Source organism: Rhamphochromis sp. 'chilingali' (assembly GCF_963969265.1).
Source record: "Rhamphochromis sp. 'chilingali' genome assembly, chromosome: 4".
Classification (NCBI taxonomy): domain Eukaryota; kingdom Metazoa; phylum Chordata; class Actinopteri; order Cichliformes; family Cichlidae; genus Rhamphochromis; species Rhamphochromis sp. 'chilingali'.
This window is the reverse complement of record NC_137948.1, coordinates 8,918,020-8,972,444: the sequence shown is the minus strand read 5'-3', so window position 1 is coordinate 8,972,444 and position 54,425 is coordinate 8,918,020. Positions and strand designations below refer to the sequence as shown.

General features: G+C 39.7%; 1 long non-coding RNA gene across 2 annotated transcripts; it reads left to right on the top strand.

The window, feature by feature from the left end:
* Positions 1 to 14,758: 14,758 nt before the first annotated feature.
* On the top strand, positions 14,759 to 44,080 carry LOC308396136. 2 transcript variants are annotated; one of them, XR_013971515.1, is made up of 4 exons: positions 14,759 to 14,814; positions 14,890 to 14,956; positions 20,231 to 20,289; positions 37,334 to 44,080. It is a non-coding gene; the product is annotated as an uncharacterized lncRNA (long non-coding RNA). The 2 variants fall into 2 exon arrangements; XR_013971516.1 differs by having other exon boundaries at positions 14,777 to 14,956.
* The last annotated feature ends 10,345 nt before the right edge of the window (positions 44,081 to 54,425 follow it).

Here is a 54,425-nt window from a genome sequence, read left to right as displayed (position 1 = left end):
AACTCGGGTTCACACTAATGAGCTCAGATTAAATGCAAAATGCGTGTTAAATCACTTAATCGTGTGGTTAAAAGGCATGGGTTTTGAAATCCCCAAGGTCAAGATCATAAACATCATGTGTCACAGGTCAGACAAGGGGAAAACTGTCACTCCCGCGTCCTACTGCTTCCCACCTGACTACTCTGCAGTTTGAGGATACATGAAACTCATCCTCCACATTTAAAAATAGCACAAACTATTCGTGTAACTTAATTTAAGCTCTCCTCTTCTATCAAGTGATCAGAGTTGACACATCAGTTTCTCTCGGCTCAAATTTTGCTGTATATGCTTTTGATCGTTACATTATCCTCCTATGAACGCTGTCACGGATGTAACATTTGACAGCTTAACTACAGTTATGTTGTCACTTTTAATCAAACTAGCACATTTATCAGTTTAGAGCTTAGGATACAAAAATCCATCACTATCTATTATTGAATACTCTAAATAATTTTCTTATGTAAATGAATACTTAGTGGAGCACAATGAATCTGTCATTGAGTCAAACCTTCATTTTAAGTATATTAATATTCAGACTGCTGCTAATGCAAAAGCTAATTTTCTATTATCCGCACCAACTGCTGACATATATGTAACTTAGCATGGACTTTTTTTTTTTCCCACTACTTTCACAATCACTGTGTTATATTAGAAAACAGTGGATCATAGCTTCCTATAAACCTTTGTAGCCCTTCTCAGTTCCATATAAATGAGGTTTGGAGCGTGAGGATGTTTGTAATGGGTTAATTACTCCATGGCTTTTGGTCAGCTAGCTTCCTGCACTGGAAGTCAGATTTCACTGCCACATATTTTACAAATCTCCATCCATAATGTCAGAACCGCTGTTCCAGGAATGTGGGATTTTGCTTGAAGGTTTTCTTGGCATTTTCTCAAAAGGTCAGCTTAGCTGTTCACTGTTCAATTATACTGTACAACTTTCAGAGCATGCTTTTTCACAGATATGTTTGGTGATACTGGCACAATATCAGCAGACAAGCCCATAACTATTATAGTTATTGATTGCAGAATATATGCTAGGTGGTGTGTGCTGAGCCAAAATTCCAAAGCCAAAGAAACAGAAGTGAAGAAAGAGAAGAAAAACTAGTCTCACAGTAATGTGCAGTATTGTTATATCTATCTTTCTTCCTACATGTCAAACATGGTTTTGGAAGATATACAACACCATGGAAACAGTTACAGGTCAGTTTCTCACCCTGTGGCAGTTCAACTAGTCTCCAGCTGACCCCACATAGCCCCCTACCTCACCCCCTGCAACCCTCAATTAAATAAGCGGAAGAGGACTGGACGTTTAGTCGAGACGTCGAGCATGATGTTCCCGCCATCAGATTCCGAGACAAGCATTTGAATGTTTTAATGCTTGAATGCACAAGGTTGTAAGAAAAATGAATTATACATTAACAGAGGAGACAGATGTGCAGTTCCTATTTCAAACTTACAGTCAATGTTGTTTTATGCATGACCATAAATACGTTTAGTATTGCATCCACAACCCAAACCACAATGTTTTTTTCCCACATCAGCTAAGTGCTTATTGGAATCCAAGCCATGATTCTTCCCTAAACCCAGCCAGGTGGTTTTTGTGCCTAATTCTAACCATTGTTTGTACACCAAAAAATTGATTCTCAGACAGTAATTTGTGATAGTTTTGGAAGGTATTGATGGATGAGAGAATACACACTGTGCCTTGGTATATAAAGGTGTGGAGATAGATGTTTTTTTGACTGTTCCTCTAGTTAGTCGGAGAAGTTGAGAAGAGGGATAGAGCTAGTAAGATGTGCCTATTCATGAGATGTTGCTGAAACAAAGGTACAGTAAGAAAAGGTTTTCAAAATCATTATTTTGCCACGTGAGCATAAAAACCAAAAAGGCGCAGTAGGTTTGCAAGGATTTGTTTTCCACAATAGCTCAGTCATGGAGCTGTCTGAACTACACCTTAACAGAAAGTCAGCAAGGTGTTATTTCAATAGTAAGATCTTTAGATAGAGGCGCTCTCTCAATTTCACAGCTTTTTTAAATAATAGGAACTTTACCCTCGCTAAGACTTTTTGTAATTGACGCACAAAGAGCTCAAAGAGCACAAAGGGCTTCAAAATGACTGCCTATATACCAGTGTGCTTTATTTTTCTCTCTTCAAACTGCATTGTGAACATGTATGACTGGTAACACAAATGTGAACGTGTGTGCGAATGAATAGATGCTCTCAGGAGTAATTGGTTTGGTCTGCAGAATTACCAGTGGAACAGCAGAGGACAGGAGGAAAGGAGAGAGAAGGAAAAGAGAGGATGCTTTGCTTCAGCTCATTAACCAACGCCTGTTAGCTTGGAAATAAATTGGGTGAGATTCCACCACTGGAGAGGCTGATTAGTTCATTTTTCTCCTCCTCCCGACTGATCCGTCGGAGGTGTAGTGAGGCACGGCCACTTCTCTCACTCTTTCTCTCTCACTCTGTCTCACTCACATGAGTCCAAGCACACACATACTAAAAATCAGCAGCCCATGGGTCCTGAAGCAGATGTGAATGAGACAGGTGTCAGATGACTTGCTGCCTGCCACAGCTCAAAGGTCACCTAGACTTACAGTACCGCTGTCTGACTGGGCTCACAGCCGGTGGACAAGGCTCCATCCAGGGGGACTGATGGCTGACAGAGTACTTCAAGAAGCGGGTAGAGTGATGGGAATTGCCTTCAGCCTTAGATGGAAATAAATAAATAAAAAACGTTCCTCTGTGATACAAGTGTGTGTGCAAAAACACGAGGTGCGGTAGTGACGATTTTGGACTACTAATCACTCCTAACATATGATTCGGAGAAATCATCTCCCTTGTCATTACAGAAGTGGGGGAAAATGCCTCTTCTGCAATGTCATAGACTCATTGTAAAACAGAGCATAAACGCGGAAATTTGGAATATAGCTTGTCATTTGCAAAAACCGCGGCATTTGGTTGCTATTATTAGCAAGCTGTTCAAAATGTAGGCTGAACACTTAACCAGGCTGAAAGGGCCATTGTCGTTCTTAATGAAAGCACTTCCATTTGGCCAAAAGTGCAATCCAGAGTGGAGACGATATTCACAAATAAGTATTTGATGCAATAATCTGCTAGAATGTGCGTTTTTATCCGAGAAATTACCCCACACTGGTACAACAGCACGAAAACACTTCACTGCCAGAATACATTACGCTGTTTTTGATGAGTTTGTTAATACATACTGTACATCCATGCATGTTTACTTTAATATCCACAAAGCTCATTAAAGTCAGTGATGGAGACCTACAAACAGCATGAATAAACACGAAAGAATGATGAGGGCCACATTAAAATGTACATTTTTATGCTGACACACATGGCAGAATGGGCATGTTTTAAACTTAATGCACAAATGCACAAGCACACGCTTTCATGCTCAGTGTTTTTGAGCAGTCTCAAAATGGCTTGTCATGTCCTAGCCCCCATTGCTCCTCCCTCCCTAATAACATCATTAATCAGAGAGTGTCAGTGCTGAGATATGGGTCGATAAACAATTTGGTGGAACATGCCTAATGGAAACCGGAGTCATTTTATATATTCACCTGCTTATCAATCCTACAGATTAAACCGTGTTTTCTGGACACTCCCACTAAAGCTATTATGTAATTCTCCTATACACAAACAGAGGTGTTAAAGACCAGTCATGCATTAGGTAGTCTATACAACTCTGTATACTTAACCTAAACCTCATTACAGAGCTGAAAATTATAAAAGAACGACGTCCGTCTGTTTCAAGTAGGGCTGAACGATATATCGCATTTGCGATAATATCGCGACATGATCAAGTGCAATTTTCTAACCGCAAAGGCTGCGATTATACTCTGGACATGTCCAAATTCATGGGCTGCATCCTCCTGAGGCCGCATTTGTAGACCGATTACGTCACAGCGACGCGCCGAAGGCTGTCCAAATTACTACCATATCCCAGAATTCATAGCGCGGCCCAGCCAAACTCTAGTTTCCAGCAATGGCGGCCGCTACTAAGTTTTAAAATTACTCATACTAATCTTTCTGGGTCACAAAATAAACTTTTAACATATTTTCAGGCGAGAAAGTAGTTGTGTAAACATCAAATATCTGCTCGGTTTATCAAGATATCCCATATTTGCAAAAGTGCTTCGACGTTTTCAGAGGCGTCTGCTACCCACCAGCTCGACAGCTAGCCGGGAGCTCGAGTGTTACTGATGCGGCCGAGAACGGCACAACTCCCGGCACATCATTTTCAGATCACCGCGGAGTTTCGCTGCTCGGGTTAAACGTAATATATAAGTCACTTAGACAACCTAAAAATGTTATTGTTGGGCTTTTTTCAGTGTTTTGTTTGTTCGTGAGTAAATCGGTTTGGCTGAGATTAAAGTTATTAGATTAGATAAAATAAAACTTTATTAATCCCCCGGGTGGGTTCCTCCTTGGTTTTCACACAGCTGACTAAACGTCAAACAGAAAACTTATTAAACAGAAATATGAGACAGTCGAGAATTTACACCAGTGTCTGGTTATATTTTAGATAGCAAGAAGCAGACGGCCGAGTTTAATAAACTCCACCGAGACAGCGGTGACGCTAATCAGAACCGTCCAATTTCACGCCTTTAAATTTTAAAGGCGTGTTTGTGTGTGTGTTTATACAATTGCTATTATGTTTGCACTTTATGTGTAATGTTACTGACTGCAGAGATCAGTAAGATGTGTGTATTTTTTATTTATTAGTTTTATTTATTTAATATTATTTTTTAATTGAATGACTGTCTAGTAGTTCACAGATGTCGAAAAACTGAGTGTGGTAAAGCCACTGATTTTGTTTATGTATATTTCTGCAATCTGCACATTGTACTGACTTTCATTTTAATGTTTACACCAGGGTTCCTTGTCAGCACTTTATGCTCAGATGTTTGTAAGCTAAAAATAAACTATTGTGTATGTTCAAATATACTGTTGTGATTGAAGAAGTTAAATAAAAATGTCAGTCATCAATTCATGCATCACCTCATGTCATCATAACAGAGGTCTGTCTTCCAGGAAAGAACAGTTTAAAATTAATGTAATATAGTATTGGCCATACTATATGATGTATTGCTTGTCTTTGTTTAATAATACAGAAGACAAAGACCTTAAAAAATAATCGCATATCGCATCGCAATCGCAATATTGGGGCAAAAAAATCGCAATTAGATTATTTTCCATAATCATTCAGCCCTAGTTTCAAGTATGAAACTCCTTGAGTAAAAACCAAAAATAGTAGATTTAATAATGACTTCAGGTTTGCTCAAACACCCACAGGTACCATAAGATCCCACCAGCTCATGAGATTAGACAGCCATACAGTGTAAATGATTTACATTGGCAAGTAGAAGTCAAAAAGTTTGGTATATTTCTAGAACATGATTCAGTCTCAATATTTTAAGAATTAAATCAATTCAAAATCCAGTAAACCTTGTACCTAAAGACCTGAGTAGCTTTCCAAAACTTTGCAAAGACTTGAATTTTATGCACTGTTCTTAGGAATCAATTCGTTCGGCTGCCACACACAAATCTATAAAACTAAGTCAGCTTTCTATCCTTGAATAATAGATGTACTGATGAAGTATTGCTGAGTTGTAATGTGCATGGTCAGTCAAAGTAATTAATCAGGAACTATTGCTGCCTGCTTTTAGCAGGACTAGTCAACTCAATCTGTCCACTGATCAAGTTTGTTAGCATCTGAAATAAAATGTGTTGGTATGCCACACTGCAGCACTAATCAAAACAGTATCGAAGTGTCATCTGTGGAAGAGGGGTTTGCATGCCGTAACCCTAACCCTAACTCAGTTTTATTTATACATTGTCAAATCAGAAAAGCAGTCATGTCAGGGTGCTTAATCACCATCAAGAAACTGTGTATGTTAGTTGGCTAAAACAGGCGCACAAGGGAGTCCCATTAGCGTGCTAGCACCTTGAACTTGCAAATCAAGACTCACGATTATGACTACTAATGTGAGGAGAAACACCAGAAACCAAGAAGACAAAGATCTGTTCTCCCATTCAAGACCCCATTCAGGGAGTTTCAACAAGCAACCATATAGGGATCTAAGAGCAGATCACAGCAAACTCTTCAGACAAGAAACGGTCAAATAAGTTCAAAATGAGAAAGTTGCATTTTGAATGGACACCAAAAACAGACATAAATCACTCTTACTGTCTGAAGCAACTAACAACACTCCATAATTACCTGGTAGCATAATTAGTGAACTGCTAACAGCAGGCACTCACACAGACATATGAGTACACCACCTTTGACCTACAAGCCCATAAACTGCCTCTTTACATCAATGAAGCACACATCAAGCATCGTAACTGCTAGTAAGCACAATCAGCATAATCAACCAAGACTCTACGACTAAGCAACTAGTACTAGAGGTTAAATGGTCCCTGATAACTTCCATCAATAATTTAATGTGGCTGGCTCCCAGGCCATTGCATATGCACAGAGCATAGATATGGGTTCAGATTTAGCAATGAAATGACCATCAGCCGCCTCCTGTGTTTGGATAACATTTAGCTTTGCAAGAGGTGTAAACAACATTGACTAACTCATCTACCTTACCAGGGTAGAGGGAGAGGATACAAGAATATAATTTGCCATATAAGGGAAGGTGACTGAGACTGGAAAAGCAAGACTGGGCATAAAAACATACAACCTGTGTATCCTATAGTCCAGAAAGAACTACAAGGATGCAAGAAAGTCAGCCAACATTTCCATGGGATGGGGGCAGAGAAGTCAGCTCAGTGGTTGGATGATTATCCAAGCGATCACAGGGAGGAGATGGATACTACCAAACACTCTTCAAATTGCATGGAGGGTCCCAACCAAAACCCAGTGCCCTGAGACTCTTATAGCCATATAATGATGGGTTAAAGGAGTGGGCAGGATTGGCAGGTGTCAGAGCTACTATTCAGGAGGGAGCAGGGACCCTTCATACATACATCAAAAACTTGCTGAAAGTGGTTAAGCAAAGTTGTACTTGTGATACACTGATAAATGTGACAAAACTTTGGCAATGATATGAGAAGATCTAGAGGTATCTAGAGGTTTGGCTTTAAAAAGTAAAGTCCAAAGTCAAGCCAGTCAAAAAACGGTCATCAAGGGGCAGTCATCACTAAATACCCCCATCCTCTAGTCCACAACCACCCCTCTTTAGTGAAGAATAACACTCTTATTTGCTATAAAGACTAGAAACAGATTTCAGAAGTTATCAGCTATTTCAGCAGCATTTGTGGTTGATGATTAATCATTAATTTGATGCACAGGCAGAATCCCATATGGGAGTACCACACATCATACATACGAGCCCACGCCACAACACTGATAAATCAAAAATTATAAATGCTGTCTCCTTTGTAGATAACTAGGATCCCACATGCAAAAATACAACAGCCAACTTTACTGATTACAACATTACAGACTGTTGTCATAATACTGTGGGAGAGGAGACTTCTGGATTAATTAATGTGTTGGCTTAATCCCACATACATTTTATGATAAAAGCTGTAAAATATTTACCTCATCAAATGCTTGCTATATTATGTTGTTACCTTGTCTTTAGCTATGACTCCCCATCTCTCTATTTCTTGTCACTTTTTACAGTATTTGTGCATTTTGCAGAATCTGCTATAAAGAGGATGAATACAGTCATGAGCATATAGCACACCTTACACCAGAAAGCAGGGCTGTATTCCTGACTGAGCAGATCTTGAACTGGCTGCTTGTCTACTCTTTCTGTGTCAGCTCCCCTGAGTGGCATGCAGCCTGAGTAGACATGGCACTGTCATCTGACTGTGACCAAATGAGCCATGAGTAACAACAGAGGACACTCAGCCCATTGGCTAATTGTCCTGAATAATGAACCTCATTCTCCTTTCTGATTGGTCCGGGAGGTGAGAGGTTGGCAGTTGGCAGATCCATCCATCGTGTACAACACAGTGTTACTAGAATGAATTTGTCAGATGACTGCTGGGGTGGCTGGAGTCAACCTTGTATTTTCTTCCACCTACATCCAGTTTATGTGAGGAATAGATGCTTGTCTGCTTAGTTACTCTGCACTGCTTTCCCCCCAACTTTAGCTTTTTTTTGTTGCTGAAATCTTAACTGTTTCATACAATATTGTGTATATTATTATTTATTTGATATACAGCTACTCTTGACTGTTGTGAGTAGTGGGTAGTTTGCATTGCCTACATAAGGAATTTCATGCACATGTACTTGAAGCATTTGTAGCTAAATTTGTAACTTTTCGTTTTAATATGTGCAAGCTAACACTATACCAGAGCCCAAAAACACGTGAGTGATTTCACTAGTACAGAAATCATGCTATTTGCTCTTTGTTACTCTGACCATGATTGCAGGTGTATTGCTAACTGGACTGTAATCTCATTTTGAGTGTGACTAGGTCCTACTGGTTTCCCGCTGGTGCTCTTGATTGGGTTGTCAGAATGCAGCCAGCTGCTAGGTGACATGCAGAACACAAACCTGATTGCACTGGAAACCAGCGCTGACAAAAGCCGATGGAACGGGTTGGGTGTTAGAGAGATGTGACAAATGTTAAAGCTTCATGACGTCAGAGTTCTGACCCTGGTTTGATTTGAGTTTCACATGTTTTTATGAAATAAAAATCAGAGACTTCTGAGAAGGGATATATTGAGAAACAATGTAACAAACAGACCAGTGAAACAGAATGTTGAAGTTTCAACACTTTTTGAGCGTGTTGTTTTAAAGTGCTCAACTTTGCAAGTCCTCGACAGCACTACGATCATAACCATACATGATGATACGCAGACCACTAAATAAAAAAAAAATCAAAATTGCATAAAGGACTGCAGATATATTCATCCAGTTGCATACTCACTCACTGCTACTCACCCTGGATCGATAACTATGTGAGCCATCAGTGCAGCCAAATTACCAGCCAAGACAGCAAGAATATTACAAAATATTACACTTTAAAACATACCACTCCAGCATTGTTCACTTGATTTGTAAATACAAAAATCAAAAAGTTTGCTGAAACACTGACCCCAACTTTACTGTGATAACACATTAGGTTTTGTTAACTTTTTTTTTATTGTCCCAGGTGGTTAAAAACAAACAAACAAACAAAAACAAAAAAAAAAAGAATAACCTTTGCACATGAATGCACTCAATGGTAAACTTTAGGCCAATTGAATTTTGTTTGTAAAAACAAGCATCCAAATGACATTGAACATGCATAACTCTGTAAAACAATAGCTGTGTTTAATCACTATTTCATTTTGACATTCAGTTCCAATATTTATTGACTCGTATTTATCAACTGTTATGGTCCTGTGACATTGGTTTGGCACATAAACCAGGGTGAGGAAAAATAGCTAAAACAAGAGCAAATGTTTATTGAAAATCTTTGGCACAAACCCTGGTATCCTGCATCCAAGTCATGTTGCAACTCCATCTACCACCCTGAACTTCACTCCCTTGGATATTTCACAGTCGTAAATAAATGGCACACAACTTCACTTGAAAAAATAAAAACACTACTCTGGGCTATAAACTGATAGTCCAAGAAGAAATTATAATTTTCAATAGATCTCTGATGTTACACTATTTAAACTGACTGGTGTCAAGCTCAAGCTGAGTTCCCAACAGCAGACTTTTGACAGATTCTTGTAAATAGAGTCAGAAATAGAAACAACTATCTGTCTTATGCATTCCTCCCCATTAAGAAATTACCAAGTCATTTCATATGACAAATATTTTAGTGCGACACTCTGATACTAAAGCACCCCAACCTTTCCTGGCACTTCACACAGCCCACTCACAGTCTGCTCATCAAGTCCACTACATACAGATATAAACAGTCACACACATCCTGCATCTATGCACCTTGACTTTCTGGCACCTTGCTGCACAGCAGGACGCCATCGCCTGTCTGTCAGTGCCTCCCCCATTAACATACCCAGTGCAGCAGTAGTATGACTCTATCAGCAGCTGGGCTGAGTCTGGCGAGCTTTGATCTCTCCCCCACTGAGTCGATCCACTGGAGCGTGACTACACCAGGTGGGAGACAGCCATGAAGTGCCAGCTCTGAATGGAAGTGGTCTGACTCATTTGTAAGTCTACATTTATGGATTATTGTTCTAAAATATCCAAAGACTGTTACAAGTTGAACTGATTTTCATTTTGTCTTTCACTTGACAAGATAGTTTCTTCCTTTCCTTTAAGTATGAATCGGGCTTATTAAATATGAGTGGGTACTGTAATTGTACTGCACTGTAACATTGTGATTATCCAGAGTTACCTCTTATTTTGCATTTCGACAGGTGTAAATATCATTCTAGGTGTTTGTAGGTTTCTTCCAGAAATACCAACCACAGATACTTAACCACTGGGTTAATGTATAAATGTATGAGTCATGTATACTTTAAATATTTCCACCAGTATATTACAGTGTCTATAACACCCCACCTTTCCAGCCTCATTCATTGCACCTCTCATAGCTAATCATTTTTCAATTTGTGCTCTTTGGCTTTTAAAGTATTTTCACAGGTCATGGGAATCTTAAGAGCTTTTAAGAGCTCTTAAGCCAACAGGCTTCTTTAGGTTTGTGGAGACATTTCACCTCTGATCCAAGAAGCTTCTTCAATAGAAAACAAATGGTGGAGAGTCTGAGATATCTGATGCACTATTGATAAAGTGAGCCTTTATTATTGGAGGTGAGCTTCCCTCCCTCCAAGACATCTACAGGAAGCGGTGCCTGAGGAAAGCGGGGAGGATCATCAAGGACTCCAGTCACCCCAGCCATAAACTGTTCAGACTGCTTCCATCAGGAAGGAGGTTCTGCAGCATCCGGTCCCGTACCAGCAGACTGAGAGACAGCTTCTTCCACCAGGCCATCAGACTGCTGAACACGTCATAGACACCTCAGCTTCACTACTGGAGCTTCAACATTATGTACTCCATACTGTACAGTAATGCCACTGTTTTGCACATGTCTCAACTCAGTATATTTTTATATATTTTATTTATTGTTTACTCTATTTAATTTGTAAAATATGTGTACACACACACACACACACACACACACACACGTAGAAAAATATTTAGTATACACATCCAGAAATGCATATACTATTATATATTGTACATATATTTATTAGTTTCAGATGTAGCCATTCTTGTATTTTGCTTGTTTACATTATTGCATTTTTGCACACCTCTGTTGCTTGTGAAGCTCGCACACAAGAATTTCACTCACATGTGCTGTACCAATGTACCTGCACATGTGATGTGACAATAAAAGTGATTTGATTTGATTTGATTTGATTTGGATGAGAGGTGAAATGTCTCCACAAACCTAAAGAAGTTAATTTGCTTTTTTTTTTCAAGCTGTCAAGATTTCAGTTCTTTATTATAATAATAATTATTACTATTATTGAATGAGTAAAAGATTTTGGCTGTGGCATCTAGAGTCTAGAAACTAAAACATGCAGTGGTTGTATAGCATTTTATATTTTGCACTTTAAAAAAACCTCACATATCACAGTGGCCTTTCGGCAGTGAGATCCTGCAATGAGGAGAAACCTGTCCAGGCTCTTTTCCATCCAGTGTAAGCCAAATGCTTACCCTAAGTGACCCTAATTAGCAACAAGTGGGTAAAGCCAATTGATTACTTAATTCTCGGTCATGAAGTGAGATTAGGGTGTCCACCTCTCATGCGGAGGACCCGCGACGTTTTGCCACCAGCTTGCATATGCATATCTGGGTTTCCCCATCTGTCCGTCTGGGTCACCTCCATGCCCAGCTCTTCGTGTCTGGATAATTAGCTGCCCAGCCCTCGCTGCCAGACTGTGCGTCCCATGGATTTATGATGGTGATGGCTGGCCAGGTCTCACAGGGGATTGTGTGTGTTTGTGTGTGGGTATGTGCCAACGAGGCCAAAGGGAGACATGGCTGTCCTACTAATGAGAGGACACAAGGTTATTTACGGCAGGCTGAACCAGTGTCATGGATATGGAGATAAGGCAACACCTGGGTAATAAATCATTAAGAATACATGTGAGTTTGGAGGTTGTTTAGTATTTAGTCCAAAAGCTGAAGTCATCACAGATGAGTGTGCTTTTCAGTATCACCCTCCTTCCTATACTTCAGTTACAAGGGTGAGAGAGGCTTCATCTTTATGATTCACTCATGCCTCTCTGGTTATTAAACAGAAAACATCATCTGTCATAAACAAACATCACAGCCATTTCTCCACATTATGTTCTACACTTTGTGCTTGCTTTTCTTTGAACAAGACTAAAACGCTGCCTCCACTCCTTCGCTGAAGTGACTCATCTTTTCTCTATTTTAAGTGCAGTATAGTGCAATTCGAAGATTAAAAAACCTGTCCATTGGCTGCAGATGGGTGTGGTAATAAATACATCTTGCTTTTTCAAACAGTTGTTTCAGTAACATTTATGTAAACACTTTTACTGCTTACATCAGAGGATCTACTGGTGCCCTTCTTGGTTATTTTTGCTGCTTTTTTGCTACAAATGGGAAATGGATAAATTCCAAGGACATTAGTGCTGTCTGCATGCAAGGGAAGCGTGAATGGTTAAAAGTGTAAACCAGTAGAAAAGACCACTTTACTCTTATCTGTGGGTTATGAAATGTACTCTGAAGGTTTTAAACCGTGCCCCCATAGACAACAATTTAATCGACCATCTACAAAAAGCCTGCTGTCTTCCAAAGAGCACTTAACCCTCTCCAGGCAGGCGTTGCAGATTTGCAACAGTTAAACACTAACAACCTGATTACCCCACATACATATTTTATGAGTTTTTTTTACTCAGAAGTACCACTGCAGGACTTGGTTGTGCATTAGCAACAAAAAGTTTAATTTGAGCCTGAGAGGGTTAAACTGTAGAAATGAAAAGATCTCTGTTAGAGATCACTCCTCCTCGAGTGTCTCCGTCCAGACAAGTCTGACCCGTCTGACCCTTTCAAGACTTGTTAAAAAATTTCCATCTTATGTGACATTGGAAAATGTCTGCGTCTTGTGCTGTTGTGTGTGGTTTCTTTTTTTTTTTTTTCATAATATAAAAAATCATTTTAAATGAAGCTCTGACAAATTTTGTTGCCAGTGATTTGACCTTTGGATGGGCGCCTTCTATTAAAGTGGAGCACATGTCTGGCTGTGGATTGGCTGCACTTTTGACTCTGCCTTCTGATGACCTTAGTAACCGAAGCGCAGACCTTCATCTCAACTTCAGCTGTTTTCCTGCTAAGCCATAATTGTCCTCCAGTTCAAAAACAGACCTTTGACTCTTTGTGCTCTTGTCTTTTTTTAAATCCAGATGTTATGCAGTGGCTTTTTGTTTCATCGTTTTGTTCTCAAAGTATATGAGTCTTGTACCAGCAATAAAAATCACCTTGTCAGAGCTAAATAAATAACCAATGTACCTTATTGGCCATCTCTTCCTTTGGCTTAATAGTCATAGTTAATAGTTAATAGCTATAAGAGAATTAACTAACACTGCTGAGAGGACTAGTCACTGGGTATGGCTAAAAAGGGTTGACATCACTTGGGCAGCTAAAGCAGTCAGCTAACCGTGAGGAAAAAATAAATACCCTGCTCATCTCCCCTTTTCTGGGAGGCAGTGGGGAGGCAGAGTGTACAGCCTGATCCGGCGGGGAGGTGTGGGAAGCCATATCCCCACTTCCGGCTCTCCACTCTGCTCTCTCCCATCTTGTCCCCTTTTGTCTTACTTCTCTCCATCACCTTTTCTATCCCTTTGAAGAAGTGAGGCTCCATAAATGCTAAAGAGGTAAGTATTATTTCTCAGTTGCAGTGAATAGATAGAAAATAAACTGTAGAAAACTAAATAGGAGAAAGAAGAAGAGAATTTTACATAAACCAGTGACACACTCCAGGGCCTGATCAACCCTGGCAGGGCCTCCTTGGATGAGGGTGTCTAGTGATAATGGCCGAAACACCCGATGAATCCAGGGTCCACTACTGACGACTTTAAAATGATAATCTAGATCAGATCTCTAATCCCTAAACCTAACCAAGGAAGAAAAAATGGCAGATTAGCCTGGGTAAAAGACCGAAAGTTGAGGCACACAACGATGTGTGCTGCTGGTAAAGCTTCTGGGCTGCCTTTCCTCATATCAGCCATCCCTCAAGAGTCTCTCCATCTAAAGCAGGGGTGCCCAATCCCGGTCCTCGAGAGCTACTATCCTGCAGCTTTTAGATGCATCCCTACTCCAACACAGCTGAATCAAATGGTTTGATCTCTTCAGCATGTCATCATGTTTGGCAAATGCCTGATAACAAGCCATTCATTTGATTCAGGTGTGTGGGAACAAGGATGCATCTAAAAGCTGCAGGACGGTAGCTCTCGAGGACCGGGATTGGGCACCCCTGATCTAAAGCAATGCATTATCAGGGACTCTAACATCTAGTCCTTTTTACTGAATCATACTGTCATACTGTCATTAAGTCTACTTTACAGCATTCTTGGAACTATATCACCCTAATGCTTATCAAATCCTAATTCTCCATTTTTTGTTTTGTAACCCCTATAGACATGGTTACTAGTATTTTCTTGTTTTTTACCTTGTATTATTATTTCCGACACCCCTTGAACACACTTTGATTTTCCGTAGTTCAGTGAATGCAACAAAAGCACGTTGCTGCATTAAGCTAGGCAAAAGAGAGCAATTAACAAGCTACACAGTGAGTCTTTCGGTATAAAATAAGTGTTATAAAGTATTTTCAACAGTCTCTAACTTAAAGTTATGTACTTTTCAGAGGCCTTTATGTGTTTTACTCTCGACCAAAACCAGGCAGAGCGTGTATTTGTTTCTTGGGAATTCCGGTGAGTTACTAGAGATGATAAGTTAGCAGGAAAACTTATGCTAATTTTACATGTGGTAAACACTGCAACAGTGCGAATTCTGTATTGTCTAAAAAAAAAGCTAAAACCAGTCGGAGTACTTGAATTGTGTGTGAAATGGAATGTCGTATTTAATTTTATTGTCTATTTGATTGGGCATCTTCACAAATGCGCAAAACTAATGCAGGATGCACTTTTCTTTTAGCCATAAATGTTGTCCAGTGCCTTTTCTGCACTTTGTCATTTCAGTTATAGGTTAATTCGTGTAAATAAGTTATTTAAAACTACTTACGTTACAAACATTTCATGATGTGATTACATATGCCTTAAAAAGGGGTATATAAATACAATTGATTGTAATGCTGTAAAGCAATACAAATGGAATTCATAGAGACAGAACAATGTTAAAACAACAGTGTACTTGATTTTGAAAACTTTATGAGATCTCATTTTATTTAGAAAAACTGTTAAGAACTATTTTGTTTATTGCTCTGTACTGTATGTGCAGACTGGTTTTTTGTGATCATGGATCTGAAGTGGTTCTGGATATGGATGGCAAGCCAGACCCTGTGAAAACTCTTGGCGAATCCAAAAGCAGTGTGGCCAGCTGTTCTGGATGCAGGAGTAGAGCTACAGTCTGAATTACTTCAAATCGCAGGATTTCAGATAAGCAAGAGCAAAAACTGCTTACTTCATATGGATTGTTTCTCTGGGAAACCATTGAACTCCCAATATCCTGCTCATCAGGAGTCAGGTCTAAAGAGACTACTTATTTTATTTTATTTTGTTGTTATTTTCAAAAGAGCGCTCTTCTCTGTTGATCTTCTGTTAATTTTCTATGCTGTTTACATTGGGTTATTGCACCACTGTAACATTGTAATAAATCTGCCGGCTGTTCAACACTCAATTCTCTCAAATTTATTTTACTCCTCTCGAATCTAGTCTATAAGTTTAACCCTACTATACTAAGCAGGTGTTACAGTTTATTTCTTTGTTTTTATTTGTTTAGATTGCAGAAGAAGTGCTGTATGTGTTTGCATTAACAAGCAACAATGGAGTGGACTGGATTGATTTTGAGCTGTTGTACCAATCCTGAAGGTCATCCAGACTCTTTCAATGAATTCTAGCTACGCCCATGAATTCAAATGAATACATTAGATAGATTTAAATTAGCTGCTATATCAGCCTTCCAAAGCATTGTGGGCAATTAAAAAAGGGGGCATGACTTTTTTCACTACAATAGCCTCTGTTTCACCTCTGCAAGTCAAACACTGCTTGTAATTGACTTGTTGCTCAGATGTTTTAACACATTTTCTGAAAAGCACAATGCCGACTTGCTTTATGCTTTTGATTTGCCTGTGGGCATGGACGTATAGTGTTTTTTATGTGAAAAAATGACATTGACCTTGATGACATTCAGCTTATTTAGAAAGTAGGATCCAGTAATTTTGTTCTTGGCCTATATTACGAATCAAAACTCCAACTATCTGAGATTCTGCTGCTTTTCAAACTATCTATCTTTGTACACACAGTGCTAAACTGGCAAAATGCCTGTATAAATGAAATGCTGTGTGTGGAAACACATGATCTTGCAGAACTTCGTTCAAGCATCAATCATTTTGTTATTTAGCCTTGTCTGTGTGTGGAGACATAAGCTTGGCATATCATTCCAATTTAGAACTATCTGGCCTTTCAATTCACCCTCGTGTTTCTCATGCGAATATAAAAACTCTATCAGAATGTTGATTACTGTCCTAAGAGTAAACAAGTAGGAACTGTGCAAGGTTGACAGTAAAATACATTTTGAATGAATAAATGAACAATAAACCAGACTGTTTAAATTCGGAATAATTATAATTATGGGGGCGACTGTGGCTCAAGAGTTGGCAGTTCGTCTTGTAATCAGAAGGTTGCTGGTTTGAGCCCCGGCTCCAACAGTCTCGGTCGTTGTGTCCTTGGGCAAGACACGTTGCCTACTGGTGGTGGCACCAGTGTCCGGCAGCCTCGCCTCTGTCAGTGCGCCCCAGGCCAGCTGTGGCTACAATGTAACTTGCCATCACCAGTTTGTGAATGTGTGTGTGAATGGGTGGATGACTGAATGTGTAAAGCGCTTTGGGGTCCTTAGGGACTGGTAAAGCACTATACAAATACAAGCCATTTGCCATTTATGACCCTCTCAGTGCTGTATGTCAACCCAGCCACAGTGGGTTACACAAGGTTAGGGACCTAAACAGGTTTCCCTGTTTAGTTCTTGTCTATTATGTTCGCCTTGTGTCCTTGTCCTCTGCGTCCCTCTCGGTTTTCATGTGTGTGTCCTTGTGTCTTGTTTCCCTCTCTGTTCCCATGTTCCTCTCCTTGTGTTTCATTCTGTTCACACCGTCTATCATGTTTATCCATGTTCCCCAGCTAGGGCTGTGCGATATGACCAAAATCTCATATCCCGATATAAGAATTCTATCGTCCGATAACGATATAAATCACAAAAATGTAACATTTTCTGTAAATTCTGTGAATCTCGGGCAGCTCGTCTTGCGGGAAGTGTTTCCAGCTGCGCGTCATGTGGCTGGAGTCGAGTGTTTTAACCGATGCATGAAACGATACATTTTTAGACATTAGTTGTAAAGGCCGCCGTTTTCTTTGTGAGTATTTATTACACGGCGTGCTGCGGGGAAAAGCCTGTTCTTTTCTTTTTTGGCCTGTCCCGTTTGGTTCTTTTGCCATCAGAATTATTGTCTAAAGGCGAGGAAAGATGCCCAACGGATTTACTTTACCAAACTGACCATCCCAGCCTTGCCGTAATGGTCTATTTGATTCACCTTTTATTGTTTATTTTATTTATTTATTTTTTTATTTTCACTTGCTAGATACGGGACTGGAAAAATCTGTTCTAATGTTTGAGTCTAAGGTTTATTTTTTAACACCTGGCGGCTCTTTTTTACTTCTCATCTGTAAATAATCTGCTCTTTCACGTGATTCAGTTTATTTTGAAAAGTCTCAACAGGATCTTGAGCTTTATTGTGAAAGGTTTATGTGGAACATAAACAAGCGGACACACGATGCTGTTACCGTCGTTGTTGCTAACCACAACGCATAAAAACAGGCGCTTGTCCATCCCTAGTGTGGTTATATAAAAGAAAGAGAGAACTTTAAGAAATTAGCCACTACAGTGACCATCAAAACAATGGAAAAATATTGCCGTAAACAGTTTATTTTGCGACACCACGAAACAAACGATAGCGTAAAATGAAACGATAGACATTTTTATATCTCATCCGATATATATCGTTATATCGAACAGCCCTACCCCCAGCCCATCATGTCTCTCTTGTCCTCCCTCTCTCCCTCTCTCGTCTGCCTTTCCTCCACTCCTGTGTGAAGCTCGTGTGTCTGTCTTGTGTTCCATCGTTTCCTGTTTTATTGTGACAGTCTCACCTTCCATGTTCAGTGTGTTCAGTTTTGCTTCTTCTCTCTCATTGTGCCTAATTGGTCTCAGCTGTGTTCTCCATGTGTTTCCTGTTCCCTCGTCATTCTTGGTGTATTTAAGCCCTCTGTTTCCCTCTGTCCAGTGTTGTGATCTCCCTCATGGCTGTGTGTTTCTCTGTGTGTCTCTCTGTGTGTTTAGTTTCCTGTAATTCCCCAGTTTAGTTTTGTAGTACTTTCCGTTCAGCCTATGAGTTACAGTGGGGCTTCTATCCTGCTTGCTTTACACAGCTGTTTCATGACAGGGGGTGGATTACACCAGAGATCAACTAGAAGCACCTTCTTACTTGAAATAGTGAAGAACCGGTTAATAGATGATGTCAGGCATTAGTATGAATATGGTGTTCACAGATGAGTTTGTGATCTGTAGTGAGAGTGGGGTGGAGGTATGTTCTAGAGAGAAGAAGAATGATATTCAGTAAATGCAAGAAGTAACACGTGTGTGAATTAAAGAAGTAGAGGCTATGAAAGATGACGGGTTTAAATATCTGGGTTCAACCATCCAAAGCACAGGCAATGGACAAGAGTGGCTGGTTTGGCTTGTAAAGCGAAGGAATAGTGAATATATTGGATGGAGCTGCCAGAGAAGAGGAAAAGAAGACTACAAAGAAGATGGATATAGTGAAGGAGGACATGCAGAAGGTTGGTGGGCCAGAATAGTGACAGAATGGTGGGAAGCAAATGATCCATTGATGTGGCCTATAATGACACAATGGACGCTTTTAAAAGTCCTATTGATGTTACAATTAAAAGCACTAAGTAAACATCAATGTCAGCATGTTCAGTTAAAATTGTGACTTATCCCACTGAACTCCAAGTTCCTCTAACGTGGGTTTTGTAGTTCCTTAAAAGATAACTGTTATTTCTTGGTGTCCAGTAGTACTACAGTGTGGCGGGGAACCAACGCCACAGCATGTTTGGCATATTTCTCTGTTCTGACAGAACAAAAGTTGTTGTTTTTTTTTGTTCTGGGATAAAAATAGCAGTTCATGACATTAATCAAATAGTTTCATACAAAGAAAAACATCTAAAGCTTCTAATCAAAGCCACAAGTATTTGTGCTGTAGTATCACGTCTTTCAAAAGTGCCCTTTCAAGCACAAAATCATGTCAAACACTACATGAAGAAAAAGCTGCATACCATCACTGAAATAACATAAGAGCCTAACATGTAACCCCTTTAGGTTGCACGAGGTTATTCCCTCAACATGCTCTGTCACATTTTTTTCAAAGCTCTTCAAGTTAAAGTAGGTGAGAGCAAAAAATGGATGTGATGCAGTGTTGGCAGGAATCAAGACACACTGCCTGAGGTCTCAGTTGAAACAGCCGTAGCCCTGTTTTCTATTCTCTTTGATACAATGGAGACCTGTGTTTAAAGAGAAAAGGGGAGAAAAAGTTAAGCTGGAATACAAACATCAGTATGAATATGACAAAGAGCCTCATTTCTGTAGCGCTTAATAGTCCTGTCTGCCATTTGTTAGCTCAGTTTTATATAGATAGCTTTTGAATGGCTCAGTAGGAAAATGCACTGTCAATGAATTACATCACATTATCTTAGCCACCTAGCTTTGTCATTCAGTTGATGGGGCTGTCGCCTGTGTTTGCCTGAGTAGCCCTGGCTGGTTGCCATGATGTCTTGTTGATGTGGCCAACTTCATCCCTTTTGCCAGTGAGCTGTGACTAATATGAAAACACATCTGACATCTGGCTTACTCAATCTGCTGGTTTTAAATAGATGCTGGCGTCAGTAAAGGATTCATTCGCTCTTTTCTTTCAGTGTGACGACATCTTCTCTGATCGGTGTCTGGGAGCTACGGAGTGAACGCTTTGCAGAGGGTGAGATGCCTACTTAAAGTAAACACATATGATGCTGTTCTGAGTGTTACTATGCCAATAACATGTACAGATATCATTTTTGTGACATTTCCATATTACTTTTAAGCCCAGAGGTTTTCCAGTTGTGGCATATAAAAGCAGAGACAAATTAATATAGTCTATAGTTATTTAAAATTTTACACTGTGGTGAGAATTTTTATTCTTCTTATTTTCTAAAAATAAAGCACAGCAGCATCCTGTAAGGTCAAGCTCAGCTTCAATCCAGGCAGATCAGCTGATTTCCACTGCCAGCCCACATCAGGCTGTGGCTGAGCTGTTACCCTTTCACACATCCTACTTGCAAATCTCATATAGGTGGGCGTAGTATTTAAGTATCTTTAGCCTTCTGATACTTCCCATCTTCAAGCTGCTTTACAACCCAGCTTCTCCTTAGTTGCTGCCTTATTCTGCAATCTTGCTGCTGCTTGTCCTAACCTATGCTTCCCACATACACAGTAGAGTAGGAAAGATCCACATGATGCCAAATATGTCCTTCTGTTCAGCTGGGTCATGGCAATAGCTTTGATACAAGCTATGTCCACTATGTGCTGTAAACTATTCCTTGCTCTTAGTGTCTAATTACGGCTCCAGTTGTACATCTTCTCTCTGCCTCTTTCCTGCTCTGGTTTCTCTCCATGACCCCAGGAGAAACAATGAATCGACTGTTCTGTATCCTTTTGTTCCACTTGCCTTTTCCCTTTTTTTCTTCTTTTTTTGCATAATTCGTTAGAGCAAATTCATCAGATGCTTCACATTTAACCTCGTCCTCAGGCTTTGTGACATTAGGGAAACCTTTTGTTTTCATTCCCCTAGTTATTTACACCAAGTCTACACTCTGTCTAGAAGTGCTATTGCTCAAAATAATGTTTAAGGGACAAGCTGAGGGGGAAAATGTGTACTTCCTGCTGTGACTGGGAAAAGAACTGGATATTATTTCATATTAATAGTCTATGTCTGGGCACATTATGGTGTTAACATTAACATTTACAGACCCACCCTGCTTATACAATCGCTTGAGGTTAAACTCAGGCACCACTCATGCAAGTCTGGTGTCATGTCCCTATAATCCACACAGATGAATATTTAATTGACCATTACCTGAAGCAACTGATAATTAGAGCACAGTCGCTGTATATTCCTGGCCTCAGGTTACTGCTCTGAGGTCGTCCTGCAGCGCCAGCTAAGGACAAAGCACCGGTTGGTGAGTGGGACAAATTGTTCTGTGGCTTCATTTAACAAATTCATGCTTCAGTCTGGAGAGCCAGCTGTGGTGCATTTAAGGACCCTTTTTCTCTAGACTGTGTAAAAGCAAAATGTGATGTGAGTACATTTGGCTTTATAACTTATGCATTCCAAAAATTGCCTCATATTTTACTTCGTGCTAAAAGAATATACACTATAGAAACTTTAGGGAGGGAACTCATAATCAAGGCCTTTCAACTACAGAGAACCGGTTTGCTTTTCATTTATACAGTCATGTTCTTTCAATATATTCTTACAAAAAAGTTTTTCATTGGATAACTGTGTTCATTATAGCAAAAGAGAATGAATACACTAACAGGTACCATGCACTTCTGTTGATGCAGCAGGCCCAATTAAATTGCCACATTTGGTAACCAAGGTGGAAATGTTCTCTCACATAATATGAGATGGCAAGCACTGGGGCATTGCTCAGGTTCATCAAAGCACTCTGTTTTAAATAGCTTTAAAAGTACAGAGAGACCTCAGTCACAACACAAGAAGAGCTCTAATTTAAGTTTAGATTGTGTAATAAATATGTAATACCCAGAACATTTACGTATTTATTATTTACTTTGAAGAAACTGATGTTATATTAATTCCTTTTCATATTCAGATGCTGTTTTTCTTCTTCAGTTTCACTTTACTGTGCTTGCTTCTGCATGGCAGAATGCTTTTATTTTTCATCTATGCTTAAACTCACTGATCATTACTAGGACACAATGTTCTTCCTTTTACTATGCTTATGTTTAAGCGGAAGTGGCACATTCCTCTATTCAAGGCACAGACTGTATGGGCAGAACATACAGTATATTTTTCAGTCTCTGGTGTCATAGTACAATAACATCTTCAAATGTCTCCACAGCCCCTCCAATCTGTCTTCTTGCCTGGAGTTACTGCTTGTCATTGTCTCCAAAATCAGCAAAAAACTTTTTGGTATTTGTTTGTTGCAAAAAAAAAGTGCCATCTACTTCTACAGAAATAACTCAAACTTAGATCATAACTTCTTCCACTCTGGAGGATCTACCTTTTATAGAAACTCAGCCGGCATCATTTTTCAAAGCATCGCTCAGTGAATGAAAAGGCTGAGTAGTACTCTGATTAAAATGAATGTGGAATGCTGCTGCACCATAGTATATAGAGTTACAGTTCAGATGTTTTGTTTTTTTTTTAGAACAACTTCACTAATATCAGTATTTTCTGATATATTGTTACATCTGTTGCTGACTCCTCGGGTTAAATTGTAGTTGAGCAGGATGACATGCTTCTGATTCCTCTTTCTAAACAAAGAGGAAAGATCAATCCAAAGTCCCCAAACCCAAGAAACAAATGAAATAATGGCTTTATTTTACCTGTACAACTGGTGATGTACATCGGCTATTATAAACTGCAAGGTCAGCCCTAAAGAGCAAAAGGGAAAAAGGGTTCAAGACACATACATCTGAGAAATGGGAGGTTTTGCATGTAAAGCCATGTGCACATCGCTCACGAGCTGTCCCCCATATTATATTGGATGTGATAACAGACAGGTAGTTATGTCCTGAATGAAACCAGAGCTCTAATATAAGAAAACCTACATGGGTATGCTAATTTATTCTTGGTGTTGTCACAATTAGTTATTGCCAGCAGATTAGACATGTGACCCTCCCATCCCTGGAAAGCTGACAAGAGCTGGATGGAACAACAACATAATGCTATAAGCTAACATTATGACAGCAAATGTTAGACTCGAATGTCCTAAAACTGCTAATACTCTGCTGCTAACTGCTAATAGTCAGATAATAGTTTGATTAGATTTTAATATCATATGAGAGTTTGTTTACTAAGTACGAGTCTACCCATGTAAGATCTATTTCAACAAAACTTTCAGTAAGAGCAGCGAACAGAAGCTAACCGCAGCTGATGGAGACAAAAACAGCAACGCATTCTTACAGAAAATTACAGATATCCTCAACAACTCACCTCATTATCACTGTCATCAATCAGAAATGAGCTATGTTTACTCCTTGGATAAATCTCTTGGAGTGCTCAGGTGGAGTAGAAAAGTCAATTTACCATTTTATCATCATCAACAATGTCACTGATAATACGCAGAGACGAGTCAATGTCAAAATGTAATAATAAAAAATGTAATAAAAATTCGTAAACAGTGACCGTGGGTCACTTATTCCAGTTCTTGTTCTAGCTGCTAGAACAAGAACAAATAATTCAAAATCCTTCAGTGTGAAAAAAGATATGAAGTCAACAATACTCTTGGCAACTGTGTTGCTAGAATCTAGCAACACAGATTCATACACATAAAATGGTAATGATAATGTTATCACTTAAAAATACAGCAGATCTCTGTCGTACGACCTTTACCACCACTAAGCATTAAGACTAAAACTAGGAGGGAACAGCTTGGCTGGTTATGTAGATAAGCATCTGAGTAATCAACACTGTATATCTTTGAAATCTGCACAACAAACATAATGAATTAAAAAAAAATACTAGACTGTATTTCTAAATGAATGACATTCACCAATGAAAAAATATGCTGTTTTTAAATCAAGATCTACAGTGTGTCTATTTGGTTCCTGTTTTCTCTCTATCAAACATACAAACACACATACAGACACACGCGCGCACACACATACAAACATGTGCAGACACATTTATACACCAGTTCATTTTGGGGTTTTAGTCTGGCTTCTCAGTCATGTAAGTCATATTCCACCATATTTTGCTAATATTCCTTATTTCTTTTTATTTTTGAATACCATGCAAACAAACGAGACTGGACTCTGAATATACTTTAATCTCCTCCTGGAGGAAAAATTGAATGCATGTGCTTGATTTTTTAAGGATTAAAAGATGAAAACAAAAGTGTTAGAATAACTTAATGCATGGTAAGATGTAACACCAAAACCAACAATGGGGACAAAACTAGTATTAGGCAGGATTGTTTGATTCATATATGTATTCACTCATACATGCATATAGCCCAAGCAATGGCTGCTATGTGCCTCAAATGAAAGAAAAGCTGAAGAAAGCACAAAAAGGAAGAGGGGGTGGTGGAGGAGTGAGAGAAGAATTGATGCGGATAGAAGAGAAAGAAGTCAGTGTAGGGATCTTTCATCATAATCCTGTTACTGTTGAATAATTTAAGTATCTCCTTGCAGACATTAATTTCCTATCATCTACTTTGCTTCTAATTCACTGGGAGAATTAATGAGGATTGACATGGCTGCTCTTTCTTGTGCAGTGAAAGCCAACATGGAGCAGTTGATAAGCGGGATGTGCTGCTGGAACAATGGGCAGCTGGTTATAGCCTAATCATTTATTTTACACTTCAACCGAGCTTTCATTAGCTTCCAAAAAAAGCAGGGCATGAAAATATAAGGAGTACTGTTAATTATGTACATTAGTATTGATTATCAAAATTCTGAAAGTAGTAAAATACAATGGTGTCCTATTTTTTTTTTAAGTTAATTTACTTTAAGTTGAATCAAGCATATACCATCATCTTTAGTGTGAATTATCTTCTAAAGGTCACCTCTAAGCAGTGTAGACATGTCGAGGACAAAGCCATGCGACTGATAGGCCATCTGTTTCGAAGATTGATAGCTCTCTGCTGCTATCAATGATACGCCTATGTGCCTCTTAGCATTCTGTACATCTCCATTGTTTTTCGTCAAGGACATTGGGGGTATACAACACCATATAAAATGCCATTTCTGAATAATAGAAAGAGAGATGCAATAGAAGGAATGGAAGAAATAAAGGTAGGGCACTCTGAAGAAATACACCACTGTCAACAATGTTACCACAATGGGTTTTGAAATACAGCACAGCACAGATCTCATTGTTTTAGGCAGTAAGGAGAGGAACATCGCCGGTGAGAGTGGGGGGGTGCAGCTTCAAAGATCTGTCATGTTCCAGGCTGACTTTAATGGGTGAACAGGAGAACTGGGCTGCAGTGACATTCACAGAAACCTGGGGGATGTTTAAAGAAAAGATTAAAAAAAAACTAGAGATGTCAGTTTCTACGTGTGGAACGGTGAAGAGAAATTACCTTAATTTTTAGGTGAATTTTGATTTTTGTGAACAAACACGCTCCCTGGCTGTTCCCTACCTTTGTTTGTTTCGACTGCTCTTTTCTACAAGTAGACATCTCATTATTGTCAAATGCAGTGAAACCTGAGACAGTTTCTGGCACGTCTATCCTTTCCTGCTTTAGCTGGGCACATTTCTTGCACTTTTTCAAATAATTCAAATCCTTCAGTGTGAAAAAAGATATGAAGTCAACAATACTCTTGGCAACTGTGATACCAATTTAATTGAAATGTCAGCTGAGAGACAGGGACTCCAAATCTGAAGAATCTCTCTGTTTTGTCTCTTTTGTGTCCTCATCCCTTCTCCTTCTCTTATTTCTCATCTATCCTTCTCTTCGTACCGCTCTGAGTTACAACATCATCTTTCTGCCATATCAGAGGACAGGAGGGTCAGCCATGCATCAGGTGATGTTCTCAATGCTGCACTCGTTTGACCCATCACCCCAACAATAGAGGCTGACCCTGAGCCGCTCTTCCAATTAATCACCTAACCTTGGCTTCACGCAAGTGGCTGCCCTTCCTTTGCCTTCCTCCCCCATCTTTCAGTCCCATCCTCCAATTCGAGTTGACCCAAGGCGGCAGAGAAAACCTCTGCTGCTTCTCCTGCCTACGAGGGTCGAAGACAGTCGTCCACCATTCCGCATGACTGCCAGTATAAATCTGACGGAAGTAATTACCCATCACCCTCTGGGGGCCATGAGCAGGCTTCCCACCCCCTCTTCATCTTCAACATAGTTCAACCTTATTATATTCAGCTGGGAGAAGAATTGTGGTGCACGAGCGGAGACAGTCGTATTTAGAGTTAATTGCCTCTGGCAGGTGAGGACATCAGTTCCACCATGTGCCCAGGCAGATGGCTCACTGGAGGCAGGTTCAATCAACTAATTGTAAAGTACTGATAGGGCTTTGGGGGGGATGTTGACCTAGAGCTGTGGTTGAGGGACACAAGAGATACTGAAAGACTAAAGGCCTGCACAGAGTCGAATTTGTTTCGTATAACTCCAAATTTTCTGTAAGCACCAAATCCTCCTTTTAGACATCTGAGGAACTCTAAACATCACCTATAATGTGTCTGAAAACTTTTTGGAATTCAAAACACAAGCACACAGATATGCATAGACACATACACGTACAAAGCAAGGCCCCATTCAAGCGCATGTCCTTGCAGCTGCTTTGAGCTGTGGCCTTTATTGCTGAGGGAATTGGAGGAGATGTAAATAAAGTTGTAGGCTGAGGTGAAATTACTTTGCTGGCAATAACAAAACAGAAGAAATCCAATACAGAGTGGGGCCAAAGAAAGAGAGGAGTCAGAAGTGTTGGTCAAAAGGCACCAATCATTGTCTACAACTTTTAGACGCCTGACTTACCCTTACTCTTTTCATATCTTTCTTTCTTCTTCTTTCAGCTGTCTCCTTTGGGAGTAATCACAGCAGATCGCCTGCCTTCATCTCACCCTTTCCCGAGCATCCTTTTCTGTCAACTTATTGTACTTTTCGTATATTAACTGAAACACTAATGTTTCTATCTTGTGATGTTTTATTTATTTGTCCTTATCCACCGTCTCTGTTTCAAATGGTGAAGCCGCTAGAAGTGATGATAGAAAATAGGTCACGGCCAGACATTTAGAAAAGATACAAAACAAGATGGAGTGCAGGAAGAGGAGTAGGAAGAGAGGGGTGAGGTGAGATGGATGGAGTGTGCAGAGAGCAGAAGAAGAGGGATGGCAGGTCAGGTATGCCCATGGGGCTTGTGTCAGTGAAAAATCGTCACATTAGCATTGATTCATTTAAATAATATGGATCACTTGGCAGATATAATGTTGCTACAGGAATATTAAATCCTCAGCTGCATTTAAATAAAGTTGCCTTTGCAAATAACATCACACTTGGGATAATGTTAAGAAGGCTTAATTAACTATGCGCTGTTGCATGCTTAACCTGCCATGCCAGCAGACCCAGTCAATATTTCATAACTAGTAAATTATTTAGGAGTTTATAAAATAATACTTTTTAGTCTTAAACCGTGCTTTACCTTTTATGTTCCGTGATGCATTAACATTTGACCTTGAAGTATGAATTTTGAATTACAGCTTATAATAGCAAATCATAGACTTCTGCATGCTAGGGCAGCAATTTTCACAAGGATTACAGTATTGTGCAGAGGTCTTCAGATACCACACATTTTTTTTTTAATATTTTGCCATGAAAATGGCAACTAAGAGCAGTACATAAGAAAACGTAAAGGCTTGGTGTATCAGAAATTGAAGAGCTTGTCTCCCAAGGTGGATAATAATTTTTGCAGGGAAATACTTTGGATTTAGCACAATTGATTTAACAAAGAAGAAATTATATGCACCGACTGCTGTAGAGTTGTGTCTGTGGTGCATAGCAACACAACTAACTTGTTCAGCCACCTGAAAACACAACACACACTGCGATATAATTAATGCATGAAGGCCAAGAAAAACAATGCAATGGTTGCTAACGGGAGTCATCCAACATCAGCTCAGATGCCCATAAAACCAAGGCTGTACAGCACATCAGTGTATCCATCCAGCTCACAAAGATGCACTGAAATCATCAACCAATCCAAATCCATCTGGCCAAAGACACATTTCCATTAAACACGTGTGTGTAACAAATGCTTCAGGAAAATACAAAGGAGCATACTGGACAAAAGATATGTTATTTTGTGAGTAAAAACCCTCCCCACGAAAATCTGCACTTATGCAAAACATTGGAAGGGAAAAGAGTATTTGTTCTATTCAGATCAATCATCATGTATGTTATGAAGTAGTATAAAAGATTTTATATTATTTGGCTACAAATATTAATCCACAAAGATTAACTACCATTATGTATGTATGAATGTAATTCTCTTTCTCTTCACACACACATATATATATATATATATATATATATATATATATATATATATATATATATATATATATATATATATATATATATATATATATATAACTAATTAGATGAATCTAATAATTATTCACAGTAGCTTCTTACGTTTATTACATGGCACAGCTTAGTCAGGTGTCCAACCACATTTGACACATCCTTATTTACATAATGCAAACCTGATTCTGAAAAATAAGGTATCTGAGTAAAAATGAATGCAAAGTTTTGCCAGTGTCATAAACATATATATTTTACTAGAACATAGAAAAAATGCTTGATGTTTAAATACAATAAAATACAATACAACTTTATTTATATCACACATTTAAAAACCAGAGGTATGTCAAAGTGCTTCACAGAACCAATTAAGAGCAATAACAGATACAAATACAAATATACTGACAGGTGGGAGACATAACTAAGCAATAATACACCAGGCACAGTAGGCACAAGCCAAAAGGCTGAAGGTTAAATCATTATAAACATTAATCAGAGCAAAAAGATAAATTACAGTACACTTACAAATGCGTGCTCGAAGAAGCCGGGAAGGCTAGGCTAAATAAATAAGTTTTTAATCGAGATTTATAAGATTGGATTGAATCAGACACGCGAATAGCTTGAGGGAGATTATTGCTGAGGTAGGGTGCAACAGAGGCAAATGCTCTGGAGTAATAGACTCAAACCTACCAGTCCCAGTTAAAAGACGCGCAGCAGCATTTTGAACAAGCTGCAGTTTGTGAATAAGTGAGACAAAGTGAGACAATGTAGCATTTAAAGAAAAATATGAGCTTATCTTGACTTTGATGGCAGCAACAATCTTCAGGTTGGGAGACAGCGTAAACCTTTTGGAACTTCTTGGGTTTACACAAAGACATTAATGAAAAGACATTGTGTTTAAAGATAGGGTTGTACATGGGCACTCAATTACACGAGAAACTATTTTGTAAGATGTAACTCTTTTGGTGCCAGATAGTAATAAATAACTCATCATTGCTGTTCTACTAATTGGTTTGTTAAAACAAACGTCCAGCCAATAATAAACATAATCAGTCTTTAAGTGAAAAAGTCAGTATGGTTATCAGCCTATCCCTTACCTTTTTCCTCTTCTTGGCCGTCTGTTTTCGTCTGTCAGGGAACTCTTTTGTATAATTATCATATACTTATTATATTACACGGCATGAAAATCAATTTAACATTTGTTTTCTATCATGTCTCATTACTTTCAGCAACATGACTCACTTGTCAAACATCAACACAATTACAAATCCCTGCATCACTCCATAAAATTAGAAAAGCCGCATGGTCTTTTGAGCATGAAGCTGACCAGTATAGTTTAAGGCAGGTGGTCACGGATGGCATCATGCTTAAGTGGTAAAAGACACAATAAACTGCAGTGTTGTTTGAAATGCAATCCTTGGTTGCAACTTCCAATGTGAAGCGATACACTGACTTTGCTGATGGTTTGGTAACGTTTTGATAAATGTGTTGAAAGAAGGGGTTTTTTTCAGCGTCAGTGTTTTCAAATCAAAATATTTTCAAAGACGTTGCCAAAAAAAAGAAAAGATTTTTGACACATGATGGCAGCAACTTTTTCTTGGGGAATGTCCTTTTGTTTACAACGGGTAATGTTCAGGCATCAGTTTAGATGGAACATGTACTGTAATGCCTCTATGCTGCTTGCAGCCCTGCCTTCTCACTGACAGGATATCCATCATAAAATGTGATAGTCTTTCATTACTCCGCTCCCCAACACCACCACGCTTCTCACAGATTACACATTCGATCCACTTGGATCTCTCTATTTGTCATGTGTGAAGTGTTGTGCTGTGGATTGCCCCCCCCTTTTTTTTTTGTCATGATGCAGTTGATGAACGCCACAGGGGGGGCTGCTAAACCTTACCTTGGCAAAGACATAAGAGCTGAAAACAGGAAGACATGACTGAAACCTTGCCTTGACTTTGATGGGTCACTACAGGAGCAAAACAGCAATGAGTGGCTGTGGTTCAGCTACAGAAACAGCAAGTGAGAGTTTGAGGGATGAGCTTAGGTGGCATTATACTCATCTGCACAACGACAGCTCTAGTGGATTGGATTTGTCTCTTTTCCAGCCATAACTCATTCTGCCCATGCAGGCACCGAGTCACAGTAGATGGAGAAAACGAGTGTCGTTTCAGTGGGTTATTGAAATGTTTTTGTTCTCTTATTTTCGTGCAAATGAATTCAGTTTATATTTGAGTGCGATGCTTTTAGCTCAAGCTGCACGATGAATGTGTCAAATGAAGTGTGTTACACAAGCTCCTTGGCCTTGGGAGGACTGTGCCGCTTTCACTGAGCAATCTTTTGTGTGGGTGTGTTTGTGTTTGTGTGCATTCGTGAATGAGTATGGTCTCTGAGTGTTTCCACATCCAGTATATAATGTGCACAAGCATTAGTGGGCAAGGAATAGGGATTCAAACTGCTTCCACAGAGGTGAGAGTATTGAAAGTTGGGTTGCCACAACAACCGTGATTGCAACTATAAATCATGTTAATGGTGCCTCTCATTGTGTCTACATCTTGATCAAATTCATGTACTGAAAAGATGATGGGGCGATGCCCAGAGTGCTGCCTAAACTGTCGGCAAAGAAGGAATGATGACAGAAGGTTCCAGTGCCAGCCGTATTTTCTTCACTGCTGTAATGGCTTTATCTTTAAAAGCTGCCCGTCACTGCTGAGGTGTTCAGAGGCAAGATGAAATGCAAATGAAATGGTTTATAGGTGCTTTCTTTGTTGCCAGTAACTGTAACAGAAGAAACAGAGTCTGTGCTTGAGATTCAAAGTGTCCTGAGACTAAGGAGAAGTGTGCAAACAAAGTGGATATAGATATGTACATACATGCTTTATATTTACAGAGAGCAAAAATACTGCAGTCTATTGTCACATGTGGACAATAGTATGTGTGAGGCGACTTTTGCAGGGTGAAAACACAAGCAAAGGCAATAATGAGTTTTGAAACACAAGCCAAGATCTTGATCTTAAACAGTACATTTGAAATTTAAAAAAGACAAAAAAATTCCAACTGAATTAAAAGCTGTGAGCACCATGTGACATGGTTAATAGTCAATATCTACAAGGGGATTTAATATCTTGATGAAAAATTAAGTTGGTCTATTGGCAAAATATGTGGCTACACTTTATACATTCAGTCAACCAACTGATTTCTCATTCATGACAATCTCAAAGCACTAATGCAGCTTGCAGCTTTTGTACCGTTGCAAACATCTTCAAGGCATTCTTGCTATGTGCAAAAGGAGACTTCTATTAGTTTGTGTTATTTGTAGAGCCAGTTGCTGCTACCGGCAATATTGCAATATTAAAGGCATTTCAACATTTAATACAGAACGCAGAAGTGTCCTTTATGCAGACGATGTGTTATTATTCCTTCAGGATCTTTATTCTCCTCTGCCACAGTCATTTAGGGTTATTGATTCATTTTCCAAAGTTTCCAGCTACTCAATAAACTAGTTAAAGTCTACCATTTTACCACTTTGACTGAATGAGGGGGTTGTGGCTGACAGTGTTATCTTCGGATAGGAAACATTAAATATATACCCATTAACTGTTGAACTTTACTCCGCTGCTTAAATAAATACAAGATGATTTGAAACCATTCCTAATCCTTCCTAAAATCAATTATCTATTTTCAGTGATCCCTACTTTTCCTAACACTTCCTGGTTTAAATCCATTAATTCATCTTTGTCAAAAAATTTATTGGAAAAATACAGAAAACTGATGGTCGACCAAGCTGCTTTCACTGCTCTGAGTTCAGTTATCTTCACTTTGTGTAGAAGCAGAGATGAGCAGTGATTATTCCACAGTGCACGTGCGCAAACAGCCAGGAAAAGCTGTTGGCCTCTCAGCTTGACAAGCTCAAGCCATTATTAATGGAAAATAGACTCGCCCGTGTAAGTGAGACATGCTAAAAACGTCAGAAGAATTGGAGTTAAGTGGAGGCAAGTCTGCTTCCAGAGATAACAGCCAAGTATGACCACAAGATGGCAGCAATTTAAACCATGGATCCAAATATGCAAGAAGCCTCATTACAGATTGCTGTTGGAGAGAGGAATCACTTTCATTTCAGGTCCTTTTTAATGTCTATTTGTAGATTCCAGTGGCAGAACACCACTGACATAAATGTATACATTCAGAATCATATCTGCTTCAAAATCTGAAAAGCATAAGTGACACATGCTACATAAATGCAAGCTATTATATCTATAAACAGTTACCATAGCTGGGAGTTCAAAAGCTTTAAAAAGCAACATATCATATATATTGTTTTTTATGCAATACAACAGCATCCCTTAACCCTCACGCCACAAGGCTGCAGTACAAAGCATTCCACTAACAGAGACTCCCTTTGAGCTAATTAGAAATAATTAGAATTATTATGTCATCTTAAGATTCAGTGTATCCAATTGTTATTGTTTTCTGACAAACCATAAAGCAATTTCTTTTCTTTCTTTCTTTTTTTTTTGCGCTTTTGCTGATCAGTAATTAAGCTTTGACAGGTCAGCCATGCTGTGTGTGTCCCTCTACTTGTTTGGCCCAAATAATGAAATATTAACTCAAGCACTGTTTTTGTGTTCAGTACGTTCATGTAGCCTTTATAAAAGCAATTATTCATCTATCAGAATGATGCATCATCAGTCTGTTACGGAGATAAAAAGTAATTATCTTTAAATTTCCATTTTAAAAAATTAACCCAATGTCATGGTCCTGGGTCGGTGACCCAGCGCTTTAAGTTTATTATTATCATTTTCCAATTTATTATCATGATTATTTTCGTTTGAGTTCTACGTGTTATATTCGGTCTGCCTCTGAGTCTGCATCTGTATCTCTGTCTGTCTATGGTGTCACCCCGTCTGTTTCTGAATCTGTCTGTTTAGTTCAATGTCTTGCCACAACTTCTGAAAAACCACATGCCATTTCTCCTCTTTAGTAGCTGGATTTGGAAGATAACTATGCATAGGCACATGAAAAGGACAGAAACAGAGACAGGTTGTATGCTGGGGGGGATTATTTTCTGATTTTGTGAATGAATACCTCAATAGCATCAGCCATTATGTGTCGTAGCTAAGACAATACTTGCAAGCACAGGAAGAACATGCAAACTCTACAAATGAACTTCTCTGGCAGCTGGCAGATTTACAGTTTTCTTGCTGGAGGTCCTGAAATACTTTAAAGTGCCTTTATAAACTATCATTGAGGACAGTGATCATTGAGAGAAGGGAAAAGTTTGAACATATCCTCGTAAAGGTTAGCCCCCTGATTTCAACACAATACATTCCACTTGTAGAGCAGATTGAAGCCAGAGACACTGCACAACCAACAAAGCCTAAGGGTGTTTGCAGTGAAGGTCTGGGACAGCAGACCACAGTAAGATACAAAGCATCTAGTATCTTCCTATTTGGGGGTCATCCACAGCATAATTTTTAACAAATTACTAAATAGGATAATTTTGTGTGACTGCATGCATCTCTGTAGCTATACACATAAGAAAGCTTTAAAATGAAATGTTAGCAGGAGTTTGTTGCACACAAGTCTCTTTGTATTCATGTGAAGCTAGCTAAAATAAAACTCCCACTTAGCAATTGAATGTAGTATCAGTTTTATTTCACACTGAATGTGATGAAGCTCAGAGCCTTAAAAATGTGAAACTGTTCAAATGCTCTGGCTCTGGACTACAAGTACTCCACTAAATGAGATTTTAGAAAAGAAAAGAATGGTGAGATAGATGGAAAGAAAAAGTACGTATTAGGTTTAAAGAGGTAAGTGCTCACATTCTGAAGTAACTTTTTCCACAAGCTAAGGACCACAGAGGAGAATACTTCAGGGCTAGTTGTCATTTATTTACTGAGCACAGTGAAGGAGGAGGCCCATAAATCAGAACGAGGCAGTTAACATGGGTTGGTGCTCCGATAGTGGCCGTCTAAAGGGCAACACTGATGATTTAAACTTGGATTCGCTCTTATTCCTGATGATATTTTTTCAAGTGTCTTCTTATTCCTATTGAATTTAAAATTTCTTTTAAATGTATGTCAGTTTGGATAAGTGCCCTACTTATATTATGTGATGTGATTTGTTGGAGCCCCCCAAGTAAGTCAAGGTCTCAAACAATCCATTTTAGCTCCTTTCCCAACCTCCGAGCCAACTTTTTCTGATTGTCTGCCCCTCACAAACAAAAGATTTGCACAGCATGTAAGTGGGGATTTTGGGTTCACAGAGCTCTGTGTCTGAGATGGCCATATTATAGATAACTGTTCTCGTTACATCATACAAAGCCAAGAGCATCAAGAGTAAAGCTATCTGAAATCAAGCATTTAGAGCAGTCGAAAGCCTGAGCTTTTCACTGACCTCGTTATGTGAAACTTTTGCCATGTTTGAAATGAGCATTCATCTTCATAACATTACGTGTCACAGATGAATAAGGAATCCTAAGATGATCCCTGTAACCACATCCAAAAATATTCAAATTGTTGACTGATTTTGAGTTCGCCTTGTCTTGCAGGCACTGACGAGATTTCTTTTTCTAATTTGTCGTTTAAGCACTTCATACAGCTACAAGATAAGCTTTGCAGCCATATGCAAATGTGTTTTCAATAATTACATGGCTTTCTTGTATGGGATTTTCTCACAATGAATAGGTTCACATAAGGCTTCCATTTGGCTGCGTTTTATCACCATAGAAACTGTGTTTAGCTGCTAGGCCATGTAAGTCTTTTGTTTTTACAACATCAGCTAATTGTTTTCACAAGGATAACACCATAAGTGATATGATGTTTCCAATTTACTGTCTGCTTGTATGATAACATTATATGTCTGGAGCCTCAATCTGCTATCACACGTCTTCCTCTGCAATTATCCTAGAGGTGTGTTGTATCAAATGACTTTACTTCCATTTGGCCATTATGGATATTTTCAGACATGCAGCTCAACCAAAGCTCTTGGAAATCAAATACTGGAGCCTGAGGTGATAGGAAGGAGAAGTGAATCAAAACAGCTCAAATTCTAAATAATTTCTGCCCTCATTGAGAGCATATATTGATAGGCAATGATGTGTGTGTTAATTTGACCAGAGCTGTTTCCCCATGGCCAGACCAAGAGGCACCCGCAGTGAGAGTAGGGAAGAAGAAAGGGAGAGAGCTATGAACAAGGCGTGAAAAACAGTGGGTGGGGGTAGAGATAGCTCAGGATACAGAGAGAAATTCAGCAGCCGGGAAATGGATGAGAACGCAGATAAGGGGAAAATGAAACTGTGCAAGACATCAAGGGAGTGAGTGAAGGAACGGGTGGAAAAAGGTGTTTGAATAACAGAATGGGTGAAGTGTGGAGAGACGGGGTAGGAGTAGCTGGGATGAGATGAGATGAGTCTGTCTGGACTCGAGAGATGGATTAGTGTGTCTCCTGCTACCTGTGCGGGGGTCAGTGTTAAACTGCAAGGGCCAGATAAGGGCTTGGCAATAGCTTGAGTGTGGGCAAGAATTGACTGGTTACCTCATTGATTTAACTGGGAGAGACCACAGAGCGATGAGCAGAGTTCATACTAATACAGCTGTTTATCAATGTGTCAGGGCCTATGCGGAGCCCACCGAGGCCCGTGTGTGTGACCATATCAGCTGAGCTAATGGTGCTCGTTTCAACAGAAACTGACAAGTACTAGAGTCATCAGACACTACAGTGAGAGCTCAACTTTGTTTTCTATTTTTTATCCCGGATCTTGGAATGACATCTTTGAATGACATTCCAAAACCCAGATATTTATTTGTTTCTTGATAACATATTTTGAAGTGCGCAGATGTGTTATATAATAGTTATTCAAATACACATGTAGTCTGCACATAACATGCATGTTTTTTTGACATGTATTACAAATGCATCAGGGAAATTTGGTAAATATCCAAACATCTTAAAGACAGCAGTTATTCTGGTATAAAATTACTTTGAAGTTCAGATTTTTGATTTTTCTTTTCTTTTCTTTTTTGCCTGTCCTGTTTGGATCTTTAGCCATCAGAATTGTTGTCTGAAGGCCAAGAAAGATGCCAAGTGGATTTACTTTACCAAGTGGATCTTCATGGCCTTGCTATATTGGTCCATTTGATTGACCTTTATTATAATTATGTATTTATTTTATTTTCGTTTTTTAAAGACGGGACAGACATGACTGGGGAATAGGACAGGGAGAAAGAATGAAAGAAAGAGAGGGAGGGAAAGAAAGAAAGAAAGAAAGAGAGAAAGAAAGAGAGAAAGAGAGAAAGAAAGAGAGAAAGAAAGAAAAATAGAGGGGAGAAGAGATGGTGAGAAAGGGGGAAAAAAAAGAAAGAAAAACAAACAAAACACCTGGATCACCTGTATGGAGATAAAAAACCAGAAGAGAAAACAAACAACAAAGAGCAACATAATAAAAACAACACCATCACAATAAACTAGCTAACAATAGATAACAGTAGATACTTTTTTAATTTCACCTGTTGAGGATGAAAAAAGAAAACAAGCAGAAGAAAACGAGAGCAATAGAATAAACAACATCACAATGATATATGGGAATATAACTGTAAATACTAAATATTAAACATTATTGTGCAGCACGTAAGATCGACAGCACACAGTGTGCTTTGAGGTAGGAGCCAAAAAAGGGCGTCGTTTGTGTGTGTGAGCACCCGTGTGTACACCTGTGAGCATGAACGCGCTTGTTTTTTTTTTTGTTTTTTTTAAAAGGTTCCTTCATGTAATAATCTGCTAGAGGGTGTGGGGGGGCCACAGCCCCGTCCTCCAGGGCATGAAGCAGGTATGGAGGAGATCAAAACTCCAGACATCCAGAGGCCCCCAGAACACAAGAGACCAAGGAAGACCAACAGAGGGGCAGCGGCGCCACTGTCCCAGAAAGAGCTGAGGAGAGTCCCAGATGAGGGCTCACTCAGCAGCCGCGGAGCAGAAGCCAGGGGGAGTTGCAGTGACGCGCCCGTGAGCTCCGCCGGCAGCCAGCTGTGCCTGAGTGACCGAGCCCCAGGCCAAGAGGCCGAGGGCACCCCACCCACGAAGTGGCCCGAGCGAGCCCCAGGCTCCAGGCCCCGATAAGCAGCCACCAAGGAGTGAGCCAGTGTGTACCTGGACGCCCATCCCCAGACACAAAGAACCACCAACGCACCGATGTCTGAGGGCGTCTGCCACTGGCAGAGGAAGTGGTGGTAGGGGGAGATAGGCCTCCATACCTTGGAGTACCTGAGATGTCCCCAGAGAGGTGGCGCCTGACACCCAACCTGACATATGGACACAGACAAACAGGCACACACAGATACAAACATCCATTCCCACCCTCATGCTCTCATATGCAATTACTCAACACTCACCTAACGTGGAGACAGACATAGAGAGACACTGTACACACGATCACACTCCCCAAGTGTACTCTAAGCCCCGGTTCTAGGTACCCTTGCCCCGGGAGGGGGAAACTGCACCCAGACCCAGGTGGTGTTACCCTTTTTCCTGGGATGGGGAGAAGCAGACCGCCCCGACTCCGCAGCAGCAGGGAGGCCCCACATTCCAGACCCCAGTCAGACGGCTAACTTCTCCTTCTAGCCCCCCCGCTCCAGCAGGCCGCAGAGAACGGGGGTGTGTGAAGACTCCAAACCTCCCTCCGCCCGCTCATATGTAATGTTGATGCATGTGTGTTCTAAGGTGCCTTTAAAACCCAGGAGGGCATGGAGCTACCTGCCAGAGAGCAGCAGGTAAGCGCATAGCCCCTCCTGCTAGCCCTCAATGTCTACGTGTATTTAAAATTGAGAGTTGGGCAACGACGCCAGGGGTGAGGTGTACACCCTGATGGTAATTTGGATTCCGTGTAGCGTGCCCACCCCCAAGATCCTATATGTATGTGTTATGAGAGTGTGAGTAATGTGAATGTCTAAGTTGTGAGATAAAATTGAGGCACAGGAAGCCAGAAGGGGACAGGGGGGATGCCTCCCCTGCACCCCGGTGACACATCTTTACCCCAAGGCCCTGCATGTGTGGGTGATTGTGGTGGAGCTGGAAGAGGGAGGCAGCTGGAGATGGGGAGGGAAGGAAGGGAGGGGCAGACCCCAGATTTTTGATTGTAAATTATCCTGTGGAGCTACTCTGCAGAGGGGATGAAGCCTATCACATGGGTCATGGAGCAAGATGCAGGCTATGCCCTGGACAGGCGGCAGGGACAACAATTTGTTTTCCACCAACGACCAATTTAGAGTCACTAGTTCATCTAATAGGCATGTCTTTGAACTTTGGGAGGAAACTGGAGTAAACGGAAGGAACTCATGCAGCTATGGGGAGAACATGCAAACTCAACACCAAAGGCCCCAGCTGGCCAGTGGATTTAAACCCAGGAACCTCTTACTGTGAGATGGCAGGGCTAAGCACTACACCACGTGCTGACTCAAAATCAAAATAGTCAAAATATGTTGCATTCTGTAAGTCTGGAAAATATTCTGATGTCCGTGGTTTTATAAATATTTGGAATTAAACAGCTGTGTGCTGGAGTCTAGCTTGCATCCTGGCTTAATGTTTGCTATTCGTGTAGCATAAACAATGTAACTATACAGCAGTATCTCAATATATCAAACAAGCAAAAGAGCTGCATGACATATTGGCAACAGATTGGCTTCCAGTTGATGTAAAAACCTACTAGTAAGTTTTCTACTATTAGAAACATTCTTTAGTTAGCTAGTTGGATTACTTTTACTGCTCAACCGCACTGTTGCTTCACAGCAAGAAGGTCCAGGATTCAAATTCAGCACGTGGTCCTTTGCATGCTCTCTCTGTGTCTGCATGGGTTCTCTCTGGCCCACCGTCCAGACACCCAGTTACCAGAGATAGGTTAATTGGTGATTGTAAATTGCTTGTAGGTTTGAATGTGTGTGTGGATAGTTGTGTGTCTCTGTTAGCCTTGCTAAAGTCCAGGATTTACTGTTTGTCTTGTCCTATGGCAGCTGAAGTGGAAGAAGATGGATGGATGGATGGATGGATGGATGAAACTCTACGTCTATTTCGCTTTGTGGGAATACCTCCATTTGCTTGTCAAAATCGAGATAAGACACACTGCCTAACACTCTAATATCGGTACACTACATAAGAAGCTGTAGCCGAGATATGGTTAGGTTCTTTTACCATTAGAAAAAGGAAGGAGAGATAAATGTAAGCCTGGAAATGAACTGAATTCCATTTCCTACTTTATCGCCTTCTGTATATACAAACGTATAACAATCTGAATTATCTATAAAGTTTAAATCGAATCCAGAGGAAGAAGCCATAATGAAAAATGGCTCTAGGACATGTGTGCAAGACTTTGCATGCACAGACAGTAAACACACTAAAACAGAGGGCTATTCTCAGCAGGGCGAAGCCTTTTATTTCTTGTTCCGGGACTTGTCCCATTCTGACATTTGTTTTGAGGGCGGTGGTGTCGGTGCAGGGCAGGTGGTGGGTGGTTGATGCTTGGAGAGGAACAGCCCAGGGTAGGATGTCTATAATTACATATTGATTTCTTGGGGGCTGCTGTTCTGCTAGTGTTGTGAAAGTGCAGAATAAATCACTCGGCCTCTATGATAGCTGAGTATTTATTCTCTTTAATTCTGTTTATGGTGATCTTGATTCATGCCCTCCAACCCTAGACATGCCTCAGTGCGGCTGCCCACTTCATGTCAGAGACAGATGATGGTACATGGCTGTGAGTTTGTGTCTGTCCTTATGTGTTTTTATGTGCAAGTGTATGGAAGTCTTACAGACTAGTGGCTGGTTTATGCATTAACAAGTGAGCGTGCTGATGGCCTTAAAAAATGAAGACCCTTAGGGTTAAATGATGATGAAAGTCAGTGATCCTTATCTCAGCCTGAGAGAAACTTGGATGCTTACTCTTTTTAGTAAAACAGTGTCTGAATCATAATACTGTGTTTATCCCTCATCCTACATATTGGGGTGCATTTAGACCACAGCATTATATTTTTGTCATATCTCAGATTTTTTTCTATCATTCCAGTTCTGGCTTTTTGTTTGTTTGTATGACTTTGTCAGTCAATTTGTTCCTAATGGAACAAAACACCGTTGTTTTTTTTATTTCTGCTTTTATTGGTGCTTTTTAAAACTGCAAATGTTTTGGGTCCCAGTGGACTTCAGGGAAAAGCACCAAATTAAACCTATGCAGTTTAAATAAATGGAAGTGTTTATTCAGTTAATGTTTGCCGTGAGACATAATTAATGTCACGCAGTATCAAGAGGGATAGGGCTACTCTGTCAGTCATTTTAAAAATGAAACGTCTCCACCCTTCTGGAAGGGAAAATTCCCTTTCGGCTGACTCAGGATCTCGTCTCTGCTTTTTGCAGATGATGTTCTTTTGCCCTGATCAGGTGATGACTTCCAATTTACACTGGCAAGGTTTGCAGCTGAGTGTGAAGCAGCTGGAATTAGCATCTCTCAAGCCATCCTCTGAGGTCCTCTGAAAGTATGGAGTACCCACTCCAGGTCAGGTATGAGTTGCTGCCCCAGGTGGATGTGTATAAGTACCTTAAGGTCTTGTTCATGGGTGAGGGGAGAGTAGAGCTGGACACTGACAGACAGATGTTGTACTGCTGTGGTGACGAGAGAGCTGAGCTCGAAAGCAAAGCTGTTGAGTTACAGGTCAGTCTGCTCTCACCTGTGGTTGTGAGTTGTAGGTAGTGACTGAAATAATAAGAATGAGAACACAAGCAGCAGAAATAAGTTTCCTCCGAAGGATGTCTTAGTAGAGCAGCTACTCCTCTTCATCAAAAGGTGTCAGCTGCAGCTGACCAGAATTCCTCCTGGACACCTCGTAGGTGTTTCTGGTATGACCTTCCACAGAGAAGGCTTTTTGGGCAGACTCAGAACACGCTGGAGAGATCTCTAGGTTACCTGATGTTGTGTATGGAGCAGGGCGATATGACCAAAAATATTTATCAAAATTTGCGATAACGATATAACTGACGATATAATTGACACTAGACAAAATACTTTACAACTCCACAATTTTATTAGTGCAAAAAAAACATCAATGTATTTCCACTTAAACAAGCAGCTGTTTATAAAGTTATATAAAAATGTAACAGTACAAATGCAAATTCCTTGCTGGCAGTTTAACCAAAAGGCATTTCCAGTGGAAACTGACTGACATATCCTCAGCATAACCATGTATAATATCCGCAAAACTTAAAAATAGTATATATACACACACAATACGGTAATATTATGTTGAAGCACAGTACGTATCACTCCGCGAGGTGCCTGCCTACGATAGCCGTAATGCTCCGACAATCCATCAAGCGGTGCGGGTTCCTAGCTTAGCAAAGTCGTACTGAAACATTTGAAAGATTTTCGAGCGCCGTGTACATAAACTCGTTTCGAGGTCAGTAAACACAACCAGAATTCATACATAAGGCACACGGGATTATAAGGGGCACTGTCGATTTTCAGAAAAATCAAAGGATTGATTTTAAGTGTGCTGTATTTTACAAAACACACAGTAATAACGACGGCCCGCTAGCATGCGCTACCAAAAATAGTGCTTTGTTGTGTATCTGACGGACGAAAGCTAAACCAGTGCCACACCACTGAAGTTGCAGCATTTTTACAAACCAGTTCTGGTTCATCTGTTTCATTCAATGATCCGCTTTCGCCCTTCTCACTCTCCGTCGCCGCCATGCTTTTTCCGCCATGTGCGTATGAAAACAAAGGCTCTGCCCATATTCTATCGCAGTATGATATGGCCCAGTCCTAGCTGTGTATACATTTAATATTGCTTTGTTTCTGATTTGTTTCATTACATAAATACGACATAAATAATGTTTAAATGAAATTACTGAAAAAATAGTTGATACCTGAATTAAAGGCTAGCAAACAGGCTTTTAAGTAACAATGGATAAAAGCTACAAGTTATAATCAAGTAAAATTTACAAATTGTGCAAATAATTTTGTAACTAAGCAATAATTATAATAATATTTTTCTCTATTGGTTGACATTAATTGCACAAACAATAATAATAATCTGAGAAAACATATGTTTTGATATCATAGTTGGTTCTCGCAGTAAATTATTTTTTGCGTCCCCGGGGACTCATTAGTAGTTTGTGTATGTCAAATATGTCGATAGGATGAGAGTTACACAATGATATGAGAAGAGCAGTAAAATTTATAGTAGTAAAATAATTTGGCATGGTGCAATGGCAAGCTGTGGTATTCATTGTCACTGTTAGGTTAGCTCGAGGGCAGCAATCATCAAACTGAAATTAAGCTGATGATGCTTTCACTGTCACTGGCCAAATTCCACTTTTATACAGCTAGGGGTTTGGAAAGCAAGCATGACAATGTAATAGCTAATATAGTGTACAGACAGTTAATCACATGCTAGTCTACTACAGCAGCAAAAGATATATATGAATATATATAATGAGATCCTGTAAAAGAGAGTATTACATTAAAAGGTTAGAACACAATAAAGATAACACAAGAGATATATGGAATGTATTAAACAGAATAATCAAAAATGAATCAAGGAATAATGATTACCCTGGGTACTTTATAGAAGGGACAAGAAGTATTAATAACATGGAGGAGATAGTAAATGGCTTTAATGAATTCTTCGTAAACATAGGGCCAAAACTGGCAGAAGAAATAAAGGTTGATGGAATAGAAAGGGACACTGGTGAAAATATTGAAAGGAATAGTAGCTCAATGTTTTTAAGAGCAGTGGAAGAGAAAGAGATTTATGACATGGTTAGAGGACTTAAGAACAAAACCAGTACAGACTGGAATGATATTGATATGGTAACGGTAAAGACAGTTATTGATGGTATCGTAAAACCATTAAAATATATATTCAACTTGTCGTTTCAAAAAGGAGTTTTTCCACAAAAAATGAAAGTTGCTAAAGTTATTCCCATTTACAAAACCGGTGAAAGACATAATTTTACAAACTATAGACCAGTGTCAATACTCTCCCAGTTCTCTAAGATACTGGAAAAACTCTTCATAAAAAGATTTGACAGTTTTGTGGAAAAATATGAATTAATGACAGATAGTCAGTATGGGTTCAGAAACAACAGATCAACAGCTTTGGCACTGATAGATCTAATGGAAAAGATAACGGAATGTATGGATAATAAGAGGTATGCGCTCGGAGTTTTCTTAGATCTAAAGAAGGCGTTTGATACTGTTAATTATGAAATTCTATTTAAAAAACTGGAAAAGTACGGGTTTAGGGGAGTGGTTTTGGAATGGTTAAAAAGCTATGTAGGGAATAGGCAACAATATGTACAAATAAATGAATATAAATCTAATTTGATGGATATAGCTTGTGGAGTACCTCAAGGTTCAGTACTGGGTCCAAAAATGTTTATTATGTACTTAAATGATATCTGCAGAGTATCGGAGATTTTAAAGTTTGTAATATTTGCAGATGACACAAATATACTGTGTGCAGGTGGGGAATTGCCACAGGTTTTGGAAATGATCACACAGGAATTAACGATATTAAAGAAGTGGTTTGATATAAATAAATTATCATTGAATCTCGATAAAACCAAATTTATGTTGTTTGGAAACCAAAAGAAAAACATCGAAGTAGAAATATGTGTTGACAATGTATATTTAGAAAGAGTAAATGAAATAAAATTTCTTGGGGTGATCATTGACCACAAGCTCTGTTGGAAGCCACACATTACTTATGTTCGGGGGAAATTGGCACGGGGCATTGCCGTCCTGGGAAAAGCAAAGCATATGTTGGATCAGAAAGCACTGCACATTTTATACTGTGCTTTACTACTGCCATATATGAGCTACTGTGTAGAGGTCTGGGGAAACACATACAAAAGTAACACACAAACAATAACTATAATACAGAAAAGGGCCATTAGATTAATAAATAATGTAGGGTACAGGGACCATACAAATGCACTCTTTGTCAAAATGCAAGCTATTAAATTCCAAGACTTGGTGAAGCTTAAAACAGCGCAAATAATGTATAAAGTAAGAAATAAATTGCTTCCCAAAGAAATCTGTAAATTGTTCATAGAAAGAGAAGGTGGGTATAACTTAAGAGGGAAATGGAATTTAAAAATACAAAGTGCTAGAACAACTTTAAGAACTATGTCAATCTCAATTGCAGGAGTTAAATTATGGAACAGTCTAACAGAAGAAATAAAAGACAGTCAAAACATAAAACAGTTTAAAGTAAAATATAAAAACCTAATTTTAAATAAGTATAAGAATGAAGAAAACGGGGTTAACCCAGGACGGTAATGTTGCTGGAAATGGTGTTGCGGTTCTTTTTTGGTTGTTGTTTTGTTTTGGTTTGTTGTTTTTCCATAACTTGTGTATCTGCAAATATACACATTCTGTATTTTTCATATGAAAGAAACTATACTGTGGTGGGGCTTGCTAATTTCTTGTTTTTGATTTATGTATGTTATGTTTTGTTTTACTTCATATGTTTATATGTTTCATATGTTGTTTGTTTAATTTAAGACAAAAAAAAATTAAATGAATGAGAGGTAAAACTTGAGGGGGTAGGGACAAATAAGTAAATACTTCAGCCTACTCCTTTTCAAACAAATAATGGAATGATATTTTGTAATCATTGTGAAGGCACATGTTTGAAATGTTTGAAATAAAAATGAACTGAACTGAACTGAATATATATTTGTGTAAAATGCATTTCTTCGCCCTTTGTCTCTCTTTTCTATGGAAAAGTTTGAAACACATCTATCTTGAAAGTGTAGATGGAGGCAAATATTTCAGGGGACCAATGCAAAAAGAAGTTATTTAACGGTGGTATCTTTAAATTGTGCACATAGAAGTCTGGAAAAAATATTCAATTGAAACTATCAACAAGTAAAGTGAAAGTGTGGAGAAAAGAGTTTGAGAGAGAGAAAAGAACTGGTTAACTGCCTTCGGAGCTCTTCAGCTTGCTGTCATACAGGATGTCTGACTATGGGCCTATGATACGCTGAATTGAACAAGAATTAAAGGGAGAGATAGAACCAGAGAGCTGGGAGAAGCCTGACAGGGGTATGAACACGAGTGAACACAGAAATGGTAAGGCAGGAAGGAAGGAAGAGTGAAGGAGTGAACGCTATATTGCCAGTAGGCATTGGCATTTAAGATTTATTATGGGCAACCGTGCCTGTTTCAACACGGAGAAACTCAGCTGTCACCCTGATATATGACAGCAATATTTCCCTCTAAATTCTGATGGCCTACAGTAATTTGGTATTTAGTAAGTGATGTTTAACAATCCTTTTTCTTTTTCTCCCTCCTGCTCTTTGTAATCTACACAATGACATGCAACTTTTAGCAGGTACTGTAAATAAGCAAGATAAAGACTATCTGGGTTTATTTGTATTGGGGGAGATATCGTTGTTGGCTCCACAAACTCTGTTATTTAATATGAAACGACATCAGGTTGCAAAGGCAGGTGCATTAGAAACTGGCTTTCAGGGATTTAAAAGAACATCTACAACGAGACTTGACAGTCATGCTGCTTGTTCAGATAGGTGGCATGATTTAAACAATCTATGAAACCTGAGCTGCTGTTCACAGAAACGTGTGTAGTGTCTAACAAGGGGATTTCATGCATCTGTTAGACGCTACGTCAGATTCTGTGCACAGTAGCTCTAGATTGTGCACAAAAACATACAGTCCAATGAGGGGATTTCGTATATTTCACACATCTGTTAGATTTAACCCTTTAAACCCTAACCTAATTTACCCTTTAAACCAGGGGTGGACAACTCCAGGCCTTAAGGGCCGGTGTCCTGCAGGTTTTAGATGTATCCTTGATCCAACACAGCTGAATTAAATGGATAAATTACCTCCTCCACATGTCTTGCGGTCAGTGTTGGGGAGTAACGGAATACATGTACCGCCGTTATGTATTTAAAATACAAAATATGAGTAACTGTATTCCGTTACAGTTACCGTTTAAAAAGGTGGTATTTAGAATACAGGTACTTTGTTGAAACAAAGGGATTACACGGCGGTATTTTCCTGTTTCATATTGTCGCGGGTCAGGACTGTTTGGGTTTTGTTTGACAGCTATGTTCTGTTGTTCCAGGCGGCAGCGTTATGGTTGCCATGGTTACAGGGTGACACGCCCTCTCTCTCTCTCTGCGACTGTGTTTCCTGGGTGAGAGAGTTCCTTTTTGTTGTTGTTGTGCTAAGCTAATAGGCAGAATGCTACAGGCATAGCCCTAAAGAATGTAGCCTCATGGGCAGTGTAGTCCGTGCTGCAGGGAGAATGGACTGCCATACCTGTTATGTGTCTGTCAGCGCGAGGAGGAAGAAAAAGGAGAGTGGAAAAGTACGAGTTGTCATTGAGCAGAAACGGGAGCTGGAAGCATGAAAATATAATAATAACCACTGCAGCCAATCTGTAGTGGAATACATTTTAAAAGTAACCTTCCCAACACTGCTTGTGGTTCTCCAGAGGCCTGGTAATGAACTAATGATTTGATTCAGGTGTGTTGACCCAGGCTGAGATCTAAAACCTGTAGGACACTGGCTCTTGAGGCCTGGAGTTGTCCACCCCTGCTTTAAACGTTAACCCTTTAGACCCTCACCCGCGACGGGTGAGGGTCTAAAGGGTTAAGGAAAAAATACTTTACCTTAAGATGTTTTAAGTAGTAGTGGGTCTTTTTTCTTTTTGAGCCTCAATGTTGTTTTGTTGGTTGGTCCCCCACTTGTCTAGTAGTTTTTAGTAGTATTTATTTATTGTCATTGTCAAGAACAATGAAATTGCGTTTGGGGCTTCCATACAACCCAAAAAAGAAGAAAATAATAAATACCCCTTAAAACCCAAGTGTACATATTTAACCCAGTGTGACTCCAATGCAATAAGACAATCCTTAGCAATAATGTTCGTAGAAATTCAGACAAAGACCTGAGAAACATGACAAAATACAACAATGCAACCCATTCAATATTATTGTACTGTGAGATATGATATCAGATATGATAGTTATCTATTTAAGAAAGAGGGGGGGGGGGCAGGAGGGGGAAGAGAATAAAGATATGATGCACCAATGCAGACCAGTTCATTGCTATTAAGAAGTTGGATATGGTTATTGTCCGTGAGAGGGGGGCAGAGAGTTCAGGAGCCTCACAGCCTGTGGATACAGGCTGTTGGCCAGTCTGGATGTTCTGGCCTGTATAGACCTGTACCTTCTCCCTGAGGGCAGCAGATGGAAAAGGTGGCGCGCAGGGTGATGTTGGTCCCGCAGGATACTGTGCACCCTCCTCAGACAGCGAGTGGGGAAGATATTACTGATCTCTGGCAGACTTGTTCCAATAATTCTGCCAGCTTCTTTCACCACCCGCTGGAGTGCTTGCTGATCGGCCTTGGTGCAGCTGGGGAACCACACTAGAAATCCATACGTCAGAACGCTGCTGATGGCACAGTTGTAGAAGTTCAACATCAGAGATCTGGGAATGTGTGCGCTCCGCAGATACAGGCCATTTTTTAATACATTTCGACTTGCCCTCATATTTCACCCAGTGGTCCACAGACTTTTATATTTGGTTACAGTTAGACATCACCTTGACCTAACATCACACTAAGTTAATGTTAGGTCATGGTGAGAATTATGGTTTTGAATGAACTGTCTGATTAGTAGTAGTTTTTACTGTATCTATCTAATGCTACCTGTAAACATCATGCCTTTTGCATTTGTCTCAACTATGAGCATTCACTGTAATCACAAAAAGCAAAGTGTGTTTTGGGATTTTTAAATTATTATTATTTTTATGTATAGGACTGCATGGCACTGTTGGTTTTTTTGTGTGTGTTTTATGTGGTTCTCAAATCATAAAATGTTAGATGATACGATAAAATTTGAGATGATAAGATCTGCACCATGCACTTTATGAATTTTTTAAAAAGTTGGTGTAAAATGGAAAGACACTAACTATGAAGAATACTAAGAGCACGCTCATAGCTGCTAAGTGCATTTAGGTACAGTATTATCCCCATATATGTCACACATTTTAGCATAAATTTGGAGCGCTGTACAGAGACACTTTAGACATGGGACAATAGACTTGAAAGTTACACTTTATGTCATGTTTACATTTTGTATGTCCTGCATGTACAGGACATTAAATTGAGATATTAAACTTTTAGGCAGAAACCTAAAAGACTCAGATGAAATGTTTTACATATATTATTTTATGTATAGCCTTTCAAAGCCAATCTGTATCTATGGCTTTGCAGTTGTGGTTTGCATTCACTTGACATGTGAGTGTGTAACACACAGAGTTTCTGCTTTTGTTTGCGAAGTCAAATTAGCATCTTCAGCTGTGTCTCTTGAGCATTCAGTAGATTTATCTGGTGCTGTCCGCTAGAGGCATTTTCCCAGAAGATCTTCATACCAGTGAAGCACAGGCCTTAAATCTCAAATCAGTGTAGCTGCAGTCTTTGCTTTGGGCTACGTGGCATTGATATGAAGGCAATTCCAGCCTTCTTTCATGGAGGCTGCTGTCATTCAGCCCCAAGCAAAGTTCCACACAGCCCAGCATGGCAAACCTCTGCTGGATATCTCGCATTTTCTCATCATCATTCCTCACCTGGGGAGCTGCATCCAGCCATGGATGCATACACGACAAGAAAGAGAACGAGGGGCGAGAGACAGAAAGAGAAAGAGAGATGAAACTTTCATGACACGCAGGGTTGGTGTGGGCAACCACAATGAAAATTCAAAGGTGAACTTTTCTCCAGGACTCTCAGTGATGAGAGTAAAGACAGCCTGGAGAGGTGCGAGGGAGGGGAAGAGGGGCTGGGGGAGTCAGTGAGTGAAGATAGCCCCTGGATGTGATGAAGGAAGAAGACAGAGTTTATCGCTGGGCTTTTAATCCCACTATTCCTTTTTAGTATACCCCCCTTATCTTCTCTTTATTCCCTATCGCCTTAATTTTTCATTTATTTCATCCACTTTTTCGTTTTGAACTTTCTGTGTTATATTTGTTCTCCACCAATGCTGCACATCCTCCCCCGGATGTGGTAGGTGTGAGAGAAAGTCTGACCACAGACCGAGGGAAGCATCAGGAGACTGGGTTGGGAGGTGGCAGATGTCTCAGTGGAGATCTCTGAGGACATCGCAGTCTCCATGCAGTCTCCACACACACACACACACACACACACACACACACACACACACACACACACACACACACACACAAGGAAGTATATCGGCTCCACTGTTCTCTCTCTCCGCATCAGCTTGTCTGTCTCCCTCTTCCAGGAAATGTGCGGTGCTGTGTTATGATCGATGGGTTGCGTTCGGAGACAGAGCAGCCCCCACTGTTTGTTTGTCTCTGTTACGCATGGCTGCAGAATGACAACTGGGACCAGTGCATGGCTTTGAGTCTGTCTGGCAAGAAAAGTTGGGCTCCTTTGGTTTAACTCATGTTTTGTTCCAAAAATGGAAAGAGATGAGAGTTTCTGAGTGTTATGTGGCTTGGCTATGAATGCCCTTTGGTAAACCATATTCACAAAAGGCACTTGGGGAATTTTGAATATAACACGTTGCTCCTAAAATTTATGTTTGCCAAGCTCGATTTTGCAGCAAAAGAAATCAATAGAACCTACTGCGTATGTGTGTGTGTGCGTGCGTGCATGTGTGTGCATGTGTGTGTGTGTGTTTGTGTGTGTGTGTGCTCCAAAAATAACAGTCTATTGTGTTAAGTAAAAGTAGAAAAGGACAGAAGGGAGGGCAAGAGATGTGTGAGGATACTAGTGTCTGGAATCATAACTCATCTGTGTACATGCATTCATGGTGTGTGTGTGTGTGTACCCACATGCATTGCCAAAGCAAGAAAAATGAGCAATCAGCAAAACACAATCACTCACAGAGACATGTTTTCGATCTCAAAGTCTACCTCAGGAAATGAGAAGGATCTTATCTGAGTTCATCTGTTAATAAAATCTGCCTTTAAAGCCAAAAAATTAAATTCAAGCATTTACCGATAATGACTGAGGATGATTCACCGATTCACTAATTACCATTATCTTGGCATGGTGCACTGGAAATGAACAGAAACTGCTCTAATAAACCCCACGCTGCCAAATCTGCATTATATCTGCTCCTAAAATAACCTTTCCTGTGTATTTGACTTCCAGAGGCAGCACAAAGTTTGCTTTGATATTTATCATACTTGTGACAAACAAGAACAGCAAGGTATGATAAGCGGTAGATTATCGAGTTGACATCCGAGACGTCTGCTATGGTGGTGTTTGAATATTCTGGCACATTCTTACCACAGTTTTTTTTTTATACTCTTTTTTTTATACTCTTTTTTTTTTTTTTTTATACTCTTTCCACATATTGTTAAGATGCAGATAATAATCCTGGTGCAGAAAAGCAGACAAGCATTGGATCAGATGTGCAGCGGGACAGCTGTGGGCACTTTCTAGGGAATTCTCCTTACATGAGTGATACATCTCCATAATCTGTGAATACCACATGGTTGCAGGATATACAGAAATCTGCAGCACGGGCCTACCGACTAAAATGAATAAATTACATGCAGCAGTCACATATTGTATGAGGTGTAGTTACAGTTACAAACAAGAAAAATATCCGCAATTAATTTTTTTCTGCTGTGTCAAAAAAAATTGGATAATGTTTTCACTTGAGCAAAAGAGGAAGTGAGTAAAAACAAAAGTATCATGATCAGCTTCTTTACAAGACAGATACGCACACAAATATGCACATGCATATATGCACAGTTGGGGCAGATATTAGCTAGAGAGAAGACTTAAACCTAAAAAACGCTTAGCACGGCCGCAGTGGAATACGTATCAGGATCATTTGAATATCTTATCTTTTTTCACCTGCAACCAGGACCAAATCTAATGCTCTGAAGCCCCACTAGGATTATTGTGCACAATTTTTATTGAATTATTTACAACATTGTAGAAGAAGAATAGGATTTTGCATAAAAACTTTTGCACCTCGGAATATATTAAAAAACAAAAGGCAGAAGAACTGAGCGTAGCGAAGCTTTGCATGGTTACGCCGCGCTGCCTGTTCCTATGGAGACATCAAAGAACTTCTCATCACAGGAGGGAAAGTTTTGAAGCTTGTTAAAATTAAACGGTTGAACGGCAGTTGTTGTATCATCATATCATCATCCTCATGAAACATACACAGAGAAATGCTGGCTTGCAAGCAGGCTTCACACTGTTTACATGTATCCTTCTGACAGATGATGGAGAAGAGTGCAGTGCTCTGACTCTACATCCTCATAATATAAAACATTCTCATAATCGAGGGTTCATAGTTATATATTTCTTTTATGTTCGTTTATGATCAGTATGTTAGTTATAAATGACGTGGAAATAACATGGAAATGTGCTATATACACTTGTCGGCCACTTCATTAGGTAAAACTGTTCAAATGCTCTTTAATGCACATTTCTAATCAGCTGAACACATGTTAACAACTCAACAACCATTTCTAGGTTTCAAAGAGAAAGGTCCAAAAAAGAGAAAACATCCAGTAAGCGGCTGGTTTTGGGGTGAAAATGCCTGTTGATGCCACAGATGTCAGAAGAGAATGGACAGACTGCTTTGAGCTCATAGGAAGGCAACAGTAACCCAACTAACTGCTCCTTACAACCAAGATATGCAAGAGAGGATCTCTGACAAGTTTGAAGTAGATGGGCAACAGCAGCACACCATACCATGTGCCAGGTGGATCACATCCCACGTCACAAAGGTTAAATCATCTCTAAACTTTTTTTTAAGCATGGCATTAAGGTCACTGTACTCAAATGGGCTCCACAGTCACCAGATCTCAATCAAATAGAGCACCTTTGGTCTGTGGTAGAAAGGGAGAGTCACGTTATGGATTTGCAGCTCGCCTGTGTGATGCTATCATACCAGTATGCCCAAAATCTGAGGAATGCTGCCAGCATCTTGTCGAATCTGTGCTGCTAATAAGTATTAAGGTAGTACTGAAGGTAAAAAGGGTTGAATCTGGTAATAACAAGGTGTACCTAATGAAGTGTCTAGTGACTGTATAGTTACACGTCCTCAGAGGAACACAATACAAATGCATTATTAATAATATACTATAAAAATAAAATATTACATACTCTGTGCACCAATATGTACAGTTTAGACATATGTACAAGCATGCTATAAGAAAAAGATACACATGACCACCAGCCACCATACAAACAATACAGTAGATATAAGCAAATACAATGTGATAGCACATTAAGCATGAATAGAAATACCCACCATTTTCGCTGACACACGCACCTGTATATGCAAATAAATCCCTCCTCCCTTGAGACTCTCCACATAAATACTTACTAGGTAGCAGATTTGCCTGGGGTTTTCGGTGCACCTTTCCTCTTAACCTTGATGTTCTCTCCAATTCCCACACATCTGCTTAACACATGTAGCCCTGAGCATTCACTTCCACCTGACAAGAGAAAAAGGAGCGATGAGAAGAGAAGGAGAGAGAAGGATTGGGGGATCAGGCGTCTCCAGAGATTGTGATTGGCATTCAGAAGCACAGCTTCCAGTCCGCGTGCCCAGCATCCCTTAGAGCTCCACCTGGCCTTCACAAGGTGTGGAGAGTGAGCTGAGAGTCCTTAGATGTACTTTATATACATCTTTAGTTTATTCCTGTCAGAACAACCTTTCGTGGATGGTATTCAGTAAGAAGTGATTTTTGTATTTTATTTTTGGTAACCTGGCCTTCAGTTACGCTGACTTTTAGTCAAGCTTACTTGTCTGGATCTTGATACATCTTGATGCTTCAATCATAGGATCAGCTAACATTTGCTATTAAGTTATAGCTTGTAAGGAAAACCACAAGTGTTGCTTAGAGGGTTTAATTGTAGCCAGGAAGAATAAGAAAACTGATATTTGAGCTAAGCCAGTTATTATTTATCGTCTGACTGTAATGTAGATAAATGTTAATAAAATATTTGTTAAATAGAAGCTATTTATGTTGAAGCTTGTATTTTGGCCAGGGCCGTCTTCTTCCTGCATGGATCCAAAGCCTGCTAAACGTGACTCTCCAATATTGTTCAGACTGCAAATGAAAATCAGAAAAACTTCTGGTGTCTTCTCTGTATATCATTTTAAGATTTTAAGAGTTTTTCTCCCCACATATCTGTCTGCTATAGATAGAAAACAGTAGTGTAAGCTCACAACTGCTAAAAAGCAAAACATGGCTAGACTTCTTTCTGGTCAGCTGTAGGTAATGAAATATGTGCCTGAACCTTAGATTCCCATTGGATGAGGAAAAAACGGCATCATATTTTAGTATGAGTAACCAAATTATTCTCATTTATTTATTTTTTCACAACGTAGACAGTTTTGTTTTGCCTCATTACTGATACCACATACTTGCTGAGGGTCTCAATTACTAACTGCAAAGAGGTATTTATTTCTGGAAGACATTAGAGACCTTAAAAGGCAAACAAGGTCATTTTTCTGATTACAGAAAAACTGATTCAGATGGAAATAGCTCAAGTTTCAGGTGGAACAATGCTGGAGTACTTCTGCCACTGTATATGTGAACAAGCTCATATGTGTGTGTGGTTGTATGTGTATGCAGGAGGATGTTATTGCTGAGGGCAGAAAATCAAAGGGAAGAGAAAACAATACAGGCTATTCTTTCCATTCTGTCCCGTGGTGGTTCTCCGAGGCCCGCTTCTCCAAAAGCCTTAATATTGTCTTCTTTATTTCTCCTTTTTTTCCATCCTCTGTAATTTCTTCTCTTTTTCTCCGTATTGCGTGTACATCCACATTT